Below are 71,768 nucleotides of genomic sequence, written 5' to 3' on the forward strand. Positions count from 1 at the left end.
AAGGAAGGAAGGAAGAAAGAAAGAAAGAAAGAAAGAAAGAAAGAAAGAAAAGAGAAAAGAAGAAAAAGAAGACCAAGAAGGAAAGAAAAACTCACAGTAATGCTGGACATGGCAAGACACAGCTGATCCCTTGACTCCCAGGCAAGGCAGCACTGGACTGAAAAGGGATGGGAGGGGGGCTATGAGCCCTTGTGAGTGCTCAGAGGCAGAGTGGGGGAGGCTCCTGGGGAAGCTGTAACTCTGCCCTCCATGCCCCAACAGGGTTCTGATGCATGCACAGCTCCAAGTCCTCATTTAAGGAGAAGCCCATCTATGCTCCACACACGCACATATGGGTAGGAGACACAGAGAGATGAGCCAGTGAGTGAGGTTATGAGTCCTAAAGCCCCCACAGAGGAGGTGAGATCAGCGAAATCAAGGGGCTGTGCCAAACAGAAGGGAAAGGAGTGCAGGAGACATACGATCACGGGCAGGCCCTAGAAGGTGGAGGTCCCGTGGCTCTACAACAACCACCTGTGATGAGGCCAAGGGCACCATCTTCCTGCCCCAATGTTGATGTTCAGGACTGTGGAAATTTTTATTGACAGAAAAACCCCGGGAGAGTTCTGTTGACACAAGACAGGAAAGCCTGCTGGGTAAAGAGCTTCCCTGTGGAGATGAAGGTCTGTTTCAGAACTGGCACTGTACCAAAACAAGCTCTCAGACCTCAGACGGCTCTTAACTCTCAGACTCAGTTTCCCCATCTGTGTAGCAAGGCCAACAACAACCAACCCCCAGGCTGGTCCTGGGCGGAGCTCCAGGCGTCAGCAGCACCCAGAGGTGCTGTGGTCCTCGAATCTGAGTGCTCGGCCACAGGTCTAGGGTGCTGCCAGCCTGTAGACACTGCGGCTCCATCTCCAGGCATTGGCTCCACCCACCTCAGGTGAGGTCAAGAAATCTGCATTTCTAACCCCTCTACCCATCCTCGTGATTCGAGGACCATAGCATCCTTGAAGACCACAGTCGTTTTTTAAAGATGCATTTATTTTATTTTATATGTGTGTCTGGGGATTTTGCCCCTACAAATGTCTCTGCACCATGGGCGTGCAGTGTAGAAGGGAACCAGAAGATGGCATCGGATTCTGTGGAACTAGAGTTAGAGAAAGTCATTAGAGGCCCTATGGGTGCTGGGACCAGAACCCAGGTCCTCTGCAGGAGCAACAAGTACTCTTGACCACGGAGCCATCATCCCTGCCCCAGTGACCACACTCACACAAATCATGTGTTCAGTACCTCTTCTAGGGTTTATGATTTCCATTGTTCATTTGACCCTCCTTGCAGTCCTGCAAAGTATGACCTGAAGGCCACTCCCAAGGTGAAAAGCCAATGAATGGCTCTAGGACACACAGACAGGATCTGGCCTCAGGTCTGCCAGCCTCACAGCCTGCAGCTCCTCACACAGGACTCTCTCTTCCTGATCAGGCTAGGTGGGCATCCCTGGGCCCTCCCAGCCTACCCTCACACCCCTTCCTCCTCTAGCTTGCTCCTAATCTGCTCCAGTAGACCACTGCATTTCCTACCTTCCCGGCAGCCTCCAGTGCCACTTTCTGCACTGTCCCCCCCCCCCACAGCTACTCTCTTTGCCTCCTATAGCCTTGGAGCAGGGGTCAGGAAGTTGGTGAAATCAGGCGTGAGACCCCCAGGAGCATTAGCCTGGCCTTTTGGGGTCTGAGCTTCCTCTGCTATGGAGACCTCCACGGCCATGTCTGGAGCCCAGGGCACATTCAAGGTTTGCCCATCCGTTGTTTACAGATGACAGTGATGACTCTTTTCAGGGCAGACATATCCACCAGGACAAGGGTGGTGGCAGGACAGACCCTGTCCCTGGTGGCTGTCAGCGCTGAGCATGAGACCCAGCAGGAAGTGCAGCCTTGAGCATGCAGTCCCCCACCCCACCCCAGGACAGGCACCTCTCACAGGAGAGCAGGCTGTGCTGTGCCAGCCCACCCTGAGAGCAGGGGACAGAACTGATCCTGGCAGAGAGAAAATGTGGAGCTAATGTTTGCTCATTACACACACACATACACGCATGCACTTGCACATACACACATATACACACACATGCAACACATACATACACACATACACATATACGCACAAGCACACACATAAACACACACACTCACACGTACACACACTCACACATGCACACACACTCACACATGCACACATACACGCACATGCACACATATACACACACGCACACATTCATACATAGAAACACACATACACATGCATACACACGCACATGCACATATATACACACATACACACATGCACACACATACACACACTCACACACATAAATACACACATACACACACATATATACACACATATACACACATGCACACATACATATACACACACATACATACACTCACACATGCACACACACACATGCATGCACATGCACAATGGTTGAACACTATGGATCCTGCTCAGCTCCTGGGACAGCTCCCCTGGCAGCAGGCTGCCCTCCTTAACTCTTAGGTCACCATCTGTCTTCACATAGCTTCGGAACCCAAATATTCCATCAAGGTTTAGATGCCATCTCTGTGCCTCTGCTCCAGTTCAATTCTCGGGGAACCTGGAGGGAACGACTGGCTACACTGACTTGGCCTCCTTGTCCCCCACCCCCACCCTGAATAGCCCAACATCCAATGGGTTTTGTTCAACCTGCTGTGGTCAAATCTCTGACCTCTTTTTTCAAATCCAGTGGCTGGAGCTGTCCTAGTCCCACCGTTACCAAGCGTGAGACAACTCAGCCATCTGCCTACTGGCCCCACTAGCGTCCCATCCCACAATGGATCCACAGACTTCAGAGGATGAGCTACCCCCTCCCTCACAAACTGGCCCTACTCCCATGGACCAGCTTGGCTCCTCTTCGGATGTGACCTACCTCTGCTTACCAACCCTGTGTCTCTACTTGGTGTCTAATGGGCATCTCCAAAACCACCTGCCCCAAACAGACAACCTTCTCCTCCCCCACCCCTTCTGTGCTGATGCCCGGCAAAGGCCTGCTCTTCTATGGTCCCCCTTTGCCTCACTGAATATCAGGACAAGTTGGTGACTTCCAAAACTTTTACCCATGAAGAAACTTGGGCAATTAGGGACCTGCCTTGTCAGACTGCAAGTTAGCTAGTCTGGGCCAGCACCTTGAAACTTTCACTGCCCTCTCCATAATGAATAAACAGAACCTTGACGTCATCTCCCCAACGTCTTGATTTCCAGGAATTCTGGACCACCTTCTGCTCCATCGTCTTCTAAGTTCCTCTTCTGCTGATTCAAGCCCATGACTGCATCCATTTTACAGATGAGTAAACTGAGGCATGGAACCCTGACTGGCCCACAGTCGCATCAGAGGTAAAGCGACATCTCTTTGACCTCACCCAATATCCATAAAGGGAGATGATGCCTACCGAAGTACTCAGGCTGGTGCCTTGGAACTGAAACCCACACCACCCTGCTCAGAAGAAGCCAACAGACACTCCAGTGCTTAAAGTGATTGTCCCATTTCTAAGCCACGCCAGCCCTGAGGCCTCCACAGCCCCCTTTCCATCCTACCATACCATGGAATCACTGTAGAAAGCCAGCTCTGTGGAGAGGCTGAGGTAGCTGTCTTGGTTACTCTGTCTGGCTGGGACTACCTCAGACCCACTAAGCCCCAGCTGTCTGCACTATAAAGGGTGGGACATGACACCTGCCTTCAGGGTATGGCTGAAGGCTCCGGAAAAAGACCAGGGCTCCTGCAGCCAGTGCTAGCTCAGAACCCCAGGGGTGAGACCTGGAATTGAGGTATGAGTTGAATACCCAGGGCAGTTCCACAGCCTCCACAGGGCCAGGCTGGCCAGGCTGAGGCCGCCCACCATAGGGCTTGCCTATCTGCAGGCAGCTCACAAAGGAACAATAACAGGAAACCATCCCAAGGGGAAGTGGGCCAGGGCCAGTTGGAAAACCTGCCTCCCTCCCAGGCTGGGTGTGGCTCCCCTCTCCCCTCCTGAGGCAATCAGCGGAGCTCTACACAAAGCTCAGCCCTGGACAGACGGTCTGAGGAGTGGAGGAGAGTCTTCAGCTCCGGTAAGTGAGGCTCCCAAAGCTCCCTCTTCTCCTGCCCTGTTGAGTCCAAACAAGGAGGGTCCTGACTTGTACATATGGAGGATGAGCAGGGTAGGACCTCCCAGGGGACAACAGCCTGAGTCTCCTCTGGGACCAGAGTAGGGCTAAGGGGCGTATAACTCTTAGTGCGCAAGAACACCCATGGATCTCAGAGCCAGGCGGGAGAACGACTCGGCAGTCTTACAAGTCAGTGAGACTCCAGTGGTGACCTGAAGCTTCTATGGATAGTAGGGTTCAAAGAGGACAGGATTCTCAGTGTCACTCAGCACGCTAGAGCTGAGGACTGCCTGTGCCCTGGAATTGAGTGGGATTTGCTTTGTGCGGAACAGGCAAACAATAACTCTGCCCTTCCCTGTCTACCAAAAGTAGCTACCTCTGCCTTCTGCCCAAAGGACGGAGCTAAAGGGATAGATTTGCCAAGATCTGACTTGCCCCCTATCGTCTCTCAAGGGACGGGTGGGATTTGGAAGGCTTGAAAGGGCCTCTCGTTCCCTCTGTCAGTGTCTCCCACTTTTAAGATGGGCATTCTGAGGTTCACTTGGGGGTCCTGTTTATGAAATCTCTTCCCTCATCTCCCGCAGACTCACGGGGCCGATTGGTGTTTTGGCGGCTTCAGGCAGGAAGGCAGCCTGCCGTTTCTCCCCCAACACCAGATACTCAGGGCCTGGAGCCCAAGAGCCCCTGTGGCTGTGCAGCTCAGCAAAGTCGCTGAAAAGCCCTGAAGACAAGGACTTCTGAACCAAAAGCCAGGCTTAGAGACAGTGACCCTCGGCACTGATCCAGCCTCCTCGTTTCCGTGTAGCCTTGGGAAGGTTACCTAAGGTCTCCAAACCTTCATTAGGAAAGGCCATTTTGGGGTGCAATTTCAGCCACAATCTGTGGGGAGCAGTGGAGATGGTCCATGCAGAAAAACAATCCAGAACCATGGCCACTAGATTTGCTATCCTGTCCTAAGCAGGTAGATAGAGTCTCTCTGTACTCAGAGAGAGCAACTGAGCTTTGGAAACAAGTCGGGATGAAGATTTGAACCTAGAGCTCGTCCTCCACAGCCCAGGCTCATTCTGGTGCCTGTGATTAACCTGGGTCTCTGGCTTCTAGCACTTAAATTAGAGAAAACATCTTCAAAGTCCGAGCGTGTGGTTTACACCCTTGGCTCTGGAAATGGCTCATAGTGACAGGCAGATTGCCCGGGAATCGTGTGGATTTCCCCACTGCCCCAGAGCAGAAGGTACCTGTGAATCCTATAATGACTGAGAATCTCAAAGTACAGGCACAAGCCCCCTTCTCACCTCCTTTCAGGGAAGAGCTGAAGAGAGAGGCCATATACTCCAGCTACCCACACCACAAGCTTCTTCAAGCATCTGTGCTTGTTACCAACCCCTGGAGGGAAGAGATAGGCAGGCAAGGCTCCAAGAGCAGGTGACAGGGACACACGGAAAGCTTGGAGGATCTGACAGGCTGGTGGGCTCCTGACTCTTCAGAGCAGGGCGCGGGGGCTGAGTAGTAGGAAGGTTTGTGACAGCCCGGAACAATTAGCTGTCCTCACTTGGGCCAGGGAGTCACAAAACTCTCTGCATCCGCCCTGAGCCCAGTCATCTACGGCCTGGAGAATACTGGGTGACCCCAAGGGGCCGCCTGGGAGCACCCGAGCCTTAGGGGAGCCCTGCCAATTCTAACTTTCAGAGCTAGGTAGGAGCTGGGAGACGTTCCCAGTACCCTGAAGGGGTTAAGCTGCCCACTCTGTAGTCTCAGCTGAACCATTGTGCAGCCAAACAAGGGCCGGACATGGGGCAGGAAGCCAGAAGGGCCACACTTATTCTCTCCCAAAGTTAGATGACTCACGGTCGCACGGTTACCTCAGAGACTGCCGACGGGAGCCAGCATCCCCGCAAAAACTCAAGCCCGTGCCCCAGTTTGCGTTCCTCACCTCTTTTGTACCCCTCAGTTGACATGAATAATTCCCATGTGACTGATGGGACCTCTGAGGTCCAGAGAGGCTAAAGAGACATTCTGAGGTCACATAAAGTGGAAGGGGGAGAGGAGAGAGAGCATTGCCTTCTGAGTCCGTAGCCATACCCCAATCTTGTAGTTCAGAGACCATCAGATGACTTAGACCACAGTAAAGTAGCCTGCATAAGGACAAAACATGAGCCAAGGGGACCCAGGGACTGCCCTCAAGGACTGATTCTACTGCTATTGGGAAAATACAAAAATCCCATCATAACCCTGATCTAAGCTGGCTTTGACAGGAGAAATTACAGAGTGCCTCTTGAAGAGTGGGAGCTTGGAATTCTGGGAAGACTAGCATAGCTCGCAGGAACTCAGCCTCCCCTCGCTGTGTGTCAGGGGATGGTTATTTATTGATTTATTTATTTGTTTTTTTTTTTTTTTCAAGACAGGGTTCCTCTGTAACTTTGGAGCCTGTCTTGGAACTAGCTCTTGTAGATCAGGTTGGGATCAAACTCACAGAGATCTGCTTGCCTCTGCCTCCCAACTGCTGGGATTAAAGGCATGCGCCAAGATGCCAGGCTGGTTCTTAAGACCCCCCCCACACACACACACACCCCGACCAGCAGATACACAGGCTAGTAGAGAGAAATGGGGCTCAGGGCTGGACAATGGTGAACAACATTATCCCCTGAGGATAAAACAGGGGACCAGGAGATGATCCTAAGGCAACACCAGGAAATGAGGTCAGGTATGAGGCAGCCAGGGGAAGGCACAGCTCTAGTCTAGAGAAGACAGGCGGAGGTCAAGCAAGACACCAGAACACTTGTGCTGGGCTTTGCCTCTTTGGGTCCTCCTGTTCAGGGATGCAGCTTTTGCTGCCTTTACTATAGATGCAGCTGCCGAAGCCCAGATGCAGTAAAAATCAGACCCAAGACCACAAACTTCATGAGCAGCAGGGCAGGTTCAAACAGGCAAAAACATACGGCCCTGAGGCCCAGCCATTGCTCCCGGCCAACGTCAGGAAACTCAGAGGAGGCTGAAAGGCTCCCCAGGGTGGGAATCCTCTTCCTGATGCTTGAGCCTCTCCATACGAGTCAGAGCAATGGTTCTGAATGCCCTAGTTCTTAAAGACTCAGCATTTAAGCAGTTTCAAATTGCAAACAAGATCTGGCCCTATTGGAAATCTTTATCTTGAAAGTTGTGTTAAATATTCAGAGGCATGAAACTGGTGATTGACTAGTGATGTCTGGCACGGGTGTGGGAAGAGGTGAGTAGCAACAGCCTGTGAGCTCTAGTGTGGCAGCCATGCCTGAAGAGGCTCACTGCGAAGGGGTATGTGTGTTCTCTCTGGGGACCTGTATGAAAGATGATCTCGTTGTCCTAAAGAATCAAATCGTATGAGCGCTAGCAATGTGACCGCTGTTAGAGGGGATTTGGGGGGAAGAAGCAGGAACTTTTTCAGTTAAACCACAGGTTGTTTGTTCTGACCACCCCATGGTACTGTGTGGTTTTTAAATCAGAAGCAGAATGGGAGACTGGGCCCCAGGGAGATTCCACAGAGTTGAACCTAGAATGTTTCTGGGCAGAGGATGCTCAGGGTAAGAAGCAGAGGTCGGGCAGAGGTCCAAAGACTGCTTGGAGGAGGTGGCCTGGGGCTGCATTCGCCCAGGGAACAAAGCTAGGAATGACCCAGGATAGGACAAGCATTAGCATTCTAGAAGCCTTCAGGATGCTTTGTGGCTGGAAGGGGTAGGAGGGTGGAAGGTAAAAGAAGGGTTGGCAGGGCTGGCAGGGGACATGCTCTGCTAATTGGCTCAGGAGCTCAAAGAAGAGCTTAGACAGGGGAGACTCAGAAGGGAGCAAGTGAAGATACAAGCCAAGCCAGGGGACAGTCCCAGGGAACCAGCAGGTCTGGGACCTCTAGGAACTGAGCTACAAAGGAGGACTATGCCCCCAAGAGGCCCGTGCATAGCTGATTGGTGCCACCCCTCCATCCTCCCAATGTCCACACTGACAAACCCCAGCTGTAAACATGGGTCCTCAAGAAAACAATATAGGAATCGCTGGAGAAGGGTGTGGCTGCACATGTACCTTGAGATTCCACCCCTGTGCTAACTGAGGCTCCAAGTGTGGGGTAGGCAGGCAAGAACTGCCCATGGCCACACACAGAGCTCAGGCTCCAAAGCCACTGAACACAGGCACACCCCCTACATGTTCTGAGCCATCTCCGCCCACCGCCCTGCCCCTCATCCCTGACCCAGGCCTCCAGGCTGGAGGCCACAGTCTGTAGGGGGCTGGGGTGGGGCTGAGCATTCCATCCTCAGAGGCTCTCCCTGGGGCTCCACTTGGCTGCCAGATCCAGCCCCTGTCCTCACGGAAGGCCATGGGCCAGATAGAGGGGAAGGCCTGTACAGGAATTCCCTTTGTAGAGTGGCTGTGGGAACAAGATTGTATGCAGGGCCATTGGGGACTTAGACAGGGTCCTTGAAGGATATGAGGCTCCAAAGAGAGAGAGAGGGGAGTGGGGAGAAGTGAGGGGGAGAGTTAGTCAATTAGTTAGTTCATTTTCCTCAGCCCCCAGAACCTTCCGGGATAGTGAACAGCCTCCCAAAGCCAGAACCTTGCAGCTAGAATCTGCTAAGGTTGAAGGGAGGCTCTGATTGGATGCCTGTGGCCAGGGAAGAGCAAACCCAAGACACTGGCCTTATGCCCCGCTGAGGAGCTCAAGCTGGAGCCAAATTTCCTACATCTGTTCAGCTACAAAGCCAGAGTCTAGTCCCAGGGAGCCCCAGTGTCACTCCAGGACCTCCACAGCCCCTCTTCAGCTGCGCCCAAACTGTCTGTCAGACATCTGCAGAACTCAGGCTGAGCCTATCTCGCAGCCCCTTTGAGGACAGGTCCTAGGGACAGATGTGTTATAAAGACAAAGGGAAAGGAGGGCTCTCTCTGATCTCCCATAGGAGTTGCATGAGAAAAAGGGGGGCTCCCTCCTGGGACTCTGGCTGCATGCCAGTTCTGCCTTCGACCCCCTTCTCAAATCCTTCCCTCCCAGCACACTTCTCATGTTTGTGTATGGTGTGGTTTGAGTCCACCTTCTCGGCGGTCCACAGACATAGAGCCTGTATAGGGTAGGGGCTAGCATGGGCGTGACCGTGTAATCTGTACCCTCTGAGCTTCCTGCAGGGAAGGGGTGTAGTGTGACCTGAATGCATCAAACTGATGAGAATAGGAGGTCCTGGAGTTAAGGTCTCATAGCTAGGACTATGCTTGGAGTCTCAAAGGGAACCCAGAGAACAGCAGACAGAGCCACTAGGATGCCCCGACATCTTGGCCTTCAGAGCTACCTCTGGATCCCCAGACTCTGGCTTGGTTATCTTGTCTCTGACATCTTGAACCATGGGCACTCTGGACACAGACTCCAAGAGCCTCCAAGATCCTTACCTATCGGGGCATAGTTGAGTTCAGCCATACTCAGGTTCTCAGAGACTCAATCGTCGCCTGTCCTGGGCTCTGGCTGTGCTCAACGTTGGCACATTCTCTGTCTCCTAATTTGGGATCTCCTTAGTCTGACGGAAGGCGCAGCAGGCACTGTCATCCTTCTGGAATTTATCTGACCCCTGAGTTAGGCATCGTCACAGCTCCTGGATGGCAGGGAGTATGGGCAGCTCCTAAATGTCCCACACCCACAGCTGAGCCACTAGGCACTTCCTGTCCCCTGGCCATTGTGTTCACACAAGTTTCCAGCTGTCCAACCAGGATGCTCAGCCTAGTCCTCAAACCTTCCAGATCTCACTGGGACACTGATCCCAACCAAAGACAGCCTGAAGACTTTCTGAAGCTGGTAAGAAGGGCTGAGAGATGAGACTCTCCGGGGCGAAAGCAAGGGGCATAAAGAGAAGGTCACCTGGGCTAAACCTTCAGGAGATTTTGTTCCTGATGAGACCACAGTCATCCTAGCTCCCATGCCTAGACAGAAGGGGGGAACATGGTTGTCCTACAAAACCCTTCCCCTCTACTAAATTTCTAACACCAAAGACAGTAGACTCAAATAAGTGTGGCTCCTGGACTAGAAAGTCCCCTGGGTCCCTCTGAGGCCATATGAAGGTCAAAACTTAGAAGAAGGCCGATCGTGCACTGGGCAGTCTCTAGACTTTGATTTCCTCATGTGCAAAATGGGAATGGGAATGTCTGTGTCCTGGGCATGCTGGGGAGAGTGTAAAACTTAAAGGAAGAGGTCTCTCTGAGAGCCAAGCGCTGAGAACTGCTATCGTGATCAGCGCTGCTGGAGATAGAGCTGATTTGAGAAGGGCCATTCCAGTCTGAGTTCATGGAGCCTTCCTTTCCTCATTGGCGAAGGGGACTATTGGTAATTGCCTTCGAGGATTGGGACAAGGTTTAAATCAGATAACATGCTCAAGGAGGCCAGATCATTCCACACCCCAGGCTCCAGCTTTGGGAAGGAGACATCCGTACTATATCCTACCTCCCAAGTGCCCATAGCCCTGCCTCCTCACCAATGTCTGACTGACAAAGAGCGCTGAATGAGTGGACCTCCCTGTCCCCTGATGTAAGGGATGCCAAGAGAGCAGAGACCATTCCTACTAGAGAAATTACTGGTGACCTTGTGGGCCAGTGGCTTTTTTTTTCAAGGACTCATAACAAGGCCTCTGCTGGACACAGAGTAGAAGGTCAGCTGAGAACTCTAGGTGACAAGCCAAAGCCCACCAACAGGCTACTGTCCCCTGTGAGTCAGTGAACTCTGCTTCATGGAAGTCCAATATAATAATGTCTTCCTATAGCCGGCAGCTGTTGTCAACCCTCAGAACCCTTCACTCATCCCAACAGGTCCTAGGAAAGAAACTATGTTTGCTCATTGTGTCATAAAAGTCCCCACAGGGAACTCAGTGTCCAATATAGGCCCTATAAAGGGCTACGGGGTGGGGGAAAGGGAGCACAGGGGCCACAGTGCATGCAGAAGCACCCAGAGACCAGCAATGGAAGGAAGCTGAAGGGGCAAAAGGGAAGAGACATGCAGAGCCCAGAGACAAAATCCCGCAGATGCTGCCCACTGGGAGCTGGGATGGTGGAGAATGCGGCCACATAGGGATGGGGAAGGAGTGGACTAATTACTTCTCTCCTCCCATAACCAGAGAGCACCCGCTGGACACCTCTTGGCCAAACACAGCCAGAGGCCAAGGCCAAGGCTAGGAGTTTTCTCGGGGGAGACTATGGTCCAGAACAGAGGTCGGGGAGGGCAGGGAGGGGGATCTAAGAGACAACATGATCCACACAAACTCCCAGAAAATGATTGGGTAGGGTATTATTGCTACTGCTCTCAAGTTTCCGGCAGCCATTCCGGTTCCGCCTCCCAAGTCCCGGGATTATAGGCATGTGCCACTCAAGGAGTGTGTGTTCAGGAGCAAGCTCGATAAGCAGGCTACAATCCTCCGATGACAGCGACAAGCTACCCTGAATCTGAGGGCTTAAAGCCACATGTTTATGTATCACTTTATGGTTCGGAAAGCCAGGAATCTGAAATGGAGATCAGAGGGCTGAAGTCAGAGATGTGACCCCACTCCAAGCCTTGGAAGGAACTCCTGCCCAGACCTCTTCCAGCTCTGAGGGCCATTTGTCTCCCATAGCTGGTAGTCTCTCAGCACCTCAGGCGAGTCTTACTGTCTCTTTCTGTGACGATGGACTCCAGACCTCCACATATTCGAGACAAGTTAAACCACATCCCGAGCCCTCTCTTTACATTTTTTTTCATTTCACTTTATTTTTGAGGCAAGGTCTCATGTGTCCTAGGTTGGCCTCTGGCTTCCTATGTGACTGAGGGTGACCTTTAAACTTGTGATCCTCCACCTTCCAAATGCTGGGATTATGGGCATGTGCTACCATACCTCATTTGCAGGGTGCTGGAGATAAAACCCAGGCTCTGTGCCTACTGGGCAAGCAGTCTACCCACTGAACTACATCCTTATTTGTGACACAGGGTCTCCCTAGGCTGCCCGGGCTGACCTTGAACTCACCCTGCAGACAAGGAAGACCTTGATCTTGAGACCCTCCAGCCACCGCCACCAAAGCAGGGATTACAGGCTTGTCCCACCAGGCCTAACTACATCTTACTTTTGAATCTGACCCTCCTGCCTCTATCTTCAAAAGACCCTGGAATTATCCTGGGTAGTCCAGGGTCAACTCCCCATCCCAAGCCTCAAGCAAGATCCTCCGTTTCAGCATATCTGCCCAGAGTCCCTTTGGCCATATAAGGTAACATCTCAGGTACCCGTGTGTAGGACATGGGTGTTTGGGGGACTTCGTTCACCTACCACACCGACAGAGCTGCTCTCCGGTGCCTGGGCTCTTGTTATTCATCTCCTTCCTACCCAGGGGACATCACTGGTTCCTCAGACATGGTAGCTGCTCTTCTCAATCTGGGCTTCATTCCTGCTGATGCTGCATCCTGAAATCCTCTTTCTCCCCTGGCCATCTTAGAACTGACACTCAGGCATGGCCTTAAATAATTTTCTCTAAGGGCTGAGAGCGTAGCTCAATGGTACAGCCCAGTGCCACAAAACACAAGAAGGGCATCTCTGAAAGGGCACCCATGGCCTCCTAGTCTCTAAGGGTCACTTCCTTCTCAGAGCTGCAGCTCCCAATGGGATTCCCACTGCCTTATCTTCCTGTTGGCCCCAGTGTGGCGAACAGCTCCAGGGCAGCGGTGCTGCACGGCCTGGTAGAGTCCAGCATCCAGGAGGAGCTCACCCGCAGCAGCGCAGAGTTGAGGCTCTCGCCCTCGGCTTACCCCAGGCCTGAGAACTCTTCCCCTCCTTCTCTGTTTCACTTCCTACTATATGACTCTTCCATTTCCTAGTCACTTCTTACTTGAGGGGAACAGAAAACCCCAGGCCTGGCAGTTCTTCCCCGGCAAGAGAAGGAAATGACTCACATAGCCGTGCCTGCAAGGTAGAGGCAGAGGATCACACTGCCAACCCCCTGAGTCAGGACCAGAGTCCGGAGAGGACTTCTGCTCCCACGACCCTCCTCCACCCCTTTGTCCGATGCCTGCCTCTTACTCCAAGGGCCCCCAGAATGTTCTAGGCACACCCCTTTGTTGATGGCTAAAGAAGTCGAGATCTGGGGAGAGAGAGCCTCCCTTAGGCACATAGCACCTGTATTCGGGGCCCCATTCTGGGACACTGGAGTCCACTTTCTTCTACCAGAGACTTGGAAGAGCTGAGGGGCAGGAAGCATGGGTGTTAAGGTCAGCACAGACAGCCCAGGCCTCTCTGAGGCCAGCCTGGCGCCAATGGTCCAGAGATGATGTTACTAGAGTTTACGAACCTCCTACGAAGCACAGGCTCCACCCCTTCCCTTAATAGCAAGGGAAAAGGCCACACCTCCCAGCTCCCTGAAGACTCTCAGCTCTCTCCAGACACATACTTTCGTTTCTCATACTTTTCTAGGAACTGCAGGTCAGTGACACTGGGACCCAGGATGGGTGGCAGGGGAGGTCAGGGCTGAGAAGCCATGGTGATGGCCACGGACACGGCCTCTGCCACCAAGAAGCTTCCATTCTTGAAACTTAAAAGAGAGGCAGGAATTGATCTCTGGGGGAGCCACCTTCCGAGTCTACAGGTGACCTTCCAGAGCGCATCTTCCATCTCTATCACAAAATTCCTTATTTATATATAAATAACCTTAGGCTCTTTTTTACACTGGACCAACAAGCTATGAAGGCGCCTGCGTGCACAGTCTCTCAACTCCCACCCCAGCCACCCTCTAAAGTGGCCAGCATCGGTGAGCTCTAGAACAAAGGGCTAACCCCCAGATGAAGATGTCTGGGGTTTCCTAGGAGCCTACTGAAGGCAGCATCAGTACCAAAGGGGCTTTCAGACTGGAGTGAGCTGTAGGGGTGTTTGGAGGAGCCTTTAACTCTACCCCAGAGCAGCTGGTGGGACACAGAAGGCATCAGGAAAAAACTGGAATTTGGGGCCACACAGATTTAGTCTAAGTATTGGCTTTGATCCTTATAGTTTGGGTGATTTGGGGACGGTTACTAAGTGTCTCTGTGTCACAGTTCAGTTGTAAAACGAGGGTCACAATGACACCAACCTTGGAAGTCGGGAGGAAGAGAAAATGAGACAGTGTGTCTAAAGCGCTAGGAGCAGAGCCAGGCAAGCGGTGCGCTCTCAATGAAGGTGACTGATTGTGGTCGGTGTCTGGGCTCATGCTCAGCGGCACCTCCTAATCAAAGGCAAAGTTGACCTCTCTGTGCCTTGATTCCCTCATCTGTAAAATGGCAATAATCCGAGTGTCCCCATGGTGCTTTGGGAGCATGAGCACCAGTATTCCAGGTGCCCTCCCAAACTTCTGGAGGATCTCATTCCCCTGTGCCCACTTTCATGCCAGCCTATGTGGGTATGAGGAGAAATCGTTTTGGGGATCGCTTTCCCCACTTAGTCCAGAGTCTGGCTCAGCTGAGCTACAGATAAAGGAGAGGGGAGGCAAAGAAGCTTTGGTTCCTAGAGTGAGTCGCTCACACCCTGGGGCAGTGGCCACTGTACCCTGATGTTATCTATCCTCTTTCCCCAGATCAGTTCCTCCTGGAAGGATGCAGAGGCTAACAGAGCTGGCCGCTGCTTTGGGCACCTTCTTGGGCCTTCTGGCAGCGGCAGCAATGGCAGGCCCTAACCTTCCCCAGCTGGACACCCACAACAGGCTGCCTGTCCTCCAGCGCCAGAAGAGAGACTGGATTTGGAATCAAATGCATATAGATGAAGAGAAAAATATGTCACTTCCCCACTATGTGGGAAAGGTAAGCCTTGGGCTCCAGGGTGCTGGAAGTTGTTAGCAACTGGACCCTAGTCATGGCCTTTGTAGCAAAGATGGTGATGAATACAGGAGTGGTTGTCAGTGAAAAATGACAACAGCAAAAACAGATGTGGTGGAGGTGGGGACCATAATGCTAATAATGGCAAAGCCATGCTGATACTTCTGATAGGAAAGACGAAGGTGATGGTAGTCACGGTGATAGTGATGGTCATGGTGGTGGCGGTGGTGAGAATGATGGTGGTGGGTCAAGGGGAAAGTGAGGAGGCTAATGGGGTGGCGGTGGTGGTGATGATGGTGATGGTGGTGATGATGATGGTGATGGTCCAGGTAGTGATGGTGGTGGTGGTGGCGGTGTGGTGGTGGTAGAGGTAATAGTGATGGCAAAGAAGGTGAAGGAGTTATTGACTGTGTTGGTGATGGTGATGGCAGTGGTGATGGTGATCATGGAGAGGATGTCTTTCATAGCAACAATAATTGTGATGGTAATGTCAGTGATCATAAAGGAAGAGATAATAAAGATAGCGATGGTGAGACCGTAATGGTAATCGTCATGGTAATAGTGAAGGGGAAAGTGAGGGAATTCATGGTGCTGCTGGTGGTAATGGTGGTAGCAGGGATGGCGGTGGGTGGGTGAAGGTGGTGGTGGCTGTAATGACAGCTATCGTGTTTATAGTAAAAGGGAAGCTGAGGGAGGCTATGGTGGCAATGAGAGTTGTAATGGTGATGATGGCCATGATGACATCATACGGCGACCACAGCCGCCATAGTAAAGGGGAAAGTGAGGAAGTTAATGGTGGTAGGAATAGTGGTAATGATGGTGGCGGTGGTCATGGTAATAATGACCATGGTGGTGATAGAGGAGAAGAAGGGAATGGAAGTGGTGGCTGTGATGGCTATGATCTGAATGAGGAGGTGATAGAGTTTATGATTCAGATCCTCAGGAGTCTCCCAAAGGTCTGCTAAATTTGTTGTCAGCCTGTGGGGCTACAGGGAGTAGGGCCTAGTGGGAGGTCGGTAGCAGTATGCCCTCAAAGGTGATATTGGGGCTCCAATCCCCCACCGCACACACTCTGCTTCCCAGATGCCATGAGGTGAATAGACTGGCTCTACCGTGGGTTTTCCACCATGTTGTTCTCCCTTTCCACAGGCTAACACTAACGCTGCACTGCCTTTTGAAACGAAAGGTGTGCTCTTAGCTGTGAGCCTTCAGATTAGTGAATTAAAAATAAGCCAAATACTTTACAACGGGGTGATAGGAAAGAGGCCTTTAGGGCATCCCAGGAATCAGCAAGACACTGCCCACCTCAGGTCCAAAGACTAGCTTGAAAAGAGAGGCCCAGAGACCCTACAGATGTGGTGTAGGACTGACTATGAAATCATTTCCTTGGGATTGGGTAGCTCCTCTCACTGCCCCTACACCCCGTGTTTAACCCATTAGGCACTCAGAGGCCACTGTGATCATGATCTAAGATCATGATCTTATATCCTGTCTGTTTTTGGATCCAGAGTTGTGCCTGGGTATCACTCTCATTAGTTGGTGTGTAGGTATGCAGATGAAACAGTTGTGGAGTCAGAGAGACTTCTACAAAAGTTTCAAAGGAAAACCTGGAAAGTCAGATAGCGTGGTAGGTTTGGAGTCTGTGAAAACATCCCCCGAGAAAACGGTCTATGTATCTGGGAGAATGAAGGTGAATCTCTAACAGAGATTCCAAAATGTGAGATATGCCAGGAACGCAGAAGGAGAGCCAGGTCAAGGGAGAAGCCATAGAGGCTGCAAAGAGATAGACACAGGGGACAGACTGCCTAAGCCCTTCGGATCTCACATCATTACGCCTTGTACCCTAGATGCTAGAAATGAATCTATAAGATTCATTTTTTTTCCATGCTAGATTTCTATCATTCTTGAGTCCAGTTCTTCCCTTTTTTTCTTAGTTTATTTTATATGTTCTGTGATAAAATATCCTGGCAAAAGCAACGTCAGGGAGAAAAGGTTTATTCTGGCTCGCAGTTCAAGGATGCAGTCCATCATGGAGGGGAAGTCCAGGCAGCGGGAGGCTAAAGCAGCTGGTTATATCACATTCACCATCAAGAACTGAGCAGTGGATGCTTATTCCGCTCACTTTCTCTTCTGTATACAGTCCTGGACCTCTGCCCAGGGACTGTACCAGGCACAATGGGCGGGTAGTCCCCTATCAGTTAAAAACAAGAAAATCCCTCAAAGGCAAGTCCAAAGGCTCTCCTGACATGGGCAGTCCCTAACAAGTGAGTCCAGGGGTTTGTCTCATGAGGGATTGTGGATCCAAACAAGTTGGCAATAAATACATCACACTTTCTCCCCTGTGAGACAGGAATGTTTGTCCTGTACCAGTGTATCTTGGAGTATGTAGCGTGGCTTTTCTTTTACAAAGGCTCAGAAGCTTCCTTGAGTCTCAGAAGACACTCTTGTGAACACCGCAGGAACTGCAGCTGCTGCAGGGACTCTTGCAGTTGGGTTAAATCCGTAGTGTTTTGAGACAAACGTAAGCCCTGGGTAGTGAGGGCCAGAATTCAGGGCTGGCGAGATGATTCAGGAGATGAGGGTACTTCTATATAAGCCTGACAACTTGAGCTCAAAGGTGGCAGGAGAGAACACACACACACACACACACACATCTGCCCTTCCATACTGGCACACAAAATTTATTTGCTTGTTTTGTTTGCCCAGAAAGATGACTCAGTGGGCTATCAAGTCTGACCACCTGAACTCAGTCCCCAGAACCCATGGGGTAGAATGAGAGAAAGAAACAACTCTCACAATTGCTTCTGAGGTTGATGCATGGGCACACATGTGGTCTCTCTCTCTCTCTCTCTCTCTCTCTCTCTCTCTCTCTCTCTCACACACACACACACAATTAACTGATTAATTAAAACAGAGTGTTATAGTTTAAGGCCATGTGCTAATGGTTGTGACCCCAGTGAGGATGGTGAAATATTTCAGAGAGAAACCTAGGAGAAGAAAGTTAGGTCATTAGGGATATTCCTTATAAGGAGTTATAGGTACCCTGGCCCCTCTTCTCTCCCTTTTCTTCATAAATGTCATTGGTGAACCACTTCCCCAGCCACATACTTGTCCAGAATAGGCGCAGCGACTGCACGACCCCAGGTGGTGGCAGAGGTCATGGGTGGTACCACTGTGGCAGTTGCTATGACAACTGTATCACTTCCACATTTCTTTCTCCTTTTCTTCTTTTCCTTTATTCCTCTCTCATACAATACATCCTGACGACACCCTTCTCTCCCCACCCTCTCTTCCCCAGATCCACTACTCCTCCATTGCCCTTCCGAAAAGAGCAGGCCTCCCAGGGATATCAACCAAACATGGCATAACAAGACGCAATAAGACTGGGCACAAATCTTCATATCAAGGCTGGATAAGGGACAGTATGGGTCCCACAAGCAGGCAAATAGTCAGACACGCCTCCACTCCCACTGTTAGGAGCCCTACAAGAACACCAAGCTATACAAGTGCATCATGTACGCAGAGGGCCTAGTGCAGAGCCATGCAGGTTCCATGATTGCCGCGTCAGTCTCTGGGAGCCCCTGGGAGCCCCGCTTAGTAGATTCTGTGAACCTTGTTCTCCTGGTGTCCTCAACCCTCTGGCTTCTACAGTCCTTCCTCTCCATCTTCTGTGGGGTTCCCTGAGCTCTGCCTAGTATTTGGCTTTGGGTCTCTGTATTATATGCTCCCATCATTTGATGGATGATACTTCTCTGCTGTCTATCAGGCTAAGCCCTGAACTATGAGCATAACAGAATATCATTAGGAATCATTTCATTGACTTTTTATTCATTTTATTTTATTTTATATTTTGTCAGTCTTGTTTGATTTTACCCTATTGTCTCTGAGCCATCCAGCTTCCAGGCAGTGTGTCAGGCATGGGCTCCCTCTTGTGGCTTGGGCCTTTGACCAGTCATTGGTTGGCCACTCCCACAAGCTCGGGGCCACCATTGCCTCAGTGCATCTTGTAGGCAGGACAGGTTTGGGGTCATGGGTTTTGTGGCTGTGTGGGTGTTAACGTCCCCACTGGGAACCTAGCCTGGTTACAAAACATGGCCAGTTCAGGTTCCATATCCTTCATAACTAGGAGTCCTTGCTAGGGTCACCCTCATAGCCTCCAGGAGATTTCCACAGCCCTCTCTCACAGTACTCTCTTCCTCCATCCTTCCCTCCCCAACCTAATCCCTCCTGTTCCTATACTCACATGTATGGGTCCCCACACACTTGCCCCCAGTCCACGCACCAAATCTATTCTATTTCCCCTTCCCAGAGAGATCCAAGCATCCCCCATAGACCTCTCCTCTTTATCTAACTTCGCAGGGCTGGTGGATTGTAGTGTGATTATCCTTTCCTTAACACACCCCACGTGGAGAGGAAGGATTTACTCTGGCTCACAGAATAAGCAGGGATACAGTCCGTCACATCAGGGAAGGCATGCGGCTCAAGTGTGAGGAAGACGTCTACAATGTGTTCTCAAGTCAGGAAGCAGAAAAGGACAGGATGTAGGGACCCGCTGTAAAACCTCAAGGGCCATCCACTTCCTCCAGCAAGGAAATTCCTAAAGATTTTACAGTCTTCTAAAACAATGCTCAGCTGAGAAGTAAGAGTCCAAATCCATGAGCCTATGGGAGTCACATCATTTTCAAGCCGCACTATTAGTGACGGGAATGAGGAGAGATGAGAGTTGTCCTGTTTAATGTTCTATTGCTGTGAAGAGACACCATGACCACAGCAACGCTAATAAAAGAAACCATTTGATTGGGGCTTACCGTTTCCGCCACTATTGTCATGGCAGGAAGCACACAAGCAGACATGGTGCTGGAGAGATAGCTGAGAGTTCTACATCTGAGTCTGCAGGCAGCAGGAAGAGAGAGAGAGACAGAGAGAGAGAGAGAGAGAGAGAGAGAGAGAGAGAGAGAGAGAGAGAGAGAGAGAGAGAGAGGGAGAGACTGGGCGCAGCTTGACCATCTGAAACCCCAAAGACCACCCCAATGACATACATCCTACAACGAGGCCACAGCTACTCCAAGAATGCCACACTTCCTAAAGTTGCTCTAAGTAGTCAGATAGATGAGCTTCTTGGGGCTGTTCCTATTCAAACCCCCACAAGAGTGGAGGCCGTTACAGAGATGACAGCGGTCATGTTGATTCAGTGGTAGAGGTGGATGTGATGATTGGTAAAGGAGTAGGTGGTAGAGGTGGTGATTGTGGTAATGATGGTGATGCTGACAACAGTGAAGGAGATGAGGAAGGTGGTAATAGTGGTGTTTATGGAAACGTGGTGATAGTGATGGTGGTGGGTGGCCTGGATGAAGGAGAATAAAAAAGATGGTTGTGGTGAAGGGTGTATCTGTGGTATTAGCAGCAGTGAGCATGGCTCACTTTCTCTCACACTGTTCTCTGCAGAGTAGAAATCAGTAAGAACCCCGCCCTGTGCCAAGGCTGAGGAGATCAGCCTGTCCTGAGGGTTCAGAGCTAAGGGAACAAACAACTAAAAAGCTGCATTCAATGTTCCCACTTGAGAAATTGGGAAAGGTCTGAGCAGCTGTCGACAATGTCACACAGGTGACAATGCTGATCACCCAGGCCACGGTTTGCCAACCCTGGTCTTGGGCTTTGAGTCTCCTCAAAAAAACCTTTCCATCAATCATTGTTGTATAAACCTGTAATCCCAGCATTCAGGAGGCCAAAGCAGAAAGATCAAGGGTTCAAGACTAGCCTGAACTAGCCCCTATCATGAGGTGTTTGACCCAGGACTATCCTTTGGTGAGGCCAGTGTCAAGGCCTGTAACTTCACTGTCCCACACAAGCTCACCCTTCGAGAGCCTGAAGACAATCTAAATGATGACTCTTCTCATAATGTCAAATCGTCATAGGCATCAAACTCACCCACTTTGATTCAAACGATTGACCCTCAACGTGGGATTTCACATGCAATGAGATGTCAATGACGTAAGCATTTTAAGAGCTGTCTGTGAGAAGAAAGCTCTGACATAAAATCTCACCACGTCAACCTCTTTGAATCCACACACCAGCTCTGAGACGGACCAAACAAATGCTCTGGAGGGAGAATAAACACTCCACGTCCTAGACTGGGTGCTAGGAAAATAGCACTGGGCAAAAATGTGCTCACCACTCTCATGGATAGTAGGGCTGTACAAATATCTGCCCACAGACTAAATATGGCCCTCTGTCTGGTCCTATAAATAAAGTTTTATTGGAACACAGTCACATTAATTAATTTACTAATTGTCCATGGCTGCTTTCATGTTATAATGGCAGCATGGAGTAGCTGTGACCAAGACTATACAATCCAAAGAGCCAAAACTGTTTTCTCTCTGGCTTTTTACAGAACTCACTTACCACCCTCTATCTGGGTCTAGAGCAGGTCACTCTCTCCACTCTCTCTGTGCCTAAAGAACTTTCCTGCAATGGATTATAAAGATATATAAAATAGAAATACAAATCAAACATTTACTGATAAAAACTCATAAAGAAATTAATTTTTAGACAATTCTTTGGTATACATATAACTTTATGAAGTATTTAAAAATTGCGTAATAATATTGATGCTGAATATTTAATCCTCTAGTCCTAAAGCATGTTAGATTCAGTGTTTTTCATAACAGATCTGTGGTCTATTGTCTCCATATCTGTCTGTAACAGGGTCTCACTTTTAGCCCAGGCTGGCCTGGAACTCACTGTGTAGATCAGGATGGCCTCAACCTCACAGACATTTGCCTGCCTTTTATCTCTGGAGAGCTGGTGTTAAAGGCGTGAGCTACCCTGGCTCAATATTTTGATTCTATTATAGTCAGTGTAAGAGCGCTGCTTTGCATAAAAACATAGCACAAAAAGGCAGAAGTGTGTTTGGGACCATTTTGAAAATTCTGTTTTAATTCAAAGATAAAATTAAGTTAACTACTTTTTAACAAAACTCAAGCCAACAGTTCAAAAAGAAACTTTAAAACCAACGATTCTAACACAACCTAATTAAAATACACACTAATATGACTCTCACAAGCTGAGGAATAATGGTAGGAAAATGTTCATCTATTTTTCAAGGCCTGGTGGCACACACCCTTAATCCTAGTGCTCAGGAGGCAGAAGTAAGTGAATCTCTGTGAGTTCGGGGCAACCTGGTCTACATAATGAGGTCCAGGACAGCCAAGGCTTCACTTTGAGACCATGTCTCAAAGATAAAATAAAAATAATTTATTTTGTAAGGATATATACCCATATATAGAGATATGAAACTCCTATTTACACACATATATATAAATCATATCATATAAGGATATAAAGGTCTCCTTTTTAATCATTGTTTCTGTAAGAGCAAGAAACTTTGTCTCATTGTATAACTGTGGCCTATACAATTGCCTCAAATCTGAGCCACGTGCTCCAGATGTCATTCACTGTTGTTGTGTGACAGATGACATGCACAATGCACAATGCCCAGAGCACATGGAGTGCGCTGAGAACCAAGGAGGCAGTGAAATTCATGATGTAGCACAGGCAAGCGCTGCTAGAAAACCCATCACACACTGGACGGTGGATTACTCTTTGGTCATTGTGCCTCAAGAAGTCATTCAGTGTTGCCGGTTTTTCATACCTCCCACATTTAGGCATAAGACCTCACGGGAAGTTGAAGACCACGGTTTAAAAAAACTGAGATATAGAGAAACAGCAGCTATCAAACAGAGAACCCCATAAATGATGGGGATGGGGGTGTTCTGCCAAGAGAGAGACAGACCAAAGAGGACCTTTTGACGTGAGGCACAAGTCTGGACAGGGCACCACAATTGCCTCCGTGACTCCAGCTAAAGGAAATAGCTGGAGTCATATAGGAAGTATCTGCTAACGGCTCCACCCACAGCAGCTGACCGGGCACCTGGCTGGTCAGGCTTCCAAGAAGGGCTTTCTTCCCCCCGGATGATGTAAATACTGCCACCTGACCAGAAGGAAAGACGCACGCACGTCGAGAAATTACACAGCGAGCCCTGTGTCATTGAGGGAAATGCCGTAACCCAATTATGACTTTCCCAATGGGATAACTGGCCATGAATCACCCTCCAAGGAGTATGGCGAGTGCTGAGCGGAGTCGGAAGGATGACTCAGGGAAGGCTATCGGAAGGTGGAGGCCAATGCCAAACAGCACAAGGCTTGGGGACATGGGGTGACTGATGGTCTGTGTCTTGTGATGACGGAACCGACTTGGTACCCAGCACAGGGATAGAGGAGCAGAGGAACCACGTGTGATCCCCACCCTCATTAAGACAAGAGTCTGTAGGAGACACAAACACAGGACCCCGAGGGTCCTCCTGTGACTCTGAAGACACAATCTGAAGGAAGTGTGTGTTTATGGAGGTCAGAGTCGGGAGCTTTGGTTTGTAAACCTCGATGAACAATGGAAGCCGGCTGGGAGCAGCCTGCCAGGGCAGGGCAGCCACTGGCATTGTTCCATCCAAACACAATGATATTAGAAAAGGGGGAGGAGCAAAATCCACAACCCCAGTTCAGCGGTGAGAAAAAGAGAAATTCAAATGGAAGGGTGTCCATTGAGACACCTGACGGGCGCGCCCCCAAACTGTCAAGGTCATCGAAAACAATAAAATTCTCAGAGACGGTTACAACCAAAATAAGCTCTGGAAACATGGTAACAAAATGCTATGTGGTGTCCTGAAAGGCATCTTGGGGAGGCTGGGGGCAGGGAGGAGAGTGATGGACAGACATAGATATTAGATAAAAACAAGGGGATGTGTATAAACTATCTATGTTAATCGATAATGCTTCTTCTGTTTTGGCTCCCTTTGTAACAGGGGCCACGCTAATGTAAGATGCGGTACTGAGAAGAAGGGGAGCAGGTGCCCCGGAACTCAGGGTACTGGTGTCTCATTTTCTTTAAGAAGAGTTGTAAAACTCATGTTTGTTTAAACAAAATGGGTCAAGGATGGGGGAGCAGGCTATAATTCCACTGCTCCGGAGACAGAGACAAGAAGATGGAGAGGTCAATGTCAGCCTGGGTTATATGGCCAGGAATATGGGAGGGAGGAAAGGGGGGAAGGAGAGAAGGAGGGAGGGGAAGAGAAGGAAGGAAGGAAGGAAGGAAGGAAGGAAGGAAGGAAGGAAGGAAGGAAGGAAGGAAGGGAGGGAGGGAAAGAAAGGTAAAGGAGTAAAATATAGAATGGAGAAAAATCTGCACTGTTCCAGTCCTTTTCCAAGTTGATTTGCTTCTACTCTGCTCTTTCACGAAGATCCACAGGTTCCCATGAAGACCAGTGTCTCAGCTTAGCCTGGGCCCTGCCCGAGGTGTCAAACTGTCCCCCTCCTTCTTCCCCTACTGTCCCCACATGCCACAGGTTACAGAGCTGGAACATGGCTTTTCACCCCTGTCTAGCTGTTCATTATCTGTCCTGCTCGTTGGGCCCACCTGGCCCCTGCACGCCTCCTTCCCTGCCCCAGGATCTCTGCTAGTCCTCGCTGCTGCCGGCCTCCCTCCTCCAGTGCCTGCTGGAGGGAAGGGGTCATTCCTCTGTGCCTCTACTCTTTCACCTTCCAGGACCTTCTCTGGGCTCCACCATCTGGCTTCACGGCCTTCCACCCAGCTGTCCCCGCTGCACTAAGTGCTCCAATTATGGAACAACTGCTGAGCCCTAGAGCTCATGGGATTGGTCCTTTCTGGAATCTCCTTCTCCCCGGAGGCTAACGTTCTTGACCTCCTGGCCACTCTCCATTCTCCTCCCTCCTTAACAGATCTTTACTGGACACCTGCACACAAAGGCCTTGCTCCATCTGTCCCCCAAGCGCTGCCCCTCCTAAGATGTCAGTCCCCCACTGTAAGCCCCAGTTCTGAGAGCCTGTGAGATCTATATCCTCTCTCCTCATATCCTCTAGTTGTAAAACTGGACTACCCAGCACTGGAACTCTCTAATATCTTTTGACTTGTGGGTTTATCATTCACAGTCACTGTTGTTCACTTCAGTACTGTCCAGAGCAAGGGGCTGGGCATACATTGGCTTCCCTTAAGTTACTAATAGCATGTGTTATCCAGAAAACTGGCTCAGCGGTCTCAGAGCACAGGACACCCTGAGTTAAACAAAGCTCACCGGGATTCTGTTCTGCAGATTAGACACTGTAAATCGCCAAGAATAGAGTATTTCACACATCATATTCCAGAAGCAAATTTCCTGGGACCAATGCTTGCCGTGTTGATAAATGTCTGACAACTGGCTTCGCGGGAAAAGCACAGATGTGTAGAACTCACCAATTTCTGTAGCATAAATACTCAGCCTTCCAGCTGATGATGTGCACCGCTGCAGGCAGAGTTAGTGCAAGAGGCACAAGGCCATTCGCCATTTAGTATCACCCCGTGCTCACACAGAAGTCACAGGAACCTCAAGGAAGTGGTTACATGTAGTAACATAGTTAGAAACACGAATTCTGAGTATCTGCATTCTTTGCTTCTAATGTGTCTTCACTAGTTACATTTCTGTTGCTGTCACAAAAGCAACTTCTGGAATGGAGGACTTCCCTGGGCTCACGGTTTGAAGGTACAGCCCATCATGGCAAGGGGTGGGGACAGCAGCAGCACCCACAGTCAGGAAGCAGAGATGGATGCAGCTGCTTCATTTACTGTTACCTTCTTATACAGTTTAGTAGCCTAGTCCATAGGGTGATGGCACCCACATTCATGTGGACCTTCCTATTTCTGTTAACGCGCTCTGGAAAAGCCATAGCAGACACATGTCACCTAGGTTGACAAACCATTCATAACAATGATTTATTTTGTTGTATGTTCAGATAATTCGATTGTTAATATGGTCACATTTAATAGCCAGATCGCAGATATCCCCCAATCCTAGCCAAGTCTTCAAAGCCATATTGATATCAGCCAGCTCCACTATTTCACTGGCATGTATCCCGTTTTTGCATGGGACAACAAAAGAGGCCAAGGTTTCTGGCACTCATTTCCAAATGGTTGGCTCTACTCATTAGTGCAAATCAACCTTAGAAATTCAATTAGCTCCATCTTACAGACGAGGCAGTCACAATCCTTGTCATCTAAGGGGCAATGAAAACCTTTATTCTCCAGTAGCAAGGGCCTTGCTGGACTCCAGACATCATCCTAGGCATTGTGCACAGCTAAGAAATGCTAAACACTGCTTGCCATAACCTAGTGAAGAAGAGCTCACTGGTGACCAGTCAGAAGTTGTCTAAAACCTCATTGTCACAGTTAGAATCCCTACTCAGCACTACGCACATGTGTGCACATACATGCACGCATGCATACAGACATCCCCACATGCATGCACACACACACAGACATCCATAATCACGTGTGCGCACACAAGTGCAGGCAGCTATGCTTCCCATTCCCAGCTCCTGTTGTCTGCTCTTTCCCAGATCAAGTCCAGCGTGAACCGTAAGAATGCCAAGTATGTGCTCCAGGGAAAGTATGCCGGCACGATCTTCCGGGTCGACGCCGACACAGGAGATGTGTTTGCCTTTGAGAGATTAGACCGGGAAAAGAAGGTTGAGTACTTCCTTACCGCCCTCATCGTGGACAAGGAGACCAACGTCAACCTGGAGCAACCTTCCAACTTCACCGTCAAGGTTCATGACGTAAACGACAACTGGCCTGTGTTTGAACACCAGGTATTCAACGCGTCTGTGCCCGAGATGTCGGCTGTGGGTATGTATGTACCTAGTCTGCCCTCTCTCTCCTGCTCCCCTCAAATCAGCCACCTCACTGCTCAGGGTCAGGCTCCAGCAAGTTCAAGGACGTGGTGTGATACCATGGTGCCTCTTTACAGGATTTCAAAACTTGTCCCTAAAGGTTAACCTCTGACCTAGTCCCACACTAAACCTTGTCCCTAGTCACAGATGGGTTCTGATCCTCGTAATGTGTTAAGCACTGACATTTCTTATAGTCTGGGCCCTGACCCTGACTCCAGAGGGTGTCATCACACTCTGGCTTATAGACTAGCCTGTATTCATCCTGTCTCCAGAAGGAATAGGAAAACTGCTGCCAGACTTTTTTGAAGGAACCCTAGAACTCTAAAGGATGAGAAATGTGATCCCCACCCATCTGGAGGCTTTCCAATACCATTTTCAGTCCCTCAATCTCTCACCTTCGGAAGAGGCAAAATCATCCAGAACCCTCCTAAGTTTCTCTCTCAAACCCAAACATCCTCCACTCTTCCTTTCTCCCACAAGGTACAAACTACCTGTTCTCTTTGCAGCCTTCGCGGCTGATCTGGCTAGGCCTACCATTGCTGCCGCTTCACCCTTATGATGGCCTCTCTGGCACAAAGCAACTTTTCTTCCCTTAACCTGGGTGGTAGGAACAGCAGAATCCCATCCACTCCCACTAGGGAGTGCGGTGAGGGCCACCTGTGAGCAGACACACCAGAACTCTCTCTCCACAGGGACCTCTGTCATCCGTGTGGCAGCAGTAGACGCAGACGACCCCACTGTGGCCGGCCACGCCACTGTCATGTACCAAATCGTAAACGGAAATGAGCACTTCGCCATTGATAATTCTGGTCTGTATGACTAACCCTCTTGGGAGGGTACCCAGTGGAGGGATTTGGGGGCGTGAAGCAGGTGTCACCAGACATTGGTCCAGGGAAGGAATACCTAATACACACAAAGACATATTGGGACAGGTTAGGGAAGGAAGCAGACAGCTGCCCAAGGCATGCACTCAAGTCCAGAAAGAAAATCAGGGTCTTTTCACCCAAGAGAAGACCAGTACTCAACAAAAAAATGCTGGTTGGAAGGTCTTTGTACATGTTCAGGAACATTAGATTCGAACCCTACATGGCTACTCAGCTCTACAGTCCTTGACCAAGTTAACTCATATCCATAAGCCTCACTTCCTTTGTCCAGAAAATAGGAATGCACCTAGTCCTTTGTGCCGTAGCTGTGAAATTTGAATTCGATTATGCACAGACACAGACACACCACATAGGTTTGTGTGTGTGTGTGTGTGTGCCTTGTTAAGAGAAAAACTTTAGACCAATTAAATTTTATCAAGTTTAATTTTGCAAAGAACAGTTCACAAATTGGGACACCCCAGAAGCCAAACAAGTTCAGAGAAACCCCAGGGCTGCCACATTGTTGGGTGGTATTTATAGTGTAGGAAAGAAAAAAAAAAAACACCCTGCAGTCTAGAAACAGCTCAGTTGGGTACAGCTGGGGTGTCTGCCTTATTTGAACAGTTTTGAACAGGTGGCTGCCTATGATTAACTAAAGCACAGCCACTGTGATTGGCCCAGCACACGCCTAAGTTAGGAGTTTGGTGTATTTACACCCTGCTAGGTTGCCGTTCTTCACAGAACGGTTCAAGTCTGCAAAGTACAGAAGGTTTCTCAGGCCAAATTAGGTTCAGTTTAACACATTTGGAAAACTTCAAGTATTGAGTCTTGGAAGCAAGAAAGAAGGCCAGTTAGTCAAGCTAGGCACACTGTCTTCCAGAAGACGAGCAAAGACACACTGCAACCAAGATAGATGTCACTAAACCATCACAAGTTCTCTTGGCACTAAAATTTGTAGCCACTTCTGTATATGTCAAGACAGACATCATTAATCAAGTACAGCACTCTCAGTATGAAACCATGGCAAGACAGACATCACTAATCCATCAAGGCATGCTCACTCTGAACCTGGAACTGGCCTTATGGTATTTCTCAACATAAGGCTCTCTCTGGCTAAGAACAACGTTGGACCATACATTTGGCCAACTTTTAGTCACACAGGGCAAGGTATGGAGGTAGTGGGCTATCGTCCTGAGGTTTTCAATCTCAGATATACTGTGGAGTCACCTGTTGGGACAATTTTTTTTCAGGACTTATTTTCACAAAGGATAAAAACTTGGACAGAGAGACAATGGCTGAGTACAAGATCGTGGTGGAGGCTCGAGATGCCCAGGGCCTTCGGGGAGAGTCAGGCACAACCACTGTGCTGATCACACTGGAAGACATCAATGACAACTTCCCCATCTTTACTCAGTGTAAGCCCCTCCCATCGAGCCTTAGTAGACAGGGGCTGGGACAATCTGGACGTGATTTGGGGGCTCTCAAAAAAGTACCCCAAATCTCTCTACATCTCCCCATGTCCCAGGGTGCTTCTGAAGCCAAACTATGGAGACCCAACTCCATCCTTAATCTGTGTGCCTGTGTGTGTGCCTCTGTGTGTGTGTCTGTGTTTGTGTGTGTGCCTGTGTGTGTGTGTGTGTGTGTGTGTGTGTGTGTGTGTGTGTGTGTGTATCTGTGTGTGCCTGTGTGAGTCTATGGTCTACATCTGTGATAATATGAAGGGACAATTATCTTATCCATCATTAACTCTTTGTGGTTCTCTATGCATATCAGCCTCATACACATTTATGGTGCCTGAAGACATCCGTGTGGGCAACCCCTTGGGCTTTCTGTCTGTCGAGGACCCAGATGAGCCTCAGAACCGGATGACCAAGTACAGCATCATGCAGGGCGAGTACAGGGACACCTTCACCATCGAGACAGACCCCAACCGCAATGAGGGTATCATCAAGCCCACAAAGGTACGTAGATCTGCAGTACTGAACCCCTTCACGGACTGTGGAGTTTACAGCATCCAAAGGACACACTCGGGGACTGCTTCTGAGCCATAGGCCATTTAATGAGAACATTCCTGTGCAGCTCAGAGCTGGCCATGTGCTCATAGAGACCGATTCACCATCTCAGGCTGAGTTCTTCCAGACATAGACCAGGTGCAAGGCTTTGGGTGTTAAATGTTTATTTGGGAAGTAATTCCTGGAAGCCTCAAGAGCAGTGACAAGTGGCAAGAAGGTAGAGATCACTGATGAGCAGATACAAGTGGGGGCCCAGTCCCACAGGGGTAACATAGAGCATAACTCAGAGTTGCAGCCTGAAGGTCAGGTGCTGGCGTAAGCAGCCACAAACCCTGCCATGCTGACAGGGAGCACTTGTTCTAGTATCATTGAAATAACCTTGGTCAAAATCAACTTTGGAACAGGGTGTATTGGGCTTACAGCTCCAAGTTGAGTCCATTGTTAAGGGGCAGTCAGAGTGGCAAAGGATCTTGAGGTAGCTGGTCACATCCACATCAACAGTTCAAAGCAGAGGAAAATGAATGCACCCATACTTCCTGTCTGCGGCTTCAGCTCTCTGCTAACCTTTTCCTCCTACACAGTTCAGGGCCAAGCCTAGGGAGTGGCGCTGCCCACAATGGGCTGAGTCTTTCTACACTAATAAACAGTCAATACAATCCCAACAGAAAGGACCACAGGCAACCTGATCTAGGCGATTCCTCACCTGAGGTTCCCTTCTCAATGGTTTCAGGATATATGGAAAATTGCTATTTAATACTCACCAGTACAGCGTCCCCACCCCCACCAGCATTAGCTCCCTGTGTCCGAGCCAGTAGAAAGCCCCCAGCATATATGTAAAGAATGTGTACCAGAGGGCACAAGTGGCCATGGATAGTGGTTGCTGCTGGCAGCAAGCAAAATCAGACCGACTGCATCCAGAGAGGAGAGGAAGGAGCTTTCATATTTTCAGAATGTTCAGGGAGAGGACTGGGAACACACACATAGCCGCCAGAAGCCACAAAGCTCTCAGATGGTGGGAAAGATAGACAGACAGACAGACAGACAGACAGACAGACAGACAGACAGACGACAGAAAAAAAATGTAGCTGGTCTGTTCAGGACTGCGCAACAATGCCAGTCAGGAAACTGTCGCCTCTGTCCAGAGCAGCTTCTGAGAGGTTGTCTCTTACTACCTGCCTTATGAGCAAACTCCTACTCATTCCTCAAGACAAATAGGAAGGAATTTTCTAGGCAGACCAAGGAGAAGCCTTCTAAGCTTCTTTGAAAGGAACCACTAGGCTACAGTCCTGCGAGGACCGGGGCCGTGTGTGTCCTTATCACTTAGAACAGGGCAGGATACAGAGATGGGGGCAGTAAAATGAAATGGGCTACAAACAGTCCCCATCCCTTGCTACCCATGCAGCCCCTGGACTATGAACTCATCCAGCAGTACACATTCTACATTGAGGCCACGGACCCCACTGTCAGACTCGGATACCTGAGCAGCACAGCGGGCAAAAACAAAGCCAAGATCACCATCAATGTCCTGGACGTAGATGAACCGCCTGTCTTCCAGCGACGCTTCTACCATTTCCAGCTGCCGGAAAACCAGAAGAAACCTCTGATAGGCACTGTGGTGGCCAAAGACCCGGACAAGGCTCAGCGCAACATTGGGTAAAGAGGGGGTGGGCTGTATGTGCTAACGGTACGATGGCCCTGGCACGGGCATTCTTAATGTCCAGTGGTTTGATACCAAAGATCAGAGAAGGATACTGGCTTCTCCCAGCATCTTCATGGAAAAATGCAGAGGCTGGCCCTGGCTCTTTTAACTAACACCCTTGTCCTACCAGCTCCTAGTATGTCCATCCTGTCTGGTCAAGGTCATCCTCTGCTCTTTGAAGGACTTAAGACCATGACTCACATAGGTACCATCTGATGAGGCCTGAGAGTCAAGAGGGCAATCTCAGCAATGGCATATCTGAAGCCCCATCACCAAAAATAGTTTAGAATTTAGTCTCCCAAAACACAAAGCCAGAAGTGTTGCTTTCACGTGGCCTATCAAGAAATCTGTGGGTGCTCCTGTACCCACCGAGTTCATTGGTGGTCTCAGTGCACACTCCTTCATGACCACACAATCACACACCAATACACGGATGTTCCGTTTGTTTTGTATTTTTGCTGCTATTTGTTTTGGATCATGTCCTGCACATTTTATCACTACTTGTTCCTTGTTCATTTTCCATGGCTATAACTTCACACCATGGGCTGGATAATTTATGAATATCAGAGATCTCTTTATTTTAAGGATCTAAAGGCTTGGAAATCCAAGAGCATAGTGCCAGGATGTGATTGCCGTTTAGTAGGGTCTCTCTTGCTGCAGCACGGTGAGACGCAATGAGCTTGCCAGCGTATGTCTCTCTTTGTCTTCTCATAAAGCCACAAATCCACCCTGCGGGCCCCACTCTCATGACCTAATCTAATCATTATGACCTCCCAAAAACTTTATCTCCAAATACCATGATTTTTTTAAAATATTTATTTATTATATATACAATATGCTGTCTGTGTGTGTGTCTGCAGGCCAGAAGAGGGCACCAGACTTCATTACAGAAGGTTGTGAGCCACCATGTGGTTGCTGGGAATTGAACTCAGGACCTTTGGAAGAGCAGGCAATGCTCTTAACCTCTGAGCCATCTCTCCAGCCCCCAAATACCATGATTATATGAATTTGTGGATATAGTTTCTAACACATGAACTTTGGGGTGTATGGAATGACACATTCAAATTAGTGTCCTTGCTTATCTACCCTAACTAGATGTCCGTCCTCTACTCTCTGGGACAAAAGGAATAGATAGATCTACTCAGACTTCTTGGAGTCACTTACTTGGTAGTAAGCATGAATTTAATCCAGTCTTATTTTACTGCACACATGTAGCCAGCTGTGTCAGCCTTGTTGATCAAACATCATGATTTCCCTGCCGCGTGTTATACATTTAAGTTCTCACATAGACTTGGCTCTACTTTGGAACAGCCCACTCTACCTGCTCTGCGCCATTCTGCCTTAATGGAACAACTCTCTGCTGAACTTTAGCCTGTCTAATACAAGCCCTTCTCTACCTGTTTTCTATCCCATCTGAAATGACCATTCTTACACAGGAACATTTTCTTGCTTCTCTTACGTAGCCCAGGCTGCCCTTGAACTGCAGTAATCCTCCCATCTCCGCCCCCTGAGCACTGGACTACAGGGTACATTCCACCACACCTGGCTTCACGTGAATTTTAATATGGTCTCTTAAAATGTGTATATTCTAATGAGATCTTTTTATTTTACTGCACTTTTATTTATTTATTCCATATGTTGGGGTGGTGCACACCACAGCACAAATATGGAGGCCAGAGATAACTTATAGAAGTCAATTCAGCTTCTCTTTCTACCATGAATCTCTTTCTCCTGGACAGATACTCCATCCGCAAGACCAGTGACAGAGGGCAATTCTTCCGAATAACCAAACAGGGGGACATCTATAACGAGAAAGAACTGGATAGAGAAACCCATGCTTGGTACAACCTGACTGTGGAGGCCAATGAACTGGATTCTAGAGGTGAGTGCCTTCATCTTCCAGGACACCTGGGTTCTTCTTTTCCCTCATCCTTTCAAAACTGACATGATTTATTATCTTGAACCTCTGAAGGTATTACAAGTCCCCAGGGAAGCATTCTCTGTCTGGGGTATGTTAAATTTCCATTTCAGAAAGGGCTGCTTGGACTAGCATCATACAGAACACCCACAACCTTGTTGGGCATACAGAATAATAGGGTAGCATCATAGACAGAACAAGAACCCTGTGTACATCATAGATTAAAAAGTACCATGCTAAAAGCATGCTGTTCAGGTGCCTCTGTGATGAGGCTCGCCCAAGGCACACACTACACAGTTTCTGAGGGTTTGGTCCAGTGAACAGTGCTCTGGCAAAGGCTGTACCTGGACCAAATGCTGCGTGATTCTTAGTGTTGAATGCATTTAGCAAACACTCCTTGGTGTGTGGACAGTTATATCTGCACCAGTTGAAGAGCCAGTTTCAAAATAAGAAGCTGTAGACAGATTTTTCTTTGAGCCATCAGCACACATACACAACGACATGGAGATTTGCTGTTAATTATGAAAGCTCAACTTTAGCTTAGACTTGTTTCTTTTTCTTTCTTGCCTTTAGGTTACACAATACAAGGAGATGGTATTTTTATTAGTTCTATGTTAATTTCACACAATGAATTCTGACAATATTCACCCCTCCCTAAACTTATCCCAGATCCACCTTCTCTAAGTACTAACTTGTATATTTCTCTCTCTCTCTCTCTCTCTCTCTCTCTCTCTCTCTCTCTCTCTCTCTCTATATATATATATATATATATGTGTGTGTGTGTGTGTGTATACATATATATATATAATATATATATATATATATATATAGTCAAATTTCCAAATTTTGCTACTTAGATTCATGGAACTGTGGGACTGGGCTTGTTTCTAACTAGTTCTTATAACTTAGATTAACCCATATCTTTTCATCCACTACATGGCTCATTCACCTTTACTCTGTATTGCTCATCCTGCTTCCTCAACTAGAGATTGTTAGGGTCTTCAACAATTTATGTAAATTCTGACAGATACCAGGAGAGCTGTGACAATCACCCAGCAAAGAAGTGTTCACTTTCCCACTGCACCCAGGTCCCAAGGGGGCTCCTGAGAGGAGATAGCATTATTTAAATGAGCGCATGATTATTTGTTCAATTGTATTATTTTAATCACTTGTATTTGTTTGCTTGATTTACTTACTGATTTAATTACAACCTTTAAGGTGCACTGAGGGTGTTTAGCTCTTGAATTTTTACAAGCAAACTTGTTCACATATGAAGGTCTACCCCCCTTGTTCTCCTCTACACTCCCTCCTTCCACGACACAACCCTTGGGTTTTCCTCCTGCCAAAAATAGTGGCCTCCCCCACACAGAGCCTCAGGACTATCCACCCAAACATCTTCCAGCTCCAGCGGCCAGCATCAGCTGGGCCCACTGTGGTGACAAGCTGTCTCTCCTGCAGGTAACCCCGTAGGTAAAGAATCCATTGTGCAGGTCCACATTGAAGTTTTGGATGAGAATGACAACCCCCCGGAATTTGCCGAACCCTATGAACCGAAAGTGTGTGAGAATGCTGCCCAGGGCAAGGTGAGTTAGCCTCAAGTTGGCTAGGTAGGGGGAGACCAGTACGTTTTTTAGGCAGAGGGCTGAGGAACAAACCTTCCTGCCCACCTAGAGTTCCCTCAGCTTAAAGTAACTACATAGCAGCCTGAATAAAATGCTATTCACATCTTACAGGCGGAGAAACGAAACCCCTGGAAGCCTCAGGGATAAGTGGGTGGAGGACAGTAGTAGACAAAGTGGCTTTGGGAAGACCATTCAAGATGGTGCTGCAGGCGGCAGGCAGCCATGGTCATGTCTAAATCCATCCTTGAGCCCCAAGATGCCACACACAAACCACACTGATCATATCGTTGCTCATCTCTCACATCCAGCTGGTGGTACGGATCTCCGCAAAAGACAAGGATGTGACGCCACCAAACACCAAGTTCAAGTTCGCCCTGAAAAGCGAGGACAGCAACTTCACTCTTATAAACAACCACGGTGAGCATTGGAGCAATCAGTTGGCTCTTAGAAGGTCAGGGGTGTCCGTTAAGAGTGTTGAAGCACTAGGATCGAGGACTAGACCAACCAACATGGGGTGACAGGTCTCCATAGGGTCTTTCAAGTTATGGGTTATTTTATACGATTCTTACCATATGTATTGTACAGTTGGTAAATGCTATGGTCAAAGCCAGCTGGCCAGGCTTCATGGGCCACAGAACAGAGTCTGTAGGGTTGACATTATCCTAAATGTCTTCCTGTAAAGGAAGTGGCTTCACTGTAAAGGAACACAAGACGGATCCAGGGATGCAGGCAGCCAGCCCAGTCCAAACTATCGGAAGACCCCTTCTAACACTGGGATCTCAATTGCAACAACACTACAAATTTCCATCTCATTCCAAAGAGTCCAAACTGAAAATTTGGAAGTCATGAATCCCAACAATGTGTTGGATTTTGTTGTAGTTCATTCAGCCTGGGTAGCTACCATAAAGCGGTCCCTGAACTGGATCTGGTTCACCAATCATGGCATATCATTGCACATCTGTTCAGCCAATCAAAGCCCAGAAAGTCTTGTGAGGTCAGTAGCACCCAGTCAGAGCTCTGGTGAAGATGTATGTATTAGAGTGACGATCGCAGGATGATTTAATTCCATCTGACAGGGCCTGGGTTTCTATGGCCTCTGTAACACCCTAAGAAAGATAGACACCCTTGGGTATGAATATACCAACTATTCACCCAAACATGGGAGGAAATCTTCCTGTCCTTGGCTGATGACACCATGAGAGCCCCTAACTAAAACAGCCCATTGTCATCTTTGGGGAAGACTAGGGAAGAGGGTCCCTGGGAGCAAGGGGCAGGTACAAGGGATCAAGCAAGGTGAATAGCACCGCCAACCTAAGATGAAGGCAGCCATGCTATGCTGATACTTAATGACACTTAATGACACAATCCAACATTCAGAAAGTAGCACTGCAGAGATACCTTTCACCCTATTCCAAATATATACCTCAAATGAACTAAGTAGAACTGGGGTCCTACAACAGAATAGAAAATTTAGAAGCCACCCTAAACACACATCCTGTTTACCACAGAAGGCAAGCCTCTTGGTCTCAGAGTCATTTGCATACAAATGTCCTGCATATCAGAGTTTCTCATTTCGATCCCATCACATGTCAGTGGCCTGTCAATTGCTCACAGTTATAATAGCCTTAAAACTGAAATGTAATGTAAATTATGAATAATGAGATGAAATTGACTTTGTTTTAAATTCTTGGCTTTTGGCTGGTCTTGTATGTGCCCACCCTGCGTGGCTAAGTAAGTCCTCTGACCACTGGTGTTACAACCTCCCAGAAACCTACAAAAGGCAGACCATCTGTCCTTTGCCCACAGCCACTGAACAGAAGCAGCAGAAGCATGTTTGTGCACATGCGCGTGCACGTACATGTGCGCGTGCATATATGTACACATGCATGTGCGCACATGTGTGTTTGTGTGTTGTGTGTATGTGCACATGTGCGCATGAACAGGGAACAGACATTTAAAGGAAAGATGGGATCTGAAAGTCAGGATGTTCAAAAAGCTCCCCAGAGGATGCTCCTGTGCGCTGGGGCTGGGGGCTTATATCACAGAAGCGGGCTCTTGGCTGCAGAATGCCCAGGGCCACCCTCTCCCAATGGCAAGTGTCAGTGCCACTTAGTGCCACTGGGAACCCAGGCTAGTGTTTATGGTCATAAACCTCCTTCCCAATGATTCCAAGGTAGCATAAAGGTGTTAGCCTGATGCTAAAGAAAAAGCGTTCTTCTCCCAGTTGTGTGTGGAAGCTTGAAATCATGCAGTCACAAGCTGAGCACAGGAGAAAAGGTCGTTACCAGGATGAGACTGGAGAAGGGGATAGGTGCATCCATTGGCCACAGAAACAGACCTTTGGGGTTTTATATCCTGACTATGAATATTGTGTGAGCCATTCTTCCAGCTGCTCACACCGCGTCCTCTGCAAAGGGACAGGCCTATGCTCAAGGGACTGACACATGGGGCTGGGAGCAAGAGGGCGGAGAAATCACCCAGGAAAAGGCAATTTCCCCTTCCCCCTCCCCATGCTGCAAGAGGGCCGATGCTCCCGGCAGAACCTCACTTTGTGGTCTTGATGTTTCCAGATAACACCGCCAACATCACGGTCAAGTATGGGCAGTTTGATCGGGAGCACACCAAGTTCCACTACCTCCCCGTGCTCATCTCCGACAACGGGGTGCCCAGCCTGACGGGAACCGGCACGCTAACAGTGGCTGTGTGCAAATGCAACGAACACGGCGAGTTCACCTTCTGTGAGGAGATGGCTGCCCAGGCGGGCGTCAGCATCCAGGCTCTCGTAGCCATCTTTCTCTGCATCCTCACCATCACAGGTCAGTGTCTCGTGGGACGGGGGGGAGACTCTGAGAAGGCTTCACAGAAGAGGCAGGGTCCCAGCCCAGTCCTCCCTGGACCCCATGCTTCCTTGTAAAGGATACAGAGATACAGATGTAGAACTCTAACAACCTGGTGCTTGAGCGGTAGGAGAGAGGAGAGAGGAGGCCCAAGACCGTTCATCAAGCTAACTCCATTTCAAAATAACCCGGGGCCAGGGGTGTAGCTCAGTGGTAGAGCATGTGTCAAGCAGGAGGTTCCATCTCCACCAGTTCAAACAAGGAAGGGAGAGAGGGAGGGAGGGAGGCATGGAAGGAGGGAGGCAAGGAGGGAGGGAGGGAGGGAGGGAGGGAGGGAGGGNGGGGGGGGGGGGGGGGGGGGGGGGGGAGGGAGGGAGGAAGCATACACTTGACATTCATTTATTCACTACCTATATTCATGTATTTTGAGTGCATACTATATTCCAGGTGTCATTTGGGGCCATTGATTTACATTAAAACTATTATTTATTTATTTTATTCATTTATTTTGAGACAAGGTCTCACTGAATAGCCCTGACTGGCCTGGAATTCTCTACAGAGAGCAGGCTGGCCTGGAACTCGCTCACATTTGCTTCCAGATGCTGGGATTAAAGGTGTGTACCACCACTCCCAGCTTTGACTGTTTCTAAAACTCCTTAATAATTTAGACTTCTAGCTTGGAATCTCACCAAGAGATTTCTTTGCTTTTGTAGACTTCTTCTAGCTTTGGAGTTTTTTGGCTTTTATTTTCCCTTTGTTTTTTTGAGCCTTGCCACTTTCAGGGCACTGTAGGCTTCACCTAGGTTTTGCATTACCAGGAGCCAGACCTCAGACCTTCAGGATTTATGAAGCACAGGAAAAGGAGTTGACCTTGTTAGCTAACCTCACCACCCTGAGGCACCAGGAAGTTCCATCCTCGGCATTAGCACCCAGCAGAGTGGGGCTCCTCCAGCACATTCAGTTCAGGGGTGAAGGCTCCTGCTAGAAAGTTCTTTCTCTGGCTGCACCAGCCCTTGCGTACACTGGCGAACTAGGATGCTGAGAGGCACAGACAGCAACCGTCCCAGGCCTCTGAGCTTCCCACTGTGTGTGTCCATTTATTTCCTGGACCCTCTGTGCCAGAGACATTAGAGACAGACTTCCCTTTCATAAGAATTAGTGATGATGATAAAAGAATTGACGTCGGGGGCTAGAGAGATGGCTCAGAGGTTAAGAGCATTGCCTGCTCTTCCAAAGGTCCTGAGTTCAATTCCCAGCAACCACATGGTGGCTCACAACCATCTGTAATGGGATCTGGTGCCCTCTTCTGGTCTGCAGGCATACACCCAGACAGAATATTGTATACATAGTAAATAAATAAAAATATAATTTAAAAAAATTGACGTCACCCCCAGAATCCCATTATCATCTTCCCCTAAAACTAGTGTCACAGAGCAGTCATTGTATCCACTTTGCAGTCAGGGAAACTGAGGCATGGGGAAGGACTTCATCAAGCCATCCTCTCTTAATGTATGTAACAGATTATTATGGTGGTGGTCCTGGAAGTCTGGGCTGGCCCCAGGAATTTGTAGGGAAGAGGGAAATGGGGCACCCCACCCGCAAACGCTGTCTGACCCACATCTGTTGCTCTGGCTCCCTGACTGGCAGTGATCACCCTGCTCATCTTCCTGAGGCGGCAGCTCCGGAAGCAGGCGCGTGCACATAGCAAGAGCGCGCTTGAGATTCACGAGCAGCTGGTCACCTACGACGAGGAGGGCGGCGGTGAGATGGACACCACCAGCTACGATGTGTCCGTGCTCAACTCTGTGCGCGGTGGCGCCACCAAGCCCCTGCGGTCCACAATGGACGCCCGGCCAGCAGTGTACTCTCAGGTGCAGAAACCACCGCGGATGGTGCCCCCAGTGCACGGCGGGCCCTCAGAGATGGCCACCATGATCGAAGTGAAGAAAGACGAGGCAGACAACGACGGCGGTGGCCCCCCTTACGACACGCTGCACATCTATGGCTATGAGGGCTCCGAGTCCATCGCAGAGTCGCTCAGCTCCTTGACCACCAACTCCTCCGATTCTGACATCGACTATGACTTCCTCAACGACTGGGGACCCAGGTTCAAGATGCTGGCAGAGCTGTATGGCTCCGATCCCCACGATGAGATGATTATCTAAGGCTGCCAGTCTCCGGGCCAGGGGACCAAAGTCACTGCAGCCTAGATCAGACACACCTGCCATCACCTTCCCTGATTTCCAAGGAGTGGCACACTCTCCAGCCCAGCATCTCTTGCCGCTGGATACAAAAGATCTTTCCATCCCCAGAGTAGCAAATTCCAGGTCCCATAAATAGCCAGGGACAGAGATTTATTTTGTTGATGACCACTCCAAATATTGGGAAAATGAGACCAGGGTTCTGTCTGGGCTCCCACTCTGTCCTGCCCCTCCTCCCAACCCCAATACACACTTCCAATCTATTCTAGATTTCTCCTGTCCCTTCAAAACCGCCAAGCAAAGCTGCCTATGCTGAACTTTGAGGAGTCTTCCCCAAGGGCCCCTGAGCCCTTGGTAGGGCTGTCTGTCTCAAGGCAGAAGACTGGATTGCATGAGCTATGGGACAGAATTCTGAAACCTGGTCCTGAGGGAGGCTGTGACTCACCCGTCATGCCTGTTCTCAGGAGTCCTAGCACTGTGTGTCTCCCTGACACCTCCCTAGTGCCTAAATACACCCCACCCCAGTCCCTCTCAGGCCCGTCCAGGGAGGAAGGAGACTGTTGGCAGCTCCTGACCTTGGGTACTGAGGTGTTCAAGCAGGCTTGCAACCCCATTAACTGCTTTACTGAGCAATGATACACTCGGTCAACTTCAGGGAAACGGCTTGTTTAATTTGAAGCAACTGTGAATTCACCCAGGAAGGACTGTGGAGACCAAGGGTGGCAGGTCATAGAGCAAGGAGAGCCTCCAGCCCACTCACCAGAAGGATCCTGGAAAAGCTGAGGCACCCGCCTGAGAGTCAACCCTGCCCAGCTTGCCTGTGGGAGGCAGCCGCTTGCCTGGTCACTACACCCCCTTTTCTCTTGCTATCGGCTTTTCTCTCCGAGGCATCCAAGATACAGCCTGGCTAGTGCCCCAACTCAAGCACAACCATGTCACAAAGCCACCACGCCATTTGCCTTTTCCTCAAGTCGCCACATCTCAGGGAACGACGCCCGAGCACACCCTGCAAAATGCTAGGCTCCTGGCTTGCCCAGGACCAGTGGCATCTCTGCATCTCTCCCTTGGAGGGATTTGAGCAACTTTCCACTGAAGTCACAGCTGGAGGAGGGGGCGTCCAGACACAAAGAGGTCCAGGCAAGGAAGAAATGTACCTTCAGCTCACCCTCCACTGTGGGTCCCTTCACCAACAAGGCCTCTCTGCAGGGGGTTGTAGATAGCACAATGTTTGTTTAACCAATAATTCGTTTTTCTTAATTTTTTTTTACTAATAATACTTACTAGTTTCTAGTTCTCACAAATGTAGACTAAAGTTTTTGCATAATAAGCAAGTTGCTATTTAGGTTAGCAATTTTAATTCAGGGTGTTTTTTTTTTTTTAGTTGGATAAACAATCCCTGTAAGTTTGTATTTCCTGCTGTAGTCATTGCTGTAAGGAGGGATAGTGAGTATGTACTAGTCACCCCGGTGCACGAGATGTACTGTATCTTTTTATAACTAAATAAAGACATCTTGAAACTCTTCCACGTCTAGAGCCGAGCGAGCACATATAAAACACATGCAAATGCACACATACATGGTCACATACACACACATATATACACATATATACCTGCTACCAGACTCATCAGAGGACCTCAGAGGGCAAGGGGACCTGTGAGTCATAAAGAAAGTGAATTATGGGCCCAGATAAGTGGCTTATTGGTTAAAGGGGTATACTATTCTTGCACAAGACCCAATTCTGTTTCCAGCATCCATGCTGGGCAGCTCACAGCTACTCTAGCTCCAGGGCAGCTGATACCCTCTTCTGGTCTTGGATAGCACCTGCCCTCAAGTGTGCGTGTGCCTGTGCACACAAAATTAAAGTAAGTCTGCTCTTTTAAAAAGAAACTTAACTGTGACAGAAGGTGAGGGAGATCCAGTTTGGCTTTCTGTCACTCAGCCCCGCTCCACCCCTGTGCTCTGTGCATGCCCTACCCCCACACCTCCCGTCTGTCCGTCCGTCTGCAGCAGTCAGGGCTGCTGCTTGGCTGGGGGCAGGGGGCTTCAACACCATTTGCATTCAACAAAGAACCAGGCTCTTCCCTGGGCAGATGGACAGCCCTGAGCACACGGGGCATCTCGGTTCCAAAGAATATGCCTGTGCTTGTCAAAACCCGCTGCAGAAAAGCTTCCTCCTCAACTTTGGCAGGATTGGTCAGCTCCGTGCTGGCTTTGGCCAAGACACCTTTCGTGTTAAACAGCTACAGCTGGTGGGAACTCTCTCTAACAAGCTCAAAGGGCAGAAAGCTGTTCGTGAGTTTCTCCAAATCATGTCAGATGAGCAAGGCCTTGAAAGAGAGACTGTCCAGAGAACTCCCCCTCCCCCGAGAGCTCGGTGAGTCCCCAGGGAACAGGCTTTGGAGAGGCACGGTCCCCAGGCTGCTCTCTCCGTGGCTTCCAGTATTCTCCCAGAGGTGGTGCTGGTGTCAGAAGCAGTGCTCCGAGGTTCAGGGAGCCAAGTTACAACGTCACAATGCTCACCGTCCTTAGCAAAATTCAGCCTTTTTATCTGTCCCTCTTGACTAGCAAGTTCCTGGTTGCTGTGAGGTTGGCATTTACTTCCAGGATTGCCGGTAACCTCATTCCTTTCGCAGGAGAGGTGCTCTGCGTTCTGCTGCCCCCGTGGATGTCACCTCCTCTGGTGCAGTGTTCCTACTTGTCAGGATAGTGCCTTTGCTCCAAACCAGTCTTCCATGAGATCGGTCCCTACCTTTTTTTTCCAAGAAGTTCTCCCAGCCAGGCAGTGGTGGCACACACCTTTAATCCCAGCGCTTGGGAGGTAGAGGCAGGCAGATCTCTGTGCGTTCGAGGCCAGCCTTGGTCTACAAACCAAGAACAGCCAGACTGTTACATAGAGGAAAAAGAAGGAGGAGGGGGGAGAAGGGGAAGAAGTGAGGAGAAGGAGGAGGAGGAAGGAGGAGGAGTAAGATGAAGAGGAGGAGGAGAACTACTCTCCCTAAAGTCACCCTAGTCCCCAGTCTCCTCTGGCTGAAGTCCTCCACCAGGGTCTGACTCTCTTGGCCATTCCAGTCAACTCCTCTGCTTGGTTCCTATTCACCCTGAGTCACAAGTGGTCGCCATGAAGGCCAAAGGCCCACTTTGAGGCCCGAGATTTGTTGGATGCCATGGTAGGATCCAAACCCAGTGCTCTCTGGAGTCGGCTGACTGCCTCCTCAGGCGACTCCAGACTTCTAGTCTGAGTATAGAGGAGCGACATCTCAGACTAGCTACTCTCCGGGACCAAATCATGGTGGCCCCGCGACCTCCATTTCACAGAAGACCAAGGTGAGACCCAGAAGGCAGTGAGATGAGGCCAGAACCATACAAGAAGAGGCAGAGATGGGGCTATAACCTGCCTCCTGGCTTTTTTCCTACCGGGGAGGGGGGGCGGGGGGGGCCTGGAGGCTGTGCCAGGAAGCACCGCTGCTCTGGCCATTGGGAAATCAGGAAATTACCACTAGGGGGCGCGCTGCATTTACAAATGCTGGGTCCTAACCAGGATCCCAACTTCAGCCACCCTCGTGCAGATGGCAGGCCCTGGGAGTTCCTTGCTTTGACAGAGATGTTGTATTTAAAAGAATGAACTCCAGGTCTAGCAGAACAACCTCGACAGGCTCTCATCTGGAAAGGTTCCATGCTCTACCTAGAGTTAGGATTCCTGCAATTTCCAGCAACCCAATGTCCTTGAGTTTATGTGTTTCTCAGTGCACCCCTAATCTATCCTATCATCTCTCCCCCACCCTTGGGGAATGTGTGTCAGTGTGCCCCGTTTCTGGAGGGTCAACTTCGTCTTCACTTCCGAAATTTTTTTTTTGAACTTTATCTGTGGGGCTTCAATCTCTTCCTATCTGGAGTTCTTCACCCCTGAATTCCCAGCAATCTTCAGGGCTGATGGGAGGAAAAAGCTGGCTTTCCAGGGAGGCAATACCCTTCACCCCAAATAATTCTGTGATGGATAAAATGCCTAATGTTCCCCTTTGTTTGGGGACATAAAAGAAACAATTGGGGTGAGTCTCCCTCAGACACCTGCGTTGTCTGGAAAACCCATGTGTGCACCAGCCTTTTTTGCAATGCTCATGTGGAACCCGCACTCTGGTGCAGCTCACTTACAATGTGCATGAGTCATGATACTGGGGGATGGTTAACTCATTACCCCGGAAGCTGTGCTGAACACGGGGTTTGTTTCCATGTGAGGCACTGCACAGGATATGAGTCTATACAAAGAAACAGATACAACTGCAGAACTTAAGGAAGGAAGGGCCTCTGAACAGTGTATCTAACCTATAGGTACATAGCTCCGGGAGGTAATTAGGCAATTTGCTGCCTAGGGTACCACACACCACAGCTCCGGTCATCTCTAGCTAGGCCAGCAGAGCCCGTTCTATGGCCCAGCAGGGTACAGCTTTGTGAGGTGACAAACTCTTCCTGGTTTGACAGGGCCTTTTTTCATTTTAGCTCCAGGAGCCTGTGTCTGGAAAAGGCCTTGGCCCCAGGCCGGGTGAGCTGGTGAGCACGTCAGAAGTCAGCAGCTCCGAGCATGACTCAGTGAACCCCTCTCCAGCAGAGGTGCTTCCAATCCCTCTAAGTCACTCCAATTTCCTCATCTGGAATTGAGACCCCTATAATTTCATGAAGTTGGTCTTTTCATGATGTCCCAGATGCCGTGGATGTTTTGTGACTGAATGTTTTAGATTTAACGTTTTCCTCAACCAAGGTATCCATTTCTTCCACTTTGTCTTCAACGCCTGAGATTCTGATTTCATGTCTCTTCCAGGTAGTTTTCAACTCTCGAGCTAGGCCCCCACAGTTCAAACCACCTCCCCGCTGTCTTCCAAGCACCTACTTGGATGGCCCACTGATCCCTGTTTACAGTGCCCAATGGCTTTTGTAGTCCAAAGTCCCAAAGTCTCCACTCCTCCAACAAATAGAAGGGGCAGGCCCGTCACAAAAATACTCCAGTCCCTGAAAGCAACTTCCTTAGTCACCATCCTGTTGCTATGAGGAGCAAGGCACAACCAAGGCAACTCTTATAAAAAATATATATTTTCAGATATACAATATTTTTAAGAAATTTATTTTTATATAAAAGAGCATTTAGTTGGCGACTTTCATACAGTTTCAATGACCAGATAAACAATATAAACAGACCCAAAATCCCTAGTGAAGTAAAAGCACTAATTAAAAGTCTCTAAACCAAAAAAACAAACAAACAAACAAACAAAAAAATAAGCCCAGGGACAGATGAATTCAGTGAGGAATTCTACCAGACCCTCAAAGAAGAATTAATACCAATATTAATACCAATACTCCCCCAATTATCCCACAAAACAGAAACAGAAAAAAAAAAACGTTACCAATTCTTTTTACAAGGCCATGCCACAATTACCCTGATGCCTAAACCACATAAAGACCCAACAAAGAAAGAAATATATATATACAAATTGCCTTATGAACATAGATGCAAAAATCTCAACAAAACACTTACAAATGGAATCCAAAAACTCACCAAAAAGATCATCGACCAAGATCAAGGAGGCTTTATCCCAGAGATCCTGGGCTGTTCCAAACATGGAAATCAGTACATGTGATCCACCATATGAACAGGCTGAAAGACAAAAATCACATGATCATCTCATTAGACACAAAAAGGCCATTGACAAAAACCCAACACCCCTTCATGATAAAAGTCCTGGAGAGACTAGGGGTACAAGGGACATACCTCAACACAATAAAGGTGACTTACAGCAAGTCCACAGCCAACAGCAACCTAAACAGAGAGAAATTCAAAGTATTTCCACTAAAATCAGGGAAAAGACCAAGATGTCCCCCTCTCTCCATTCCTGTGCTTGAAGTCGTAACTAGAGCAATCAGACAACACAAGGAGATCAAGGGCATACAAAATGGAAAGGAAGAAGTCAAAGTATCTTCTATAATATGATAGTATGCCTAAGAGACTCTAAATACTCCCCAGAAACTTAAACACCTGTTAAATACTTCCTGCAAAACATTAGGATACAAAGTTTACACACGCAAAAGTAGCCTTTCTGCATAGAAATAACAAGTGGACTGAGAAAGAAAGCAGGGAAGCAATGCCTTTCACAACAGCTTCAGAAAATCTTGGGGTGACGCTAACCAAGCAAGTGAAGGACACATACGCAAAAGATGCTACACCCTACTATAGAGACACTTGCTCATCCATTTTTATTGCTGCTCTGTTCGCACTAGTCAGAAACTGGAAACAGTCTAGAAGTCTGTCAGTGGATTAATGAATAAAGAGAATGTGGTACATTCACACAATGGAGTATTACTCAGCTGTTTAAAAAAACAATGAAATTTGCAGGTAAATGGTTGAAGCTAGAAAAAAAAATATCCTGAGTGAAGTAACCCAGACCCAAGGAGATAATAAATATGTTATATATTCACTTATATGTGGGTGTTAGCTGTTAAGCCTTTAACATGGGCATACCACAGTCTATATAATTACAGAAGTTAGGTATAAAGTAAGGGAATGGGGGGACAATTTCCTTAGGAGGAGAAATAAAATACATAGTTATAGAGAGGTGGGTCGGGGAGACTAGATTGGGAGGATTAAACAGAGAAGGAGAGGAAAGGGGGAGCTGAGGGAGGGAATATGAGGAGGGGCAGCTAAGACTAAGGGCCATCTGAGAGGCCATATGGAAATCTTCTCCAGTAGACACTTCTTAAAATATATTCATAAATGGGTTGGGCGGTGGTGGTACACACCTTTAATCCCAAAACTCAGGAGGGAAAGGCAGGTGGATCTCTGTGAGTTCGAGGCCAGCCTGGTCTACAGAGCGAGTTCCAGGACAGCTAGGACTGTTAGACAAAGAAACCCTATCTCAGAAAAATAAGTGTGTGTGAGAGTGTGTGAGTGAGTGTGTGTAGTGTATGAGAGAGAATGTGTGTGAGAGTATGTGTGTAGTTGTGTGTGTGTGCGTGTGTATGTGTGTGTATTCACAAGTGAAAACAATATAAATGGAGTCATCAAACAGTGGGGAGACTAAGCCCCAACTAGATATCTCTTGCCACCAAGTAAAACCTTCAGAGCCAGGAAGGCATTACATCTAATTGAGTTGTTGGCCAAAGAGACCCCATGGAAACCCTCAAACAACTCAGGCTATTCCCAAGGCTTTAAGTTGCCCTCCACAAGCTGATGGTAAGGTCCCATTGCTGAAGACAAGACCTATAAATCCCACTGAATGCGGAGAAGCTGATCTGGTGCCCAGCTAGAGCCTTCACTCTTACTGAATAGTGTTCGTGGTACCCGAAGGCAGTCTGCATCTACTGGAGGAGAAACATAAATGCCAACCCAGCTGTAAACCCTTCCGTCTCCGTGGTGACCTGCCTATATGATATGCTGCTGCAATAATAGCTCAAAATTTATAGGAGTAATCAATCAGTATCTGATTGGATTTAAGACCCACTCCACGAGATGAACCCATTCTGACACTTCTCTTGGGTAGCCAAGAATCTAGGGCTAGATAGGTCATTGATCTAGGGAAAAAGCCAACACTATTGTTCTGCTAAAGGGATCTGGCAATAAAATGACTACTAATGACATTCTGCTATACCAGTAGATCAGTGGGTTTTTTTTTTTCAGCCATCATCAGAGAATCTTCCACCAGGAGTGTATGGGAACAAATACAGAAACCCGCAACCAGCCAATGTGCAGAGAATGAGAGTCCTCAGTTCTAAATGGGATGTCGCCATCAAACCTCTCCCCCCAGGGCTGCAGGAACTTTGTGGAAGCAGAGGCAAAAGGATTATAAGAGCAAGTAGGAATGTAGCACACCAAGAGACAAGATCTTCTAGACGTGATAGGACCGGTGCACACATGAACTCAGAGAGACTGTGGCAGCACGCACAGGGCCAAGCCAGACAGGGTCCCAGCACAGTGGGGGGGGTGGACATGAGCCCCCGTCCCTAACCAAGAAGCTATCTCCAGTGAAGTCTCATTTGGTGTATAAACGACATTTAAGGGCAGGCCTCATGCCTGGCAGTAGATGACCAACTCAAAATGAACTCAATGGTGTTTTTGAAGATTTTTTTTTTGTCTCCCAATGCTCTGTCTGGGCATATTCTACTTTATGATCCTTCACTTATATATTATGGTTTCCAACTTTGTGTTTTTATTGGGGTTGTATGTGTGTGTTTGTGCCTGTGTATGTGTGAGGGTGTGTGTGTGCCTGTCTATATGTGTGAGTGTGTGTGTCCATGTGTATATGTGTGAGTGTGTGTATGTGTGTGCATGTGTATATGTGTGAGTGTGTGTGCCTGTGTATATGTGTGAGTGGGTGTGTCCATGTGTATATGTGTGAGTGTGAGTGTGTATGTTTGCATGTGTATATGTGTATGTGCATACACTGGCTTCTTATGCTTTTTCCTTGTTTTTACTTTAGGTTTTTCCTCTGTTTTGTTCTATTCTGGCTTGCTTGGTGTTTGTTTTGGTTTGGTTTAGGGTTTTTTTTTTTTTTTCCCTAAAGAGAGAGAGAAAGAAGTCACAGAGTTGGATGGGTAAGAGGATCTGGGAGGAGTAAGGAAGAGGAAACTATAGTCAAAATATATTGTATGAAAAAAATCTATTTTCAATTTTTTTTTTTTAAAAGGCATCCAGCCCCAGCAGGCAGCAGAACTTGGCAGTTTTGCCCACGTCGTTCTGGCTTTGTAAATGGATCGAGTTGTGGACTCTTCCAACCAAGGAAAGCAGCTGAGGCCAGGAATATGGCAGGGGAGTCCCTGCATGGAGGCCCAGAGAGGCCATCGCCTCGAGCTGTGTAAGTGAAGCCCGGATTGTGTTGGAGGGCACCCAGCGTTGGACGTGCCAGAGCCGTGATGTCTGCTGACGAAAGCAGCAGATGGGCGTGGAACCAGCCCAAGAGAGAAACATGTTCCAGTCAACACAGCTGGAGGGAGTGTGGGCTCTGAAGAGCCATCTCAGTCCTTACCATCGGCCTGGATATCCAGGCCGCGAACCTGCTGAAGCTCAGTCCTCCCTCCTAAGGCCCTCTTTCCTCCTTTTGGGGGTGATACTGTATGTTCTGCACCGTCGGAGGTTGGAGGCCTGTGATTGGCTTTTGCTTTTGGTTTTCCAGGGCGTTACAATTAAGAGACTGCTTTGAGAGGCAGAAGAGACTTTGGACTTCTACAAAATCTTGAGAATCAAAGACTCATGGGGATTTTGAAGCTGGAATGGACACCTATCACATGATATGGCTACAAGCCTCTGAGGACCAGGGAGTAGCCTTTGGGGGCCAGGGTGGTTTGAATGGGAATGGCCCCCATGGGCTCCCATAGGCTCATATATTTAAATGCATGGTACACAGTTAGTTGAACTGTTTGGCAAGGATTAGCATGTGTGACCTTGCTGGTAGGGGTGTAGGCTTGTCACTAGGGGTGGGCTTTGAGGTTTCAAAAGCCCATGCCAGGCCCGATCTGTCTCTGCCGTGTGTCTGTCTGTCTCTCTCTCTCTCTCTGCCCCGTGGTGTGTGTGTGTGTGTGTGTGTGTGTGTGTGTGTGTGTGTGTGTGTCTGTCTGTCTGTCTGTCTGTCCGTCTGCCACAGGCATGCTTGGGTATCAGCTGCTGCTTTAGTGACATGCCTGCCTGCCTGTTACCATGTTCCCACCATGACAGAATGGACTCGCTGTCTGAAACTGAGCAAGCCCTCAATTAACTGCTTTTCTTTGTAAGTTACCTTGATCATGGTGTGTCTTCACAGCAGCAGAACAAGAGCTAAGACACTCAGCATTGACCAGAAGGGAGGAGGGCAGGAAAACAAAATTAAGTAAAAATTTTCCCCATCTTATTTCAGATAGGTTTTTTTTTCCTGTAACTGTTCTCTTCCTCCCTCCCCTTCCCTTAGCTCATCTCTGTCTCTTAACAAGCTCTCATTCTATATCCCAAACTGACCTGAATGCTCGCTGTAGCCCCATCTAATCTCAAACTCATGGTCTTCCTGCTTCAGCCTCCCAGTGGCTGGGATTACAGGGAAACCACCTCCCTGGTTCTAACTCTCTGTTGCTGGCTTTCGAACTGCCCTACACCTGTGACTCTGCAAACTGAAGTAATTCTCCCCAATAGCAGCTGTCAATGTCACAAGCTCCTACATCTGTGCAAACGTTGCTATTTCCCTTTGCAGTAAGCATTCTAAAGTAAGTGCTCTGTAGTGAGTGAGACTCCCCAAGAGAGAGAGACAGATGCTGGGCCAGAAGAGATGGTGTGTTAAGAACGGAAGGACAAAGCCGGGCGATGGTGGCACACGCCTTTAATCCCAGCACTCGGGAGGCAGAGGCAGGCGGATCTCTGTGAGTTCGAAACCAGCCTGGTCTACAGAGCTAGTTCCAGGACAGGCTCCAAAGCCACAGAGAAACCCTGTCTCGAAAAACCAAAAAAAAAAAAAAAAAAAAAAAAAAAAAAAAAAAAAAAAAAAAAAAAAAAAAAAAAAAAAAAAAAGAACAGAAGGACATAATTTTATAAAGTGAAATTCTAAAGACTTACAAACAGAAGATATACCCAAATTCTGTCTGCTCGAAATTATAAAGTAACAATGAAAGAATGAAACAGGACACAAATAAATGAACAATAGTATACCATGCTCATAAGTAAGGAAGGCCCAAAATAATTAAAATGTAAATTCACTCCAAGTTTGTTGCGGGAGGTCCTTCCGTTCCTCCAACCAATAGCTGCTGAGATACCAGCCCATTGGGGCGTGATTCTCTCCCTTTAAAAAAGCGGCTACTTCCTCCGCTTGCTCTCTTTACTTCCTGCTCCACCAGCGACTAGACTCCCTTTCTGGTTGCACAGAGGGCTGTTCGGGGCCGTGCGGCTGCTGGCGGGGGAGTCGGCGGCCTTGAGTGGCTGACCGCCTCTGCCCAGGACCTGCTGTGGGCTGCGGGCTAATGAACGGGGGGGGGGGGGGGGAAAGGGCCCCATGTTGGGCGCCAAAATGCAGCGGTTGGATTAATAAGCACCAATGATAATAGGTATTTGAACAAGTTTAATAACAAAACCAGACTCACGAAACCAAGGTTCCAGCGGAGTAGCCTACTCCGGCGGAGACAGGGAGGAAGGGAAGGGAAGCGCAGCCTCTCTGCGCCTAATTTATCAGTAAACATACGCCAGAGGGCAGCCCGCCCACAAGGGGAGGGCTTATCCCTACAACGGTGATCTGTAAGTTTTTTCCTCTTTAAATAAATACCACCCTATTAATCATAATTCCAAACTGGCGTGGCATTGTTTGTGACTTACTCCTTCACAAGTTGATGTACAGACTCAATCAAATCCCTGTCAGAATTCTAACAGACTTCTGACATTGCCAGGCTGGGACTGGAGAAATGACTTAGGAATTAAGAATGCATTCTGTTCTGCCAAATGACCAGAGTTTGGTTCCTAGCACCCACATCAGGTGGCTCACAGCTGCCTGTAACTCCAGCCCCAGGAGACCTGACACTCTCTTCTGGCCTCTTTGGGTACCTACAACCTACATACAAGTAGACATATGCACAAAAAAGAAATAGAGACATCTTTAACGTTTCTAGGTTGATTCTAACATTCGCATTTGGAAATGTAAAGAACCTAGGAAAGGCAAACGACTTTGAAAAAGAAAAAAGTTGATGGGCTTGAATTATCTGGTTCTCATCAGGGTTGGCAGGTGGCTCAATGGGTCAAGGCACTCACCACTAAGCCAGATGGCCTGACTTTTCTCTCTGGGTACTACTGGGTGGAAGGGGAGAACTAACTCCCAAAGTTATCTTCTGATCTCCATGTGTGTGCCGTGCACACACATTCTCTCTCTCTCTCTCTCTCTCTCTCTCTCTCTCTCTCTCTCTCTCACACACACACACACACACACAAATAAATAAATAAATAAATGTAATTTTAAAAAGCTGTAATCATCAACTCCTGTGTATCTGTGTGTAACATAACAGAGAGTTCAGAAATAACAGAGTCACACAAACCTGCTCAATGGGATGTTGGCAAAAGTAAAGAAAATAAGAGAGAATGAACAGTCTCTTCAGTGAATGGTTGCCGGAACAACTGGACACCCCTGTACAGGAAATGCTTTTAGCTGCTGTGCTCTATTTGATACAGAAATTGATTCAAAAGAAAAGAGAGTCAGAGCCCGACATGTGAAGTATAAAAAAGCCTTAAAAACTTTTAGAAGATAATGTGGGTGAAATCTTTATGATCAAGGTGAGGCAGAGTTCTCAGAAACGACAGTACTCAATCCTTAAAGAAAAAAAAATGAATTAAGAGGAACTTCATTAAAATAAAAAAAAATAGAAGTTTGCTTTACCAAAGACACAATTCACAGACTAGGAAGCAAGCCACTGACTGACGGGTATCTGTCGAATATATCCAGGATCTATGGAGCAGCGTCTGAACTCAAGAGTAAGAAAAAGAAAAGGTCACTTTAGCAGCAGGGAATAATTAAACAGACACAGAAGGACCTTGATGGGGCAAATGAGACCCCAGAAGTTACTGAGGACCGTTAGTCATCACGGAAGTGCACTCTAAAGACGCCACTGTGTACCTGTTAAGACGGGGAGGAAAAGGAACATGATGATATCTAGTCCTGTTGAAGATACGGAGCCCTGGAACTCTGACTCATTGCTGACGGTCACTTTAGAAAACAAGTTGGCAGTTCTCATAAAGCAGACAGATACCTAAGACCCGGGAATCCCAATAAATACTGGCGTGGATTAGCAATCCCTTTCACTCTGTTTAGATGGGGTCTGCCGAACTCATCTAGCCTTGAACTCTCCTGATCCTCCTGCCTCAAGCTCCTGAACACTGGGATTCTATGTATGTCTTGTCATGCTTAGTAAAAGGTGTAATCCATGGGCCAGGAAGCAGTACCTTAACTGACACCAAATCTGCTGACACACTGATCCTGGACCTCCTAGCCTACAGACAGATCTGGGAGAAACAAAACCCTATTGTTTATACGCTATCCACTCTGCAGTATCTTATTATAGAGCCCACAGAGAAAAGACAAGCTAATGAATGACATCCGGCCTCTCCATAGGAAGAAGCACTGTCAGACAATAGAAAGGAAGACACAGTGATATAACAGTTTAAGCGAATCTCAAATGCATTATGCTATAGGAAAGAACAGAGGGTCAGGAGCCCATATCCTGCCTGATTCTGTTTCTACAACACTCTGAAAGGACAAAGGCAGCTGCAGCAGTGGTCATGACCCCACAGGGGTCACGTATCAGATATCTTTCATATTAGATATTTACATTATGACTCATAGCAATAGCAAAACTACAGTTGTAATTTTGTAGCAGTGGAATAATTTTGTGGCTGGAGGTCACCACAACATGAGGAATAGTATTAAAGGGTCGCAGCTTTAGGAAGGTTGAGGACCACTGAGCTATAGGGATCAGATCAGGAATTCTAGATTCTATGTCAGTTACCAAACACACTTTAAAAATCAACAAACGTTTTAAGAGCTGAAAGAGATTTGCCCAGGACCTGTCTTCTTGTTGAGGTGACCCTGGTTACTTCAGCGGTGCACAAGGTTTGGGCACACTGACTTTTTTATCTATTCTTTCTAAAACACCTGTTGAATGACAAGCTAGCCAATCCCTTTCATCCTGCTCCCTCTCCTTCCCTACTGGCCCAGCCTTAGTTCAGCCCACTTCCTCATCTCTTTGGTGGTGCTTTGCCCCATTATCTGTTGCTATAACAAAACACCTAGAACTGGGTAACTCGATTTTTGATGTTTTATTCTAGTCCAAAGTTTAGAAGGCTGTAAATTCAAGATTAAGTAGCCATGTATTGGTCTCTTGTGGGGGACCCACGATGCAACAAAGAAGCAGAATGGGAAGGAGCTGCAAGCCCAGGGGGCTAAGTGCATGTGGGTGTGGTGGTGCTTTACCAGCAATCACCCTCCTAAGACCTGACCAGGAGTCTCCACTAATCACACCTGATTAGTGAACTAGTCACCTTCCCGTCACACCACCTGTTGTAAGTTCATACTGCGAACCTAGTTTCTAGTAAACAAACCTTTAAAACACGAACTCAAACCATATCCAAACTACGGTATTCCCCAAACTTCCCAATCATCTCCCTCTCTCCCGTCACTACCCCCTCCAAGTCATGTTGCTACTCTGATGCATCTTCCAATGTGAAAATGATACCTTGCACTCATTCTCTGAAAACTCAACAAATACATTTAGTTGCTCCCCACTACCAATCAATGGAGCCCAAACCCTCAGCCCAGTAACCAAGATTCACATATTTCCACTGCTCCTTAACATTTTGTCTCTACTGTTGTGCCTAGCCTCATGACACATATTCCAGCTGTAGTAAGCTCTATGCCTCCCTCAAACATAAGGTAGGCTGTGTTTTTGGTCCAAATAGTCACTCACTTCTGTTTTCTGTAGCAAGATTACATATCCCTAACACCCCAATGCCCACATTGATCACCTGACTCAATTTGTGAAGTAACATGTGAGACACGACTGCCCCTAGCTTATTCCTAAATCTCAGGACCCAAAAACACATTTACCTGAAACCCCAGTGTTCACATCTAAGAAGACTCCAGAATATGTTCCTGCCAGGCAACCCACAGCCACCCCACTCTCCTAAAAACCAGAGAGGAAACAGAAACCAAGGAACAAAACACCCAACTGATAAAGACAAGACACCAGCATCTAGAATTACAATCCTTCCAACCGTAGATGCCTTGATACCAGCGTACTAACAGCTGGACAATATTTCCGCTAGAGCCCAGCAACCCTACCACAGCAGGCCTGGGATATTCAAACATAGCTGAAGCATGAGAAAAATACCTTAAAAGAGCCTTTATGAATATGATAAAGGTTCTTAAAGGGGAAACGAATAAATCCCTTAGAGAACTCTATGAAAACATAAACAGTGGAAGGAAATGAATAAAACTGTTCAAGACCTGAAAGTGGAAATATGATCAATAAAGAAAATCCAAACTAAAGGAAATCCAGAAATGAAAATTTTAGGAACTCAAGCAGAAACCACAGAGGCAAGCTTTACCAACAGAATACAAAAGACAGAAGAAAGAATCTCAGGCATTTAAAACACAATAGAAGAAATGGATACATCAATCAAAGAAAATGTTAAATCTAAAATACTCCTGACACAAAACATTCAGAAAATCTGAAACATTATGAAAAGACCAAATTCAAAAATAGTAGGAATAGAAAGAGAAGAAATCCAGGTCAAAGGCACAGAAAATATTTTCAACAAAGTCGTAGAAGAAAATTTTTCTAATCTAAAGGAGATGACTATCAAAGTACAAGAAGCATACAGAACACCAATACAGACTAGAGCAGAAAAGAAAGTCCCCTCAGTACATACTAATCAAAACACTAAACATATGAAATGAAGAAAGAATATTAAAAGCTTCAAGGGAAAAAAATCCAAATAACATATTAAGGCAGACCTATTAGAATTACACTTGACTTCTTAAAGGAGACTCTAAAAGTCAGAGGGGTCTAAACAGATGTGCTATAGACTCTAAGAGACTGCAAATGCCAGTCCAGATTTATAATCACCTTAGATGAAGAAAATAAAATATTAAATGCTAAAACCAAATTTAAGCAGTATCTATCTGCAAATACAGCTCTACAGAAGGTATTACATGGTAAACTCCAACCTTATTACGTTTACTACATCCAAGAACACACAGGGAAAAAAAATCCAGATGAGCACAGTCAAAGGAATGGAAGCACACACACACACACACACACACACACACACGTGTGTGTGTGGGCGCACACACAGTGCACACACACTCACAATAACAATAAAATAACAGTCCTTTAAGAACATAGATACAAAAATTCCAATAAAATACTTACAGACTAAATTCAAGAATACATCAAAAAGATCATCCACCGTGATCAAGTAGGCTTCATCCCAGAGACCCTGCAGTGGTTCAACATATGGAAATTAATACATGTAATCCATCATATAAACAAACTGAAAAAAAACACATGATCATCTCAAATAGAGAAAAGGCCTTTGAAAAGTCCAACACCCTTTAATGATAATAGTTCCAGAAAAATCAGGGACACAAGGGATATACCTCAATATAATAAAGGTGTTTACAAACCCACAGCCAACATCAACTTAAATGGAAAGAAGTTCAAAGCATTCCCACTAAAATCAGGAATCAGGGATGTCCATACCTATGCAATATAGTATTTAAAGTCTTAGCTAGAGCATTAAGACAACTGCAGGAGATCAAAGGGATACAAGCTGGAAAGGAAAAAGGCAAGTATCTTTATTTGCAGATGATATGATAGCATACACAAGTTGTGGTGGTTCGAATGAAAATGGACCCCATAGGCTCATAGGGAGTGGCACTATTAGGAGGTGTGGCTTGTCAGAATAGGTGTTGCCTAGTTGGAGGAGGTATGTCTCTGGGCAGGGGTGGGGGAGCTGAAGTTTCAGAAGCTCAACATATGACTCAGCACACAGTGTTCCTCCTTTCTAATCCAGCACCCACCTCCACATCAGGCCTGGCAAGCGTCTTAGTGTGGGACCCCTGGGACTAGCCTGCCAGTCTGGACCCACTCCCTGCAGTCTGTTACCAAGGGGAACAAGGAAAATAACGGAGAAAGATAGGCATGACAAGGGGTGGAAAAGAAGGCATCCGTGTCCAGCACAAGGTCATTGTGCGTGGCTAATGGTGTAATCAACCGCAGATGTGGCGAGAGTCTGCTGGACCAGGAACAAATGGCCAAGGTGAAGAAATACTAATCACCTCCTTCTGATGTGCTTCTCTCTGACTCTTGTCCTAGAAAATCCCAAGGGAAGCAAGAGGAAGGAGAGGAGAAAAGAAAAAAGAGCTCTTATCCAGAGCTTGCCTTAACGGCAAACTTCCGGAAATTTCATTCATCTGGAAGCCAACCAGGAATTGGGAAATAAATAGATTAAAAAGCCTCTGTAAAAGTGAGTAACACTTATCAGAGGAGTCAAGGCCATGATCGCAAGGGGCTGAGGAGGAGCTGTCAGAAGGTGGAGCAGCCTGAGGAAACACAACAGCTGTGAGGGACTTATGATTCTGGAACAGGAAAAGGGCATTCTAGAAAAACTGGTGAGAGTCACACACAATACCCTGCTAGCTTCCAGGTTTTATGACATGCTGTTGACATTGGAGGAAGCTGCGTGGAGGGTGTATCTGAATTCTTCGTACTGATCTGGTTGGTGGCTTTTCTCTAAGTCTGAGAATATTACAATGAGAAAGGTATTCTGTATGCAGCCGGCAGCCAAGCCTGGTGAGGAAGATGACGACATTCCGCCCAAACCTGGCTTTGCTGGTTGCCCATGAACTGTAACTTGTTCATTTAGTTGTTGGTTAATTTTAATTAGTTAGTGATTTTGCATAGTTAGTGATTTTGCAAAGGGTCTCACTCTGTAGACCAGGCTGACCTCAAACTCACAGAGATCCTCCTGCCTCTGCCTCCCAAGTGCTGGGATTAGAGGCACTGTGCATGGTCCTTACTTCCCAATTTTATTTCCCATTCTCTCAAGAAACCCACAGTTCTTTATTAAAGACCCAATTGAAGACTTGGTCTTGAACTATAGTTGGTCCCTGCCTTGGAGAAGCAGGCCTGGGAGACAGCTGCACCTACAAGAAAACCTCACTTGCTAGACCAGAGATCTATTCCTCCTGCCCAAGGGAAAAATGAGGCCAGGAGAAGTCTCCAAAGGGGCTGTTCAGATGTCTATGGTGGGCAAGGCACAGAGTGAGGCTGGAGAGTGGCTAGGAAGGAACCTGAACAGGTAAGCAGTATCCTTGTCAGAAGAGACCTGGACCCTGCTGCCAGGGCCCTAAGCAGTGACGCTCCCAATGGGCTTTGACAAGAGCAAGGCTGGATGGAAGGAAGCTCCTGGCTGTGTGGTTGGGCAAGCATTCCTTCGGGAGTCCGAGTTACGGGAAGTTTATGTGGAGACCAGTTTGTACCTTCCTCCAACTCCACTCATAGTTCTGGGGCTCAAACCTGAAGTTGTATATATTAGGCAAACATTCTGCCACTGAACTGCATCCCCAGACCCTCTTTTTAAATCTTGTTAAATTTTTGATATAGGATCTCACTAATCTACCTAAACTATCCTCAAACTCTTTGTGTAGCCCATGCAGGCCTCAGACTTGTGATCCTCCGGCACCAGCATCCTGGGTAGCTGGACTACAGGCATGCACAACCAGTCCTAGTTTATGTCTGACTTTGAAATGGCACACACACAGCAGTCAAAAGGGCCAAGCTGACAGTCCACACAGAGACACTGGGAAACAGCTCCTAAAAGCTTTCTTTGCCCACCAGATAGCCTTCCACCTCCCCACCTAAAGAGAGTCAACTGCTCCAGCTAGGATAGATATTGTTCCTGCAAAATGTGACATTCGGGGTACATGTTCCAGGAAACGGCTTCTTACAGCGGCGTTTTAAGTTCATCATGGACAGCTTAAAATGACTAGTAATCAAAAGAGCCGATAGCACCCCACAAGTACACAGAGTTATCCTATTGTAATTAAAGAAATGGGAATGACTGCCAGGTAGATTGGGACAACTCTTCTAGGGCCTGGCAAATAGGAAGTGCCCCCAACTCCCTTGATGCTGGGTTCTGACATTCCCTTTTCTGGGTGTCAAAGATGAAAATATGTGGCTAAAGACTTTCTGGAACTCCCAGGAATCGCCAGAAACTCCTGGAGGTAAGGCCAGGGCACAAAAGAGAGGCAGGGCAAGGATCGCCCTTCCCATTGGCCACTCCAGCAGAGGTGCCACAGGCTACAGATGCTGCAGGGGATACCCAAGACCCATATGATGCTGCGTGAGACCCCTGCTGCATCATGATTCTGAAAATACAAGTAATTTGTCCCAAGATACACAAGTAAATGGAAGAGAGGGGGTTTGAACTCAGGTCTCCTGATATCAGCTCTCTAGAGTCAGAGGCTGAGAGAACACCTCCATGCTTTTTGTGACTTGGGTACTTGCTGGCCAGTGTCACTAGGTACCTTCTGTGTACCAGGCCAGCTTTTCCTCCCTCAGTATTTCTCATTCCCCCCCTTTCTAATTTTCTTATTAATCCTCTGAAATATCATTGGAAATGGCACAGAGAGAAAGAGAGTTTCTCTATAGAAAATAACTTTCTCTGTACTAAAGTTTACTCATATTCCATCTCCTTCAGAAGCATACACATTGTATGTCTTCAAACCCACTTCAAAGCATACACATTGTATGTTTTTCACTAACAAGCGGGCACCTTCTGGTCCCAAGAAACATAATACACATCTCTGTTTTCCTATATCAGGAATAAGTAAGGACAATAGAGAACATTTTAATTTTTTAAGTGAGCAAATTGAGAAAAATGGAAAATACAGACAGGAAACAAACAGTCCAGAATGACACAGAAATGTACAATGCCCTTACTGGCCTGAGATTAAATTCCCCCCCCCCCCCCCCGCCCAATTCCCACCAGGACAGGCTAAGTAGCTGCAGTTGCCCAGGGAAGCACTCTACGGCAAGATCTGCAATATTCAAGAGGTGTCCTCAAATAAATGAGAAGATGGGGGGAAATTGCTGTTGAGAAGAAAGAAAACGAAGTTTGTAGTCTGGGAATTCTTGTACAGGTGGAACAAATGTTACCTCCTTCCCCCCTCTCTCTCTTGGGTTTGGAATTCCATGCTGATCCCCCACTTCCCCACTCCCCCTCACCCCCTCCTGGTCTTGCCGTTGTTGCTGTTATTATTATGGTTTAGTATTAAATGCCCATTGCCCTGCTGTTCAGAGAATCTGCACAAAGATAGGGACACAGCGGCCCAGCCCCCAGGACAGGGAACAGCATTGCCCGGCTACCTGAATCGCTTGCCCAGTCACCACACTGCCCAGACAGAAGCTCTGCCCGGCCCCCAGCCCTGCAGATCTCCTTCCAACTTTGGGCTGTTATATAAATAGAGCCACACAGTGTCTGGCTGCTTTCACTAACCACTGTGTGTTCGTTGCCCCTTCTGCAGTCCGTGGCTATCCCACCCTCATGCTTGTGGCTGGATTCTGTCATGTGACTTTACTACAAATTAATCTCCCTTGGGTGGGCAGGAAGATGAAGATGTGGGTTGCACACTGTACCCTGAGTTAGCCCTTAATAGATCCTTAATGCCTCAGTTCATAAGTGGCAATATTATTTTTCTAAACTTTTCCTCTAGAGTCAAATGTAGTCTCTGAAAACTGTGTCTTGCAGCTGATATTATTTTAAATACTGAAAAATTTTTTTTGACTTTTCAAGACAGGGTGTCTCTATGTAGCCCTGGCTGTCTTAGAACTCGCCATGTAGACCAGGCTGTCCACAAACTCACAGAAATTCGCCTCCCTCTGCGCACCGAGGGCTGGGGTTAAAAATCATGTACCACTTCCTCCTGGCTTGAACTCTGTTTTTGTAACTGAAGAGACTTCAGCCCTATGGACCAGCAGACAAAAAAAAAAAAAAAAAAAAAAAAAAAAAACCAACAACAACAAAAACAGAACAGACAAACAAAAACAAATAGGAAGGCTATAAGAAGCATGTTTTTCTTCGCTCTCTCGTGCAAGTAAACACTCAACGTTTGAGCACAGCATTTATTGAGGCTTCACTGCGCATCCGGAACTGTCCTCCACATGGGTTTTATCAGCGGGTGTTACGCCCTTGAAAATTGCTTTGTTTTCAGTCAGTTCCCATGCATTGTCTGGGTTTGTCCTTCATACTTAGGTTTTGTTTATAAACCCTCTGCCGCCATTAATGCCCCATCTTCCCAAAAGCCCACCAAAGCTAATCCAAATCACACTACTCTTCCTTCTTTCTCTGGACCCAAGACCCAAGTTTGTGCAATAAAAGGGAAAAAAGTGGCATAAGACTGACCAATCTGGATAGAATACCAAGCTCACTACTGCAATGGACAAAGGATTAAAGGATCAAAGCCACAGATGTCATACAAATATAAAGTGAACACATGTCTAACATTTTTATTGAACTTACTAGTGAAACAATTGTTAAAGATGAATATATCATTCTTTCTTATATGCAGAACTTAGATTGAAATAGATTTGAAGCCAGCTGTGGTAGCACACACCTGCAACTCCAGCACTTTGGGAGGTGGAGGTAGGAGGATCAGGAGTTCAAGGTCAGGGGCTGGAGAGATGGCTCAGCAGTTGACAGCCTGGATTCAATTCCCAGAACCCACATGAAGGCGCATAACCATGTCTAACTTTAGTCGTAGAGGATCTGATGCCTACACACACAGACATGCATGCAAGCAAAACATTCACATGCATACATTTGAAAAATAATAATTAGTTAATTTTAGAAAGAAGTGCAAGGTCATCCTTGAATGCATACCAAGTTCCAGGCTAGAATAGACTACATGAAATACTATCAAAAAGAAAGAGGAGTGGACAGACAGCTCAGGGGTTGAGTCCTTGCTGCTTTTCCAGAGAACCCAAGTTTGGTTTCTAGCACCTAGGTCAAGAAGCTCACAACTGCTTGCAACTCCAGGTCCAGGGAATCCAGTCCCTTGTCTGGCCTCCTACAGCACCTGCACACAGGTGATATACACAAATACATACACACAAATAAACAATTTAAAAATAAAATCATTTCTCTTCAATGGAAGGAAGAAATGGAGGAAGGGAGAGAGAAAGAAAGGGAGAGAAGAAAGGGAGGGAGGGAAGGAGGGAGGGAGGGACGGACGGACAGACTGACGGACAGACGGATGGACGGATGGACAGACAGACGGATGGACAGACGGACTATTTGGGGTTTGTGGGAGAGAAGGGAGATAGAGACGGCAATGAGGGTAGATATGAGCAGTGTATAACGGCATGTGAAAATGTCATAAAGAAACTAATTGTTTTGGATTATTACTCTAACTTTTTTATTTTCAAAAGATGTTATGCCCTAGTCTTATGGAGACGCCAAAGACTGTGTATTCAGGGACAGCTGTAGCCCCAGCCCCCACGGACCCCACAGATAACTCATTTGAAACGTTTACACCATTGCCTACTCCTAGAACTTGACCATAATACAAAAGCTCGGAAGCCATGGCAGGAACCAAGCCCTAGAGAAACAAATGACAACATTGAATCTAGAGGACACCTGGCTTTTTTTGTCTATTTGTAAAAAGTCTCTTTCCTGGGGCTGCCTACCCAGCAGTACACCACTGGAGAGTCACTAACTGTGGAGGGACTTGATCTCGCCATCTGTGGAGCTGCCCAAGGTCCCAGCACACAGGGCGCCATCCCCCCAAGGAATCTGGATGTTTCCATATTGCCTGAGCTTACTCATTCTGTGTCAGCTGTCACCTCTGTGCTTGTGATTCTAGGAAAGACTTCTCCCTCTCCCCACCACCTCCTGCCGGCCATGAGCCGAGGTCTGCTGCTTCATCAGCCCCTAGTGTCACCAGAACAAGTTCCAGGGCACTGACAAGATCATTTATACAGAAAGAGGAAGATTCTTCACCAAACTGGCAGACGTTTTCTGGTCTCTCTGCCCCTACCCTCAAAGTCAAGGCCATGCAGAGATTCCGGTCCCTTATGATATCATTCAAGACTGGGAAAGCATAGCACCATACGTCTGTAAAAGAGATCTTTAGAAGATGCACCAGATGACTTAAGGAACCTGTTCTGTACAAAATGAAATTACTTTGTGGAAGGGGTCAGCTGCCTGCTAGTGATTAGGGTGGCATGAATATACTGTCACTCTTGGGTAAGTCTTGACAGCCAGTCTTTGGGGTCTGTCCTGAGAAGTCTCCTTAGTTCATTGTATAATGGAATACAACAGACTGATAATTTATAATGGCCAGAAATGCATTTTGCCCATGGTTCTGAAGTCCAAGATCAAGGGCCACACTTCGAGAGGGCCTTCGGGTTGCATCATAGTATGTCTAAAAAGCATCCCATGGGGGAAGAGAAGGAGGGAGAAGAACATCTAAGAAATTCACTCTGAAGATAGCCACTCCCTCGATATCGACACGAATCCCTCAACAACGGCTGGATTATCTCTTGTTGCCCACTTTCCAATCCTGTTGCACTGGGAGTTCCAACACATGGACTCTGGGCATATGTTTACACCTTCCCATTACCACACGAATTCCTGAAGGGCTGGCTCCCCCTCTGCAACCTCCCTACCTGTTTCTTGATGGAGCAGGTGCCAGACATCACTGTTCATCCCTGAGGTCCATGAAGGGCATAGACACACCCACTGACATAAAGGATATTCACAGACATGCACACGCTTACCCATCAGCATGTCCACTGCAGCGCTGTCTACAGGCAGAAAGGGAGAGAAACTAGCTGTCCAGCAATAGAGAAACAAGAAAATAAAACACAAGCCTCCCATACGGGGCTAGGCAGCAATTTATACTGACACAGGAGAGGAAAGAGGCCACACTCAGCAAGCTCGTTCTATTTAAGGATATATGTAGAGTTACACAACTTTTTCTAAAGGAGAAAGAAAATACAGTATTAAAGTGGGTGGTTTTTCTTTCTTCTGTCTCCTTTTTGGTGTTTCCCTTGTGCCCGACTCTAACATGTATTTGTGGATGCGTACAGAGATGGCAGGCACGTGGTCACAATCCAGCTCCTTTTAGCTAGACCCAGTCTCATCAACCCGACTTGAAACGGCTTTGGGGTTTGACGCACAGATCTGTCAGACTGGAGATACTCAAATGATAGGCTGGGGAGTATGAAGCAATGAATTCTTTAGGGCTGTGCCCCTTCACTCAAAGTTAGCCGCACCCACATCCCATACCCCTAAAACACATACACACTTAGGCTTGCCCAAGAGTGACCATTCAACAACTAGAATATGCATCGGCTATGGACCAACTGACGTCTGATGAGAGGGCTATGGTCCATGTTCGGTGCAGTGCGCCACAATGCGGCCAAGGAGTCAGCCTCCAGTCCTGGCTCCCTGGTTCAGTTTACCCTCCTCTTCCCGGCCTTTCATTTCTTCACCCACAAAATAAATAAGATGTTTGTATTTGGACAAAGGGCCCACCCAGGCCTTTTCTTAGACTCCTTCATTTTAACCTCATTGTTCATATTTCAAGCGCCCCCTGCCCCTCCCCCCACGCCCCGCCGGTTCCCATGATAGCCCCAATGAGCTCAGAGGAACCCCTGTAGGTATGAGAAGGGATCGAGGACCCAGGCAAGGAGGCGGAGTCCCAAACGAAGGGTATCTAATCCTGAATCCCCTCATGGAAACAGGAGCCATAGTGCCTAACGGAGCTGAGGTACAAAGTCAGCTGTTTTCTCCTGAAGGCCCGCTCTTAGCCCACCTCCCAGTGGGGCCTGCAGCCGGCTCACTTCTCTTGCACAAGGTCCCCAGGGCTCCTCTGCTTCCCCAAGGTTTTATCATCAATATGTTCAGCTCTTTGTCATCATGTTTTATTTTTGAGAACCGCTTTCCAGCCCGTGGCAGGCGTCACGGTTTCGGGTGTCCTTGCTTCTTTAAACCTCAGCTCCCTCATCAATAAAATGAACCTCTAGAGAGGGTTGGCAACGGCTCAGTGCATAGATTCGCTGGTCAGATTTACCAAGTGCCATCTTGTGCAGACCCCTGGAGTCCCACTCGGACGGAGCAGCCCTTGCGGGACTCTCCCTGGCGGATAAATATCCAAAATACCATAACTGTCGAGCACACCAATATATTTAAGTGTGCAATAAACAGGGACCTTGTGGTAATGATGAAAAGGAAAGGCCTGGGGAGGGGAGGGGATGGGGCATGCCTGAGGCCCCCAAAGTGGTGAATGCAGAGGAGGAGCAGAAACCCAGATCCTTCCCCTGAGCCAGGGATTTTCCAAGGCAGGCTTGCATCTGCCAAGACAGAGGACAGCGGGTGGGCAAGGGGTGAAGAAAATAGGCCTGCTGGTAGCTCAGATTGGAAGCCTTGACCAAGCCTACGTGAAGAGAATTCTAGCAGCTGGGAACTGGCGGCCCTGACAGGCTCCTCTGCTCATCCCAAAGGCCAGCAGGCTGTGTCCCTCCTGCCGCCCCCACCCTCTGTTCTGCCCTTTGCTCTTGTCTCTGTCCAACCTGTCTGGCTGTCCTTCTCTGACATGTGGTTGGTCCACCCTTCTCTACACGTGTCTGTCTGTCCACCCTTCACACATCTGCCCGGCGCACCAGCCTCCCTGCATCCCTGGGCCTCTTCGCCGCCCTGCTCCCGCCCCCCCCCCCACCGCTGTGTGGGTGTCGGGCTGGCTGTGCGCAGAGGGGCGCGGCTCGGCGATCCCACCTCCCCCGCGTCCCCATCTCAGCGATGACCCGGGCCGCGCCGCCGCCGCCGAGCTGAGACCTGGGAGCCGCGCCGCCGCCGAGGACCCAAGAGGGTGACGGTGGCGCGAGCGGCGGCGTGGGGACGGCGACGGGCGGCGAGGCGGGGCTGCGGCAGGGCAGGGCAGGGCCCCGGAGACGGCCGCCAGCGGCTCGTTCGGGGATCGCGGGTGCGGGTCCGCTCGACCCGGCCCCGCCGGTGCGCCCCGCCCCTGCACGCACAGCAGGCCCAGGCGGAGCAGCGCGACGCCCCAGCCTAGCCCGAGCGCCACCGCATCCGAGAGGGAGCCGGAGCCCGAGTGGGACCCGAGCTGGAGCCGAAGCTGGAGCCGGCACTGCGGCGCACGGAACGGAGCGCGGCAGCCAAGCCGAGTAAGGGGCTCGGGGGCACGGGGAGGGCCTCGGAGGGGGTCCCGGCGGCTTAGGCACGCGGCCGGGGACGCGCTGGGCGGCGGGGGACGCGGTCCCAAGCGGAACCTCAGCGCGCGCGGAACTGAGCGGCTTCCCGGGACTCCTGCGGTTCCTGCACCCACAACCCCCCCCCCCCCCCGAGAGGGTCACAGGGACCCGCGCACCCCCTGGGAAATGCAAGGAACCCGAGGTCTCCTGCCTGCCTGAGTATCAAGCGAGTATCCTCCGGGTGGAAGCCCAAGACAGGGTCCCCAGGTCCCGCGCCCTCGGTTTGGAGGGTCGCGGACCAGCCCACTCAGTAAAAGACACACTAGGGTGTACTCTTTCTGGGGTGGGAGAGGAGAAGGACTGAGGTTCTACGGAGTTTGACCCTCTCCCACCACCTTAAGCCAGGAAGTTTGACGTTCCGACGGGCTGCTCACCTGGATCATGCCCCTGATAATGTAGCATCTAGGACAGAAGATGCTTCCTCGCCACCCCTCATCCCCCACCCCCGGCAGACTTTCCCAAGTGCGTCTCTTGGGAAGGACCCGAAACTGAATCGGAGGTGGCGGTTCTGCTGACTGACTGCGCAGCGCTGAGTGGCACGGCCACCCCTCTCCAGATTCCTTCCCAATCTGGGCGATACCCATTCTGTCCCAGCTAACTTCCGCAGCCCTTCCTGGTTGTCCTTCGAGCTCTGCAGTCCAGGAACAGGCCGGTAGTGCCGACCCTGGGCTACTTTCCTCAGCCAGCCACTCCGTTGCCAGCGTGGGCAGCCAAAGCCAGGCTAGGAAGTGGAGCGCACAGTGACATGCCAGAGAAGCAGGGGGCTGCCAGAGTCTTGATTCACCGAGTCCAAGTGCACCTGAGGGCCAACAGAGGGCCCTGTAGGTTCTCCTCAATTGTATGGGCTGCTAACTAGAACTTCACCGAGTGCCTCAGTTTCCCTCTTTGAAAAGTACGCACGATTCTGTTAGTGGACTGTGTAGAAACTTTAGGACCATAAAACACTCTTGGCTGATTCCCTAGCTGTGTGATCTTAGGCAAGACCCTTGGCTTCTCTGAGCTTCCGTTTCCCACATCTGAAACGTTATGGAAGATGAATCCAGATCATGAGATGATTCTTCTGAGGCGCCTGACAATTTATCTAGTACTTAACTGCTTTTGGTCACAGGTGTCATTTTCTGAGGCAAAGTGAGTTTCCCTGATGTGAGGGAACATGACGCCGTCCTCCTTCCTGCCCTCTAAGAAAGCCTTTGGCTCCCTGGGGGCCTGCTGAAGTCTCCTTTAGCCCCCCTTTCTCAGGCACTTGCTGGCATCCTCTGCCTGCCCAGACCCTCTCTCTATGCCTCTGTCCGGGTTGTAAACGGCTCACTGACTACAACGGGTGTTCTGCCCTTTTTCCTTTGGCTGGTACTTGCTGCCCCAGGCTGAGATACCCCCACACGATTGTTCATACCCTGTATAAAGGAGTCTGCACACACCTTGGTCCACTCTGGTGTGGGTGAAGGGAGGATTGTCTTCCATGGGGTGGTTTAGGTGAGCCACGGTGATGTTCCAACGGGTAACAAGAAGCCCAGTGAGTGGGACAGCGAGGTTACCATGAGTCAGAAGGGTACCCTCTGTGATGATTTCTTATTGACTATGATGTGTCTGTTCTGGCCGGGAGGTCACAGGGCCATGATAACTCTAATAAAGGAATTGGAGCTGGTGACAGACAGCATGGTTTGAACTTAAAAGCTGCCCTATTATCTGAATAGGATCTCCCTGAATCTGGGGAGCTGGAGCCTTAGGCCCAGAGCAGGCCAGTCAGATGCCCATGGCTTAGGGAAAATAGGAGCATCCATGGTGGGGGGACAGGCATGGAGGGTGTAGGGGGGCAGGAGCATTGGTGGAAAGAAAGCAGAGGACACCCATGTCCCTGCCACCTAGAACTGGAATGAAATTGGAAAATGTTCCCACCTGTTGCGGAACAGAATGGCTGCCTCCTTGGGGTTCTTCTCTCCAGAAGTCCCTCTCTCCTTCCCTTGTAGTCACCCCTATCCCTCCCCCACTCACTCACTGGGGTGCCCCATTCTTTGCATCTTCCGTAACCCTCTCCCCTCCTCTTCCCGAATTAGGTTTGTTCTTCTGCTCCACTCAGTATTTGGAGCACAGCTGATAGGGAACGTGATGGGGATGTGGGATGATCATGGGTCTCTGGCAGTAATCAGCTGGACGCCCTCAGAGGACATCACTGCCACTCGGAACCCTAGTCACAAAAGTGTGCCAAGCATGGGCCAGGGCACAGGAAGGTCCTAATCAGCTCACGGCTTCCTAAAAGGGAAACTGAGGCCAGGGAGGCCTGCCCCTTGGCTAGTGAGCACAAGACAGAGTTGTGGCTGTGAGCACCGCTCTTGGAGCGAGAAGCATCGTTTGTGGCATTTGGTTCTGGGCAGGTGGCCTCCCGTTCACAGCCTCAGTGTTGTGAACATGGAGTGACTATTGATTGCACGCCTGTCGTGCCCGTTGTGAAGACTAAAGAAGTAACACATGGGAGGCCCGTGGCTGCATCCATCCAGTGGCCCTGGGCCAGGGGCCCTGCCATGACTGTGCTGGGAACACCCCTCACGCTTGGTTTTGTAAGCACAAGCACACATCCTCTTTGGTTTCAGACACCAGCATTCTGGTAGAGTGGAGGCATCCTGTAAGCATCCCGCTGTGTCAGTAGAGAAGCCCGAGTCTCTGGAAGGGTAAGGACGGGAGCTAGGTATAGAATACTTACACCATCACTGTGACTCATCCTAATTTTCCCCGAGTTCGTGAAATTGATAATTAGCACACTTTAACTCCGGCGGCATGCAATCCGTTATCAAGATGATCCCTCTATGGAGATCTTTGATCATTTTGTGGCTGAGAGCTGAAAATGAAGGTGCTTACGCTAAGCCCGTGGCTATCACATTTTTAGACTCTCCTTCTACTCGAACAATTATCAAACTCATTGAGTCCCGCTGACATAAAAGAGCAGTCTCCCGCTCCTTCTCTCCACCTCTGCAGTTTTCCCTGCAGCATTTATCACCTCCGGCATCCATAGCCCTTATGGGTCTATTGCCTTCCCCCCAGCGATAACACTCACTGTGTCTCTCCTGAGACTAGAACGGCACTCAACGTCGCGTCTGCTCTGCAAAAAATCATAAGGTTCTTACAAAACAGAGGTCTGCTGTTTTTATTATTCTTGCCAAGTGTTCAGATTGATTCAAAACAAAATGTTACAGTATGGGAGGCACCGTTCCCTCAAATATTCGGCAAACATGACTTGCTTCCGGAGCTGGAAGAGATGGCTCAGTAGTTAGGAGCGCTTGTTGCTGTTCTGGCAGAAGACCAGAATTTGGTTCCCAGCACCCACACAGAGTGGCCCAGAGGCACCTCTAAACTCAGCTTGATGAGATCTCATGCCCTCTTCTGACCTCCAAGGCACACGCGTGTGCACACGTGAGCGTACGTGCACACACAGGCACACAGGAAAGAAGAGATCCTTTTAAAAAGACTTGCTTAAGTATCAGGGATAATTTGATGACCGTTAAAAGGAATGAAGATCACAGGGCCTGGTGATGTGAACTGTAATCCCAACCACTCTGGAGGCCGACAGAAGGGAATCATGGGCTCCTGGCAACTCTGGGCTACGGAGTGAGTTCAGTGCCAACCTGGGTGATGTAGTGATAAAAATAAAAAGTGCTTAAAGACTCTGAGGGTTTTGATGATGCAGCCCTGGAGTAGAGTGCTTGAGTCACGTATACAAGACCCTGAGATCAAGCCCCATGCCACAAGAAAAGATTAGTTTTCAAACATCTTAATGAACCCTCTTATCCGTAAATTAGATGGTGAACTAACTTAAAAAAGAGAGATCGGTCATAAAGGAAAAAGTTCAAAGGCAAATTAGTTTTAGCCATTTTCAATGGACTGGCATTGACTTTTTTATCCAGTTATTTTCTACCACAAAAGGTTCTTTGCTGAACCTTCGTTTTGATGATTCTTCAGATTATAAAATCAATATGTTTCACTGTAGAAAATTTCAGATACCATAAAAAATATAAAATACATGAAAAACTCTCCTTAATCCCTCCAGTGTATTCTATTTCCACCCTAATCTTTTGCTGTGTGTGAACGTTTTCACTAGAATTTTCTTCTACAAAATAAGGATCATGCACAGTTCTATAACCTGTTGGGGTTTTCCTAGAATAATCAGAATTCTTTTTACATCTAACATCATACTGAGAGTCTATATGTTATTAAATTTTTTAAACATTATTTTGTAGCTACATAATATTCCACTGTAACTGTGTACCATAATTTGATCAGTCTGTCTCTTCTTATTGGTGGCCACATTGGGATTATGTCATATTTTATTATTAAAATTAACGTCTGCCTGGGTCTCTTCTGATGTCACCAAGCCCTGAATCGGGCTTCAGTATACTCTTGGGCAGGACCAGACCAGCTTGCAGATAGCCATGTTCATGAAGGGCATCAGACATCTATGGTTTGGCCACAAGGGTGGAATTTGACCCAATAGAGCAGTGGTTCTCAACCTGTGGATCATGGTCCCTTTAGAAAACCTATGTCTCCAAAAATATTTACATTATGATCCATAACAGTAGCAAAATTACAGTAGCAACAAAAATAATTTCATGACTGGGGTTGCTATAACATGAGGTATATTAAAGGGTCTCAGCACTAGAAAGTTGGCACCCCATTGCTATAGAGGGACAATTCTGGTAAATTAGGGCGAGTAGAGATCAAAAAATCTCCAGGCAGATCTTAACCAATCCAGTACAGACCATGTGTGACCAGATGTTGTCCGGGGAAACAGAGGTGCTCCCACACCCTATGTCTAATAACATCGGAACTCAGGCACCTGCCAGCAAGCTTCAAGTGGCCATTGTCTCCTCCCACTCTTCCTCACCCCACTCCTGGAGTTCATTCTCCTGCCTTTAACCCCAGGATAAACAGTGTGTGACTTCGGGGTACTCACTGAGGTGTGAACATCCTCATTGAGGAAGTCCCCAACTGGGTCCCCTTCCTGTGACAGGACTAAGTGCTGTTGCTGATGTTACCCCTGCTGGGGTAAGCTGGATAGCGCTCTTGCAAGAACAGCGCACCTAACCAAGTCCAGGAAGGTTTCTCACTGCCTTCCTTCTCTGAGTGATCGCACGCCCACCCACAGATCCAGGGAACAAAGCCCTATAAGATGGCATCATTCATTCACTCCGTAGTCACCGTGCACTTCCTGTGGCTCGGGCTGGGTGCTAGGTTATCTATGACACTGACACCTACAGTCTGCAGTTGCCCCCGCTACACCTGAGCAAACGCAGAGCCGTGATCACCTCCTCCCCTTTCACACCGTCTTATCTCGGATCCACACGTCTGTCAAACTCACCTGCACGTTCCCACCCAGAGTATTTGAGTGCTCTGCTCTGAGCAGCTAGAGTCTCCTCCCCTAGGGATCCACCCAGCCTGCTGACTGCTATCTCTGCTCGCTTTATCCAAATGCACAGCGCCCCACCTGCACAGCTGTCTCTGCTCTGTCTCCCCCCTATCATCTAGCGCGCATGCCCATTGTAACTCCGCCTTTAGCAGGAGAGGTGTGTTATGGACACAGACCGTCAAAGAATGGCTCCATCTGCAACTCCCAAGACCTGGTACACATGGAAGAGGCCTCTCACCCATCACTTGGTGTTCAGGGTCACCCTAAGCCCAGAGAGATCTTCCAGAAACAATAAAAGCTGACCCTGCGGCTGCCCAGCTATGAATCTTCCTAGGACCCCACTTTGGGCAAGGTGTCTCCCCCCTTACCAGGCCCCTTTCTGCTTCTGTATCTCAGAACTCATCTATAAAGTTGAGGTTCATACTGAGGACCTGATAGGCCGACAGCATGGGACAGCAGTGGACAATGTGTCGTGTCACGTGACCTCCGTAATGTGGCTCGAGCCCCAGCCCATCCCAAAACCCTTCCCTGTCTGCTGTCCTCTTACATGTGGCTCCTAGATCCAGCTCCAGTCTTGGTACTGAGTCTCCCCTGGAACTATTTCCCAGTAGATCCCACACCCTCCTTTCTCCAGGTCTGAGTGTCCCACAAGCCCAGAGTAGAGGTATGCCAGGGGCAGGAACATAAAGAGATATGC

The 71,768-nt window shown here is 48.4% G+C and overlaps 2 protein-coding genes across 3 annotated transcripts in view; both read left to right on the forward strand.

Annotated features, from left to right (window-relative positions):
• Positions 1-4,018: 4,018 nt before the first annotated feature.
• Positions 4,019-41,386, forward strand: Cdh5 (cadherin 5). 2 transcript variants are annotated; one of them, XM_050144211.1, is made up of 12 exons: positions 4,019-4,119; positions 14,701-14,923; positions 26,381-26,669; positions 27,406-27,522; positions 28,827-28,991; positions 29,350-29,537; positions 30,991-31,241; positions 33,027-33,169; positions 34,664-34,788; positions 35,136-35,244; positions 37,398-37,643; positions 39,312-41,386. In XM_050144211.1, exons 2-12 carry the CDS (start codon positions 14,720-14,722, stop codon positions 39,827-39,829), a joined length of 2,355 nt encoding a protein of 784 aa, XP_050000168.1. In that variant the 5' UTR covers positions 4,019-4,119; positions 14,701-14,719; the 3' UTR covers positions 39,830-41,386. The 2 variants fall into 2 exon arrangements, with proteins under 2 accessions (XP_050000168.1, XP_050000169.1); XM_050144212.1 differs by lacking the exon at positions 4,019-4,119 and adding an exon at positions 13,534-13,580.
• Positions 41,387-65,204: 23,818 nt separating this feature from the next.
• The window catches only part of Bean1 (brain expressed associated with NEDD4 1), a 38,040-nt gene continuing 31,476 nt past the window's right edge, over positions 65,205-71,768 (forward strand). The window contains exon 1 of the mRNA XM_050144451.1: positions 65,205-65,589. The gene's annotated coding sequence lies outside the window, so the exon portion shown is untranslated. The remainder of the gene's footprint in view (positions 65,590-71,768) is intronic.

This window comes from Alexandromys fortis, unplaced genomic scaffold (assembly GCF_014885135.2).
Source record: "Alexandromys fortis isolate MF-2015 unplaced genomic scaffold, M_Fortis_MF-2015_v1.1 scaffold_1, whole genome shotgun sequence".
NCBI lineage: Eukaryota > Metazoa > Chordata > Mammalia > Rodentia > Cricetidae > Alexandromys > Alexandromys fortis.

Excerpts from the sequence above, each read along its gene's own strand:
- Cdh5 (XM_050144211.1), top strand. The coding sequence starts at position 14,720 with ATGCAGAGGCTAACAGAGCTGGCCGCTGCTTTGGGCACCTTCTTGGGC. Across the intron at positions 27,523-28,826 it reads CTTCGCCATTGATAATTCTG|GACTTATTTTCACAAAGGAT; the intron begins GTCTGTATGACT and ends ATTTTTTTTCAG. Across the intron at positions 29,538-30,990 it reads GTATCATCAAGCCCACAAAG|CCCCTGGACTATGAACTCAT; the intron begins GTACGTAGATCT and ends CTACCCATGCAG.